The sequence below is a fragment of the Melanerpes formicivorus genome, unplaced genomic scaffold (genome assembly GCF_026170545.1).
Source record: "Melanerpes formicivorus ecotype bairdi unplaced genomic scaffold, bMelFor1.0.p_v2 SCAF_20, whole genome shotgun sequence".
In the NCBI taxonomy this organism is placed as follows: Eukaryota; Metazoa; Chordata; class Aves; order Piciformes; family Picidae; genus Melanerpes; species Melanerpes formicivorus.
The window spans coordinates 11,953,703-12,025,791 of NW_027142372.1; positions in this window are offsets into that span (position 1 = coordinate 11,953,703).

Here is a 72,089-nt window from a genome sequence, read left to right on the forward strand (position 1 = left end):
TGTGTGTGTGTCTTACCTCACATGGTTTCTGTGACCTATAAGAATAATAGAAATAATAAAAGCAACATTAAAGCCACGTCTGGAGAAGCTTCCTCTAGCAGTCCACCAATGTCAAAATACCATTCTCAGCAGCCCTCATTCCTCGCTGTCACGTGGTTGAAGATTTTTTGCTTCATGCCTTTCTGGTTAGAGATGTCTTGTTTGAGAATTTTATTTCGTGCATGTCATGGAACAAGTATGTTTTTTATGACATTTATGAATGTGACCAGTCTGGGAACATGCTGTCTGTCTGCTCGGGTTGAAGCCAAAATTGAAGTCATTGCAACTAGAATTTCCAGTTTGGGCGACAGTTGATCCATCAGCTAGGGTCAATAAATTGGCAAAGTCATCTTTGGTAGTATGAGAAGGGAGCTTGTCTTCTGCCTTATAGGAACTGTCAGGGCAAGGTTTTAATTATCTGAGATATTAATCAGAATGATTCCTTCTACCTTCCCCCGCCTCGCCCCTGTGTTAAGCTAGTCCTATAAAATTTATATTAACTGTGTAATGCATCTAGACTCTGAACCCCTGCCACAGAACTTAGTCCTGTCCTGAAGTGTGAGAATCCAGCCTGCAACAGCTAAACATCACAGAATCCCAGCCTGATGTTGCATTAAGCCTGCCTGTCTTGTTTCAGCTATTCCAATGCTCTGAAACCCCTGATGGAGAGCTGTTAACTCCCAGCGATAGGCTCCTGGCAAGCAGGCTTGAGGGAGGTTTTCTTTTTTAATATTTTATTTTAATTATTTTTAGTTTATAGCTCAGCAACTCAACTGACCCAGGGGAACACTTAAACTAAATTTGATAGATGTCAAGTTAGGGAAAAAAAAAACCAAAATAAAATAAAGACAGCAGTGTTCTTTCTGCCTGCAATTACAAATGTTTGCTGGAGGCTTTTCTGACACTATTCAGCGTAGCAGAGGCCTGGGGAGAGCAGAGAGGGACATCGTACCTCTTTGCTGAGGTCACTTTGGCTGATGTTCTCCAGAACCTGGAATGGGAGGAGGACTAGGACACCTACCAGTAGCAGTTGCTCATAACTCCAAATACAGTGGGTTTGTCTTTTTATTTGTAACTTTCCCCCCTCCCCTTTTTGCCTGAGTCGTGATGTCTCTTGCATCAACTGGAGGAGCTGAAAAGAGAGGGCTTGTTTTTTCAGCTGACATGTGGAGCTGCGGAAACCTGTGAGATGCCCCATAGATGGGCTGAAAAAACCCCAAGACAAACAAAACCCCAAGCTTAACGAGCTGCAAAGCAGTGAGGAAATGCTCCAGGAAACTATGCAAAGGCTTGCTTTAGACAGTCTACCTGTAAAACAAATAGCAGAAGCATTAAAAAAATATAGGTCATTATACATAGGGAGAGTGTTTTCTAATCCTTTCCCCCCCTCCTGTAAACCAAAATATATAAAGATACTGTAAAATACACTGATGCAACCAGTGTGAAAAGGGAGTAAAATTAGCCTTCAGAAAGCTCTGCAGAAATTATTCAGGGGGGGAAACTGTTGCCTATCTCCAGCCTAATATGCTGGCTAGCTGCATCAGGGAAAAGGAATGGGCTTTCCAGTCTTTTATCATTAGATCAGTGGCTCAAACTTCTGCAAGGGATTTCATCCAAAACTCAGTGACATTAGTGGGAGCCTCATTGCTCTGAATCAATACCCAAGTTCAAAATGAGAAGGGACTAACAGAAATTATTAGGGGGAGAAGTTTCATATGTTATTTTTGATAATGCTCAGAATTTTCAACAGGAATATGGGGAGAAATTTCACAGTGGTCTGATCTTGCTGTAGTACTTTTCTATCATTTTTTTGGGGGGGTGACCCCTGCTCTTGTAGATTTACTTCTTATATTTTATCACTGGAAAAGAACGGAAAGCATGGGCAGTGAATGAATAACGCCCCCCCGCCCCCAAATTAGGTTTGGTTTGAAGGTTGGAAATTATATATTCCACCCCCACCCCCGTTTTTCTTATAGTGAAAAAGAAAATCTGAATTATATCTATGGGAATGGATCATTTTTTCCCATTGAATGAAAAAAAAAAGAAGGTGAAAAAGAAAAGCTGCACAAATTGATACTGTGTGAAGCTGTTTCATGCAAATTCATGTGACGTTGGCCTGATTTGGTGAATTTTTGGAGTGAGGTGTTTTTTTATTCCCAGAGGGGTGCCCACAGCACAAAGCTCAACATTAACAACACCCTGAATCCCACATCTTTCTGAGCATAAAGCCTGAACTGCATTTTCATAGAATCACAAAATTAATCATAGACTGATTTGGGTCGGAAGGGACCTTTAAAGGTCATCTAGTCCACTTCCCCTGCAGTGAGCAGGGACATCTCCAACTAAATCAGGTTGCTCAGAGGCCCAGCCTGCTGGAGATGTCCCTTCCATAGCAGTAGCCAAGGGTGCTACTGCACTTGCTCATGATCTGGAGGATTTTCACTATGTATTTTCCCAATTATTAATTAATTTTAAGTGTATTTAAATATGTTATAATTATTTTTATATGTGTGTATATAATAAATATATATAATATTAACATATAGATTATATATAATTATGTAAATTACAATGAATATATTCTTAATATAATATAATATAATATAATATAATACAATATAATATAATATAATATAATATAATATAATATAATATAATATATCCAATAAATTTATTGAACTGGCAGACTTTTTTTTTATGACACATTGAAGAACATAAACTTAAAGTGAAATGCTGATTTATTTCTACAACCTTAGAGGGCAAGGGTTTTCCTTCCATATTTTTCTTCCCAGCTTTCAGACAAATAAATCAACACACACACACATATATATATTTACAATACTTGGTAATAACAAAACAAATTAAAAGCAAAGGTGGAGGTCATCTGAATGGTTTCATAATCAGGCAGGTAAAGTGGCTTAGCAGATTATGAAGCCACGCCACGGCCAAATTGCTCCATGATGATAATTATTTGCTTCTGTTCTTTAATTCTGGGTGGGCAACGTTGCTTTTCCTCTGCCCACTGGAAAAAAAAGCAGGATGGCTCTCCCTATGGTTTTTGGCTTAACTGCACACATCTGGGTTTCGTATCAAAAGAAATAAATATCAGACCTAATTAATCCTCTGAGGCTTACTCCTGAGCAACACAGACTTTAATTACGGCCTCAACCAGGCACAGTGATGGAGTCAGTTGTAGAAGGCTGGCTGTTGATTTAATGCAGTATATCATGTCTAAAAGTATCTGGAACAACACTGATTTACATCAGCTGAATATTTGGCTCATTTGAGACTCTCCTGGGAAGGAGAGTGGGGGGGGGGATACCTATATACATACATCCACCCTAATTTGCTCAGATGTGGTATAGAGCAAATGGTATTGCAAAATGCTTATGAAGCCCGGGGAAGTTTTAATAAATGCAATTTGCTGAGATGAGAATGTTGAAATTGCTTAATTGGGAGGGAAAAATGTGATTCTATATGTTCTTTCCAGAAATGCAAACCTCCTGATTTCTTACTCCTTTATAGACGTTTATTTATCACTGATAATGCAGATACTGATTCTATCAGAAGATAAACTTCCTATATTTCGGACAAAATACTACCAAGCCAGCAGTGTTCTGATTAGTTTTACATTTTTTTTTTGTCTAATTCAGCTAATTTAGAGATAGACTTGAGGGATTTAGTAGAACAGCAATAAAACTTGTCAGGAATGAGGTCTGCTGTATGTTTTACAATTCAAAAGCTGTCTCTCTGTCTTTTATTCCCTCCAAACCCCTCCTAGTTTTCTTTTTTTCTTTCCCTCCCCCAAGACTTTAAAACCATTTTGATTGCAAATATATGAGTGAATTCAGAGCAAACGAAAGTAAAGAGACTGTTAACACTGGCCTGGGTACAGCCAGGCTTTGTGCAAACTTCCTCTCCCTGCCAACACACCTTCAGTCTCACTTGCAGCGACCTTGTTATTCAAGTCCCGGATTTATCTAGCCAAGGGCTGCCAACGGTACCAAATCATGTGGGTGATTTTTGTAATGAGGACTAATGAGACCACCACACTTACTTTCCCTCCCAACCAGAGCCCAAACTGGAGCCAGCATCCCCAGAGTTTCGAACCTGGTGTATTAAGCCTCTGTGAAAGTCCTCGCACCTCCCTACTACGCCATCCTGAAGTCAAACGCACGAATCCAGGCTGATTTTGTTGTGCTGGGCAGCAGCGTGTTTACACTGCTACCCATCTGTTATAGGATAATATTTTTCCAGTGGAGAATATTTCAAATATTTCCAGTGAAGATTTTTTTTGCACACCACCCCCCCACCTCCCCCCCCCCCTGCAGTTTTATTGGTCTTATTAGAAAGAAATAATAACAATTAAAAAAATCCCACAGAAATCAATCGTAAAGCAAGAAACACAGGGAAAATTGAGAACTTAAAGGTGAAGGTGATGCTGATACTTCCTCCACTACATGATGGCGCTGAAGAAGTCAGAAATACTGACTTGCAGCCTTTTCTAAAATTCCTTGGGTGTGCCTTTATAGCACACTCTCAGATGACACCTGCAGATAAGGAAAGGGAATCCTCTAAAGAAATAAGGAATTGGAATCATCACAATTACCTTTGGTGTCTTGCTTTCTGAAAGTGTTTTGCAAACACTTATGGCCAGATTCATTGGTAGGATACAACTACTACTGCTCGTGGAATCACAACCTAAATACCTTGTTTGGTCACTACAAACACACCCCACCAACTGCACAGTCAGAAAGCATGTTTCCTCAAGTATGTATCATGTATTCTACTGCAGATTTCTCCTCCTTCTCACCCAATATGCCATTTTCAAGAATTATTCCAGATGGTTCAGAGGTTGGGACACAGAAAGGGACAAGTGGTATGAATAAAAGCACAGAACCTTGTTCATGAAGTCCCCTACCACCAAAATTAAAGAGGAAAGAGAAGATCAAAATTATCATAAAATCATAAAATCAACAAGGTTGGAAAAGACCTCAAAGATCATCAAGTTCAACTTGTCACCCAAGACCTCATGACTACTAGACCATGGCACCAAGTGCCACATCTAATCACCTCTTGAACACCTCCAGGGATGGTGACTCCACCACCTCCCTGGGTGAAACAGTGAAAGCAGAAAGCAAAGTTTTGAGTGATTTCATGTGATAAAGGTACAGTGCAGATCTGGCAGGGAAATGTTATGTTCAGTGCAGTGCAATATTCATCAGAGGCTTTGCATTTCTCAGCGCTGCTTAAACAGCTCAGAAAACATCTGATGAGGCACTACACAAACAAGAAAATCTCCAAAGAAGGACTTATGACTCAGAATTGAACACAAATAAATAGCTGGCCTCTTTTTTTTCTGTTGTGCAATCAATAATGCTGAGGTTGCTGGTTAACTTGTGAATGAATTTGTCTTTCTGACTTACACAGTATTGGTATCAATGGTCAGGACAGCACCAAAAAGTATTTGTTGGGGTGTAATTTTGGCAGAGGGCAAAACCTGGGATGCAAGAGGTTGGTTGAATACCCTGCACCCTTGGAACCAGTCTTACTGAAAGCCCTTGATTTTGCCAGCAGGCATAAATGTTGGTCCAATTTCATCCTGTTTATTCAGCTAGCACATATATAGTTAAGGTGGTGTCTTCTGAAGGAGACTTGCAAAATCATTGCCAAAAGAAGTAATAAGAGGCATTGTTATCATCAAGAGCTTTATGGCTGTGCAAAGATCTTCTTGAATGAACGTACAAGCCAGGTGAATGCTTCCCCCAAGGTCCTCAGTTAACAGCACTTGGGAACATACCTGAAGCTCAAAGACCTGTTTGACCACTTGCTTGTGGTTGAGCATGCTTAAATCATTTTCTGCACAAAGACAGCTTGATGAACCGGTGGTCAAAACCCTCAGGTTTCACTTGCAGTGTATTTCTGGAGAAATTATACAGGAAATTAATTGGCAATTCTTTGGTAAACTACAGTCAAGGATTGGAGTGGAGGCAGAAAGGGACCTGGGGGTACTGGTTGATAGTAGTCTGAACATGAGCCAGCAGTGTGTCCAGGCAGCCAAGAAGGCCAGTGGCATCCTGGCCTGCATCAGAAATACTGCAGCCAGCAGAAGCAGGGAAGTCATTGTGCCCCTGTACTCAGCACTGGTTAGGCCACACCTTGAGTACTGTGTCCAGTTCTGGGCCACTCAGTTTAGGAAAGATGTTGAGTTGCTGTAACATGTCCAGAGAAGGGCAACAAAGCTGGGGAGGGTTTTGGAGCACAAGCCCTATGAGGAGAGACTGAGGGAGCTGGGGTTGTTTAGCCTGGAGAGGAGGAGGCTCGGGGGAGACCTTCTTGCTCTCTACAACTATCTGAAGGAAGGTTGTAGCTAGGTGGGGGTTGGTCTCTTCTCCCATGCAACCAGCACCAGAACAAGAGGTTGACAGCACCAGGGGAGGTTTGGGCTGGATGTTAGGAAGAAGTTCTATGCAGAAAGAGTGATTGGCCATTGGATTGTGCTGCCTGGGGAGGTGGTAGAGTCCCCATCACTGGAGGTGTTTAGGAAGAGACTGGATGGGGTGCTTGGTGCCATGGTTCAGTTGATTAGATAGCGTTGGATGATAGGTTGGACTCGATGATCTCAAAGGTCTCTCCCAAGCTGGTTAATTCTATTTTATTTTTGTTCTAAAATCATCATTGCTCCACTGGTTCTGGTGATGGAGAAGTTGGATCAGTCTTCCAATTACTTTGTCCACCAGGGATAATCAAGAGGGAAAACAAAAAAAGCAGAGCTGTTGGATCCCTCATGTTTGAACACTCAGTTGCTTTAGATTATGCCATGTTGCCCCAGGGACTTTCCCATGTCACAACACAACTGCGTAATAAGGTTGAGAACAAATATAATCTTTCACATTGTCATTGTATTATAGGCATAGAAATTCACCTCAGCCAGATGTAATTTAAAAAGTGGAGGAGGGTTTTGTACTTGCTGGTTACATCATCTCAATCCACTTGAGGAACAGTTCATGAACGTCAGCGTTTGGCCCAGGTTTGGAGAATTTCATATCCCTTTGGCAGAGGAAGCTGGCTAGAAGTATTCAGTGATCAGGTTTTCAGAGGGGTTGAAACCTCTGCATCTCTTTGCATTTCTCTAGCAGCATTCCAAGGCTTGACAAGGCTGAGAACCTGTACGTTATCATCTACACATTTCTGTTGGGACTCCCTTAGAAAAAAATTAATCTCTGCAAAAATGCCTCTTCCAGAGCAGAAACCATGGCCAGCTTTGCCTGTGCCCTTTAGCAGTGCAACTTACTTGTACTCACGCCACCCTGGATGTGGTGGCATCCCCAAATTACGGCCTGGCTTAACAGCCTGTACCAGCCTGAAACTTGCAGGTCTTTCTACTCTCTTGTTTATATAGCTATTTTTAAAGCATATAGTTTAATGGGTAAAAAAAACCAAAAGCAATGTGAAGGATTTGTGCTGTGAGCTTAGTTTCTTGCCCTGTGGATTTGAACATGATTCCTACAGCGCGGACGTCCTCTCCAGCTTTCCATTTGAGGGGGACATTAAATCAAATGTCTGCCTCATTCTTTTATGAAACATGTAGGAAGTTAATATTTTGGGAGCCTCTGGCTCGTTGATCAAATATGACAGATGGATACACAGATACAATACAGACCCAACGACTGCACAAGCCTTAAATCCCTGAGGAGAGCAGCTAGAAAGCACTTTGCAAGGCGCAGGCTCGCTTATTTACCAAGTGGTTGCAGAACTGCAGGTGGCCTTTCAGATGGATTGGGTAGCTTTGGCTTTAGCCAGGAGTGGTTTCCCTGTATGGATGAATAACAAAATAGACATTGGGGAAAAAAATGTGCAAAATGGGAAAATTAGAGCTTTCAGTAATTTGTAATTATACCAGAAGAGATGATTACACACATCTAAGGTCCTGCTCTGGCAGGGAGGGTTGGACTCGATGACCACTTTGGGTCCTTTCCAACCCCTGACCTCCTGTGATCTAATCTGCCTGCTCAGCATCCTACATGCTCCCTATTTTTCTGGGGCAGAAATTTTACACCAATCATATTTACCAATGTCCACTTACAGCTTTGCCTTTTTCTGCTTGAATTTTCTTCTTCTTCTTCTTCTTCTTCTTCTTCTTCCTCATCATAATCGATTCTTTCTTCTCTGTTATGACTTGATTATAAATATGGCATTTTGGCGATAGGCGACAGGACCACTCTGGGCCAGATGTGCTGGCTGCCTCTGAAGGGCTTGGCCATAGGATGTTAGTGGTTTTAAGTAACAGGAAACCTGAGGAATATCATAAATCAGGCTTTTCTGACTAGGTTTTTTGTACCGAGTATAACAAAATGTATTGAATAACTTAAGTATGTGTGAGCCTCCTGCCTACCAAATTACTGGGGTCTGCCAGTGGAAAGCACACTAATTTGCTGTTGGCCTCAAACAGAAAATTGTTCAATGAAAATTAGGTTTCAGCATTTTAACAAAAAAAAAGAAAAAAGAAGAAAAAAATCAGCTTGCAGCTCAGTGTTAACAGGAGCCTAAGGATTTAACTAACTGTAATGAAAATAAGGAGTGACAAAATTCCTGACTTTCTAAGCCCCAGGCTTGAGAAAAGATTTCTGCTTCTGGATTCCAACATGGCATGAGGGACAAAGCATGTACCAAAGGGTGGGGTCCCTTCCCTTCCCTTCCCTTCCCTTCCCTTCCCTTCCCTTCCCTTCCCTTCCCTTCCCTTCCCTTCCCTTCCCTTCCCTTCCCTTCCCTTCCCTTCCCTTCCCTTCCCTTCCCTCTACTGCCATGGATTGCACAAGGTCACAGGTTGACATTTTGTGCTTTTCTACACTTCTGTGGACTTTCATTAACAATAAACAGAAGGTACTTGGCAAAAGTCATCAGACCCATGACAGGGTGTTTGAAAATATTAAGCCTCCCACATGCAAGGACATCAGAAGGAGCTGAGCTCAGATGTCGTAGAATCATAGAATCATTTGGGTTGGAAAGGATCTTTAAGATCATCAAGTCCAAGCATTACCAAACACTACCAAGCCCACTACTAAACCAGGTCCTCTCATCTGGCGTCCTGGCTCTGCCCCAGCCAGTGCAGGGCACTTAAGGAGAGGTATGAGAACCACATCTGAGCTGTTCCTCATCAGGGGAGCTGTTTCCAGCCCTGATTGATGTCAGCAATCACATTCCAATGATACCCCTGGAGATAAACCTGCCTACAGCAGTCCAGCTCCTGCTCTAACCAGCAATAATTAGTTATTGCAAATTGATTCATCCAAGGCCTTAATTAAAAGGTGATGCCTTCTTATTATTCAATTAAAGGTCTCAAAAGGTTGCCTGTTTTGTTCCTTGCTCTTTTCTACTCCAGTTAAATAAAGTAAGTACAAGAAGAGGAATGCCTTTTTTCCAACTTATTCTCCTCTTTTTGGGGGGCTAGAAGTAATTCTAAACTTCTTTCAATGTCCTCCTTTCAACCATTTTGTGAAGACAGCCACAACATGCTGATGTGCTGTTGTTCCCTGAAGCACGGGTCCCACATTAGTGCTTTACCATCTGCACCTTCTCAGATGCCCATGTTTTCCCTTTCAGAAACCACTGCAAAGTCACTTTTAAACCTATTAAGTTAACAGACTTGCAGTGGATTGGCCCAAGTTTTACCATTTCCTCTACACTGCAGAGGCTTTTTGGTCAATCTGAGGCATGCACTTTCCCTTCCCTTTCTCCATGGTGTCATTGCATGATATATATATGGACATCAACCTCCTCCTATAGCCACTTCTCAGGGCTGTGAGGGCAGTTAATGCATTAAATGTTAATAAATGAAACGTTCTTACTTGAAAAGCATCCTCAAACCTTAGTCCTGGTCTTATGCCTTGCAATTTTTGCTCTCTTTTTTTGCCTTTTTACAATTTTTTAATCTATATTTTGGTTTCTGGCAGAGCTACAGGGAGCGAGTGTGGCGTGCAGCATGCAGTGTTTCCCAGACTGTGTAGCTTGGCACCGGGAAAGCCTTTCTTTGGAGTTCAAAACCCATCAGGATGCTCTCTGGAAATCGCTCCACGTTTAAGACGTGTAACGCTAAAATGTCACTTTCTGGAGCCCGAACCAGAGCGCCTTCAGCTTTCTGATTGGCAGAAAACTGATGGTTAAGCTCCAGGGAATTTCCACTGCAGCTGTAAACTTTCAAAAAATACTTTGTGCTGCAAAAGAAAACCTATGGAGTGTGCTTTAAATGAACAATATGCCCTCTTTATACCTCACCGCTAGAAAGAGCACGCTTTCCCCTTCAGCATGGACAACCCACGGTTGGATTTTTATTGGTTCCTGTTCACCCACACAAAACAGGTTAAGCAGTTTTTTTTTTAGCTCGGATTCTACCTGCCACACAAAAAGGACCACGCTCCAGAACTCTCCAGGAGGGGCAAGAAATGGTACAGATGCTTGTGCAGATGCTTGGATCCTGCTCTTTTCATGCTTTATGAAGGACAAATTTAGCCTCCTTACATGCCTCACAGAGGACTAGATCACGGCCCTCTTCCATCTCTGGGATCTTGGAGAGAGCCAAGCCTCTAGCTAATATGTTTATGTGACATTCTGAGCTTGGCTCTCCTCCGCCCTTGTGGGCCAAATCCTAATATGACCCAGTGCTCTCTCACATCAACTGGACTTTTGCCTGAACAAAGTATAAGTCAAAACTGGGCAATGCCTCCAGGTTTCAAGCCAGCAATTGCATTTCACAAAACCTTATTGTGTTGTAGAAAGATAGGTTGGCTTCAGCCTGCTGCAGGGCTGTTGGTTTTTGGGGGAGTTTGTTTGGGGTGGGGTTTTTTGACAGTGAGGATTCTTTACAATCTGAAATAGGAGAAAGGCAGGTCTTCTTCTCCCACTCCTGGAAGTACATCCTTTCCTGAACAAGCTTGCACTCAGCAGGACTCAAATCCCTTCCTAAGCAGTTACGTCTCCAGAGGCCAGAGGTGGTAGGCACCCTGCCCTACTGCAGTCAATAGAAAAGTTTTTCCTGAGGTTGCTATGGGCTGGGCCATGTCCTGTTTGCTTATAAACAAACTTCAGCTTTTATTCATGTCTGTCTTTAATGTTTACTCCTATTTTCTCTCCCTTCATTGAAACCCAAGGAATAACTAGTAGTTTAGTAGGAACAATCCTGACAAGCAACACAGGAAGAGCTAAACAGTCCTGGAGAAGAAGATGACAATGCTCCAGCCAAAGAAGGGCTACTGGAAAATATGCAGGCTCCAGGAAAACCATTGAGCACCAATTCCTGGGGAGGGCTGCATGGCTTGGGTTTGCCTGTTGCCTCGATGATTCCACGGGCTTGTAAGCCAACAGATATTGTGTACATGGAGATACCCATGACATACTTGGTTTGGTCTAGCTGTATGGCTTCTGTTTGGGAAGATGTGCCTCCTTGTATGGGAGACATCTTCCCCCAAGGTTGAATGGGGCAAAGCTTTGTTGCTTTCTGAGCTCTCTCATTAACAATACTTAGAATCATAGAATCATTCATGTTGGAAAAGACATTTAAGATCATCCAGTCCAACCATAACTTGAAATAATTATCAGCTCAACGAAGACAAGAGACCAGACAAATTCATCTTGGATGTCAATCTCTTACAAATATATTTTGGAGGTGCCATTGAGTCTCTAATCACAGTGCTTTAGCACTTTAATTGTGCCTCCTGCTTGGGTAACATATTACTGCCAAATGACTGAGTAATCATCAAAATCCCATGAATGAGCTGGGTAAGTAAGATTGTGCATGGAGAAACTGAGAGAGAAAGGGAGACCACACAGCAAGCAGTGTGAGCCATGGGATTAGAAATGGGGATTTCTTTTTCTCCATGCACAATCCACGAGGCTGTGCTACCCTGGATGATCTCATGAAAGAAGTATATTTTCCATCTGTGAGGAACTCCTAACAGTATCAGCTAAGTGTAAATTAGTATCATCATTAGCCACTCTTTGAACGAGGCGGCTGCCAGGAAGCTTGTGTGTATGTTTGAGGAAGAATTCCTAAGGTCTGGAGGAGTATAAATTCTTCTGTTCCCCTCCAGTAGCCTAATTAGATTTTGCTCTGTTTATTAGAAGAGTTCAGTTGGTAGCTTAACATGAAATAAAATCTGCATGCTGAAGAAATCATGAGCAGCAAAGCTTACAGTATGCTGTTAGAAATTTTCCTCTCCTATCAGCAAGGATGAAATCCTCCAGTGTTAAATAAAGTGGAAGCAGGAGTTTGTTTAGATCCAGCAGCCAGGATCAAAACACAGCGCCAGGAATGGAGGGAGGGTGGGAAAGGGGTATCATGGTCTTCAAATGGTACCTGGAATGAGAGAATTGCTGGAAAAGTGGCATTTGTAATCACTGGATGAAATGGTTCTTGGAGTGAAATGGTTCAAATGGTACCTGAAATGAAGGAATCACTGGAAAAGTTGCATTTTTAGCCACATAGAAGACTGGGGAGAATCATCTTTATGGGTCTTCACAGTAAAGCAAGAAAAGGAAAGATGTTCTGCTGTTTGAAAAGATCTTCTGCAACTCTCCTCACCTCCTTCTGTGCATACAACAGTATATCAAGACCCAAGTGTCATAAGAAGGCGGAGCAATATGCAGATCTATTTGAACATCTTCAGTATATGGACAGACCTAAGCCCTTCAAGTGTTGGTAGCCTTAGTGATGTAAAGTAGCCTCCAGGAGTAGCTATATCTGTTAGACATCCATTTTTCTTAAGTGACCTTTGAATGAAAGTCCATTGAAGACAATGAAATCTTTGGGGTTACGATCAGATCCTTACATGAAAAATGCAGAGGTCTATGATGAGCAGCACTCAGATTTCTGAAATTCAGAGTTTGCCTCTCAGTTTCCAGATCTGTGGTGACACTGAAATCCAAGCATGCTTCCCTCAAAACCTCTATGTAACATTTTTAGTAAGGAAGTCTGAGGAACCAGAAAAGACATTCTGTTTCCACTGACTGTAGGGAACAGCTATCTCCATGTCACACGAAAAGTCAGCTTTGATCTGATGACCCCAAAATCCTACTCAAAAAAATGCCTCTGGGTTCACTTACCCGTGGAAAGAAAAATACAGAATGTTGGGGTTTCCCCCCCCCTTAATCATCTGAGAAAACAATCTTGAATTGTAAAATAGGATGTTTGGAATAGGAGTAGGAACGGTCACAGGATCACAGGATGTTAGGGGTTGGAAGGGACCTACAAAGATCATTGAGTCCAATCCCCTTGTCATATCAGGATCATAGAATCTAGCACAGGTGGCACAGGAACACATCCTGACGGGGTCTCAAGAGTCTCCAGAGAAGGAGACAGCACATCCCCAACAACCACCAGCAATGGTGATAATTCTTTCATGCTGAAAGGTTTAGAACAGTTACCACCACTATGAAAACCCTTTGCAGCAACACCCACCCTATGGGCAGGACACAGAGACAAGAGTCTCGCAGATTACACAAGGCAGCACATTGCATCCTGTTCTCCAGAGCCAACACATTCCTGTGCTTCTCCCTGACTCAGGAGGGTGCTTACTTCTAGAGGATCTCCATTACAAGAATCAGCTGTGTCTAGTGTAGGTTTGCACCAATACTGAGCTGCACCCATGCCTTCTGAGTCAAGGCTCTCCTGCTGGTGGCAGTAACCTGATTTATAGCCACAGACATGATGAAGTCCTGCTTCTCCTGAGTTGTTTAGAAAGGCTTAGAATTAGGGTACAAATCTGAGGGCAAGGTAGGAAGCCTGATGTAGAAAGTAAGTTCTGGAGCCTGAAAACCAAATGAGCAAGCTCAGAGGAGTAGGTTAGGAATCAAGGGAAGGAAACTTGAAACCGAAAGCCTTCCCAAAAAACCAAAGGGATTTGTGTAACCCGAGGGACTAAAAGTACATTTTGGCCCACGGTCTGGTTTTCCTCAGCACGTGCCCAGCCACAAGAGCCCATGTGGTTCTTCTGTTTTCCCAAGTCTTTTGAAATATAGATGCAAAAAGTCTCGAATCCCTGCACTTCCCTGCATTCCTCAAGAAACTGGCCCACCAAGTAGTTGTAATTCAGGATACCACCATACACCCACGTGCAAGATTCCTTAACAGCTATGCACATTTTTAGGCTCAAATATTTTAGAATTGTTTTCACTGTGCCTGAGCTGTAATTGGCTCTGCTTCCCAAACGTTGGATCATCTAACTAGAGTGATTTTTGACTCGGAGCCCAGGCACCATATCAAAACATTTATCAATTAATCATAAAAAGTAACTAACATTGTTGTCCACCCAAGAAAAACTGTCACTTACAGACTCATGTATGTTATTCCTTATGAAAGAGCTGCTATATAGAAGCTGATTTCCTGCACAGACCAGGTGGAAAATCTGCTAAAGGCAGAGGTCAAATCTAGTTTAATTTTATACCCTTTGTTAAGAATGTTCTCTCTCTCTCTCTCTCTCTCTCAAAGAAAAAAAAAGACCCAAGGAAAAAAAAAATATATATAAAATCCACCACCACCCTTGTGATCCTTTCCAAGTTTTCTAAAGCTAATTCATGGGGAAGAAAAAAAGATTAGGATAAAATTTCAAATATTAAATTCAAATGCAGGATTAATGAGTTTTATTTCAAAGCCCCAGAGGTTGTCTGGAATTTAGGACATTTTTTTAGTAGCAGACACGAGACACAGCCAGATGCAGTCGTGTTTTGGACCAGCTCAGCACAAATTTAGCACCTTGAAGGAGAAATTTCATGTCTGTTTTGCAAAGCAAACGTTTCAACTTTTCCAAGAGCCGTTGTCTAGAAGATGTTGCCGTTGCAGTGGATGAAAGAATGGATCTAAAATAATGCCAGCTTGTGATTCTAGCACACAGTAATTGTCACCATCGCTATCACTATCACCATCGCTAGAGGTGATGTAGGTTCTCTGCCCCATGCAGTAGATGCATATAATTTGTTGTTGTTGTTGAGTATCATGAAGAAACACAGAATTAAAAAAAATAAACAAAAATAAAATTCAAGACACTGCTTGCAACACTCTGCAGGCAAAAGCTTTTACAGAATCACCAAGGTTGGAAGAGACCTCAAAGATCATCAAGTCCAACCTGTCACCACAGACCTCATGACTAAACCATGGAACCAAGGGCCACGTCCAATCTCCTCCTGAACACCTCCAGGCATGGTGACTCCACCACCTCCCTGGGCAGCACATTCCAATGGCTAAAAACTCTCTCTGTGAGGAACTTTCTCCTCACCTCAAGCCTCAATTTCCCCTGGCGCAGCTTGAGACTGTGTCCTCTTGTTCTGGTTGCCTGGGAGAAGATACCAACCCCCTCCTGGCTACAATCACCCTTCAGGTAGTTGTAGACATCAATAAGGTCTCCCCTGGGGAGATAGTGGGGTGCAGGGGGGGAGCCCTCCTCTGTCCAGAGGAGGGAATTTCGTTCCTGTATTCTTTTTTTGCTTTGCTGTATACTTCTGTATATATATTGTAAATACTGTATATATTGTGTGTATATACAACCTGCATTTTCACATTGCTTGTAAACATAGCATCCCTTCTGCTTCTCTGAATGAGTTAGCTGTGTTTTTTTTCTCCTCTTTGTGGGGGAGGGAAAGCTAAGCCTTCTCTCTCAACCCACTACAAGAAGTCTCTCACTTTAGATGTACTAAGAAATGTTCCACTCCTGAACGTTGCTTTGCCCACATGCAATTGGTGTCAATACTGTACAGCTTGACCCAAAATACCTATGCCCAAAATTGAGCCTTAAATCTGTTGCATCACTGCAACTTATTGTCCTAGTTCAGTCAAACAGGACCCTGAGCCAACGGAAACACAATCCAGAGGAAAACAGCAATAGCTGAAATGTATCTGATGCATCAACAGGATGTGAACCCTACACAACATCTTCCTTTTTGGAGAAAATGTACTTTAACACAATAAAAACATTGGGCTGTGCTCCTACCTGGACTGTATGAGTACCTCATAAGGCTGCTTAGCTGACTAGATTTAACCATGTTCCATTCTTGGCTCGGACTTCAGTGTGAACCATTCCCACAGTCAGATGCTCCTTTGTACAACCAAGAGTGAAGCATCCCAGCAACCAGAAAACAGCCACACATGAGCCAAACCTAGGGCCAGGTGGAAGCCTGCTTGGTGACCAGTTGCTCTGCACTTGGCTCAGGGCCTTGGGGATTTCATACATGGTGCTGTCAGGATTTATGGGCACTCCATCTATCATTGCACTGAGGAAAAAAAAATAACAACCACAACAAACAAAACAGAAAAAAAAACCCAGCAAAAATAATAAAATGGAGATTTTTATGGGCCTAGGAGGAGCTAACCTGGAAATATCATTGGCACAAATAGAGCTGTTGAGAAGACAATAGCACTTTGATATTGCCACGGTTCTGTTTACTCAAACGTGGCCATCCTCGTGGTGAATCCCCTACCCTCCCTGTTGCCAGCCTGGTGAGTGTCCCTACCACTGTCCTTCCTGCTATTGGAACACAAGCATGCTCCCATTGCCATGCTGACAGCTTTATTGCCTCCCTGCCCTTGCTATTTTTAAAGAAACAGGTTATCTCAGTGATGTAAACAGGGTTTCCTCGTGCAGTTATGTCATCCACGCTGCAGGGAGCCCGTCCTTTGGTTCTCACTCACTCGTAATGTCAAATCAGCTATTTCAGGTGCCCAGGATCTTATGGCACTGGTTTTACAGCAAGATGTATTGAAGGATAAAGTGATTCTGTTTCCCCCAGTCACTCAGAAAAAAAAAAGAATAAATAGAGAGTTAGAGCTCTTGTTCAGACCTAGTTTATCCAAAATGCTGCAAAGTGTTAAACAACCTAGATTCTGACAGCTAAAGCTTGAAAGAAAATCAGCATATCTTGGCTGGGGGGAAAAGGGAGATGCTTACATGAGATGCTGGCTTGAGAAGGGTTAAAAATGTGAATGGAATGGAATGGAATGGAATGGAATAGAATAGAATAGAATAGAATAGAATAGAATAGAATAGAATAGAATAGAATAGAATAGAATAGAATAGAATAGAATAGAATAGAATAGAATAGAATAGAATAGAATAGAATAGAATAGAATAGAATAGAATAGAATAGAATAGAATAGAATAGAATAGAATAGAATAGAATAGAATAGAATAGACCAGACCAGACCAGACCAGACCAGACCAGGTTGGGATCATCAAGTCCAACCTATCATCCAACACCATCTAATCAACTAAACCATAGCACCAAGCACCCATCCAGTCTCTTCCTAAACACCTCCAGTGATGGGGACTCCACCACCTCCCTGGGCAGCACATTCCAATGGCAAATCACTCTTTCTCTGAAGAAGTTCTTCCTAACATCCAGCCTAAACCTCCCCTGGTGCAGCTTGAGACTTTGTCGTCTTGTTCTGGTGCTGGTTGCCTTGGAGAAGAGACCAACCCCCACCTGGCTACAACCTCCCTTCAGGTAATTGTAGACAACAATAAAGTCTGCCCTGAGCCTCCTCTTCTCCAGGCAGCAACCCCAGCTCCCTCAGCCTCTCCTCATAAGGCTTGTGCTCCAAATCCCTCCCCAGCTTTGTTGCCCTTCTCTGGACACCTTGCAGCAACTCAACATCTTTCCTAAACTGAGTGGCCCAGGAATGGACACAGTACTCAAGGTGTGGCCTAACTCTCATGAGAAGTGAGAAAATTCAAGTCCAAGTTTATTGCATGAATGGTTCTCCAGATTAAGTGCAAAAATTGCATTGCAAAAAAAAAAAATGGCATTGTCATTCCCAGTGAGCAGCTTCTCACTTTGAAAGTGTACAGTGCAAAATGGGAATGGAGTTGATGAAGATAGGTGAATGTGGGGCCTCCAAGGAGCAGCCAGCAGTTGTAAGCTGCACAGTGACACCGTTCCCATGACGTCAGAGCAAGAAGAGGTAGGTTGGAGTGAAAATGCAGTTGAGCTGCTCGCCACTTGCCCTTCTCTTTTTGAAGGGGCTCAGATAAGCAAATTCTACATGATGTCATAGCTCCCACAGGACATTGCAACATGCTGCCATTTGTCCAGCCAGAGTACAACTCTTATTAGTATGATATAACACAGTAGTTGGGAACCTCAACAGAAAAAACAAAGCTGGAATTTAATAATAAGTAGAAGAAAAAAACACCCTTATAGCTTTTAACTTATGGCCCTTAACATGCAGAGCTACTGTGAGTGAGTGTCTTAACATGAAAACTCTGAAGACCAAAGAATTAGAGTAAATGCAATCAGCAGATTACTAAATACCAATGGGAAATTTAGAGCTATGGAGCAAAATCCCAGAGCATTAAAGGATTTACCTCTTGGCACTGATGAGAAGCAAATCTTCGGATTTCCATTTCTACCCTTAATTAGCAACTGAGGTTTATTTTAGTCTAAACTAAGTCACAAAAGATAACACACCCTGAAAGAAAATAAAAAGCAGTGCAATAAACTTCACAAAATGTCTTATTAAAAAATAAGAAGGAAAGAGAATGGATTCAAATGGAAAAATCGATTTCCAGCACTTCCATTTCCTTCTGTTTTTTTGTCTTCCCACCCATACTCAGCTCTTTTCTAATAACATTTGTCTCTTTGCTGGAGAGGTTACAGAGGGTGGTAACAAAGATAGCATTTGAAACCCAGAAGGGAGACTCCCTTTCAGAAGGGACATTTTAGGAGTGTTCTTGCTCCTTCACAGCTTGGTTTTTTGAAAGTTTGCTGTCTCCCTGCCCAGTTCCCAGGGCCCCTCACTGCAAGTAGGACCTAAAATGGATGACCTGTGCTTCTACATGGCTTCAGCTCTGACAAAAAAAAAATAGCTTTGTTAAATGGAGCATTTTTCATAGAGAGACTTTGGGACAGGGTAAAGATAAGTCTCTTCTGGTTAATCAGGATATCCCTAGCTTAGTTATCCACTGTCCCCTCATACCATTTGTCCCACCAGTGATGGACTCCCAGGAGCTGGCTCAGCAGGGGCACCCCAGTTTACTGGCAGCAGCCTGGCTGGGATGGAGCTTGCCCAGCTCCAGGATGCTCCAGGGACCTGGTGTCTGGTTTCCTGAGCTGCAATACAGACTCCTAGTGCAGAATTCCAAGCACAGCTCTTGCCCTGGCTTCAAGTAAAGCTGTTAAATATAAGCAGCTTGCTTCAGACGAGGAAAAGGAGAAGAGCCTGTGAGTAAAATCTGAAGAAATACATAATAAAGAGCTGAAGCTCAAACAAACCACATTCTTCATCAAGAAAGAAGATGAAGGACGATCTCCCTGAACCCAAGAATTCATTTAGTCCCCATAAAAATTTACTATGGAGTAGGTTGAGTGTGATTTCTGGGCTGAGGCTGAAAAATAATGCCTGAGTATGAATAGAGCAATGAGAGGGTGGCATGCTAAGTGAGGCTAAGGCAGTGTGAGTAGACTTATTTAAGGATAAGGATTTCAGGAATATGCCCTCTGTGTGTAGGTATAGGCTTAGTTTCTCCCTCTGGTACAAAGGCAGTGAGAGACATATGAGCTGCTTGGTTCTTTGCCTTCCATGGTCAGAGTAGAGTAGGACATAGGACTGGAAGGAATCTTCTTAGGTCATCTGATATATCTCCTCCCAAGGCAGGTACTAGGTCAAATAATTCCCATCATAAACTCACTGAACTTGCTTTAATATTCTTTTTCTCTTTTTTTTGCCCTCTCATTACCTACTGCAGCTGCACCAGAACCCGGGTTCAACATTTTTTTGCTGCTTTCTCCTCACCTGTGGAGACTATTGGGAAAAGAGACAGAGACGTGAGGGAATATTAGATAAAAAGATTAAACACTTGCAGCACAAAAGCCAAGGTCAGCAAGCTTTGTCCAAGAGTTAAGATACTCATAACAGGCTCATATGTGCAACAACATAACCTCCTGATTTATCTGTTTAGCTTGGGATGTGCCACACCAAATGACAGTGGGGTCACTGTTGTGCTAAGTCCAGTAGATAAAAGATTAGCTGTTGCTTGAACCCAGCCTATTTTGTTCTGTTGCATTGCATTTTCTGACCTCTTACCTTGGTCTAAAATCAGAGACAGGGATGAGGCTCTGCTAATCCCCATTGCAAACCGGATGGTGGGGTGAGAAAAATTGGATTCACTTCATGAAGTTGGCAAACAGCCAGCAGATGAGAGCAGTGCCCCATATGGTCCATGGGCTCTTGGGTTCTGGGGACTCTTAGGTTCAGATCCATAGATCCATCCCTACAACAGGACAGTTACACATTGTTTCACACTTGTGGTTTTGAGTCAGATCCAGCCTCGCCATCAAAGAGGTCCTCTAAGCTTATGAATCATCTCATGAGAAAAGCTGCATTATGTAACAACCACGTTGGTATTTGGGCCTCAAAAACTATTGTATGGCTTAAAAATGATGAGCTTTTAAACAAGAATCCTTTGAATGAATTGTGTTTTTCTTGCTGTTTCCAGTCCCTCAAGTTAAAAACTGGACACTTGGTGCACATCATCCAAGTTTTCATTACGTTAGAGACAAGCATCTGAAACTGAATCATTATCATTATTAAGGTTAGAAAAGACCTCTAAGATCATCAAATGGATGCTAAGTGTAGTCATATGAGTACAGAAGCTGAGCCCTTAAGATAAATCATCCAATACCAGGTCAAGTGAAACCCACAAGTAGAAGCATAGAATCATTAGGGTTGAAAAAGAGCTCCAAGATCATCAAGTCCAACTGTCAAAAGAGCTCTAAGATCATCAAACCCAACACCACCATGCCCACTAAACCATGTCCTGAAGTAAGCTCCCTCTTAACTAGTTCACTCCCTAAAAGGAAAAAGGAAAACCAAACTAAACAAAGTTAGTTTCACCCCAGAAAAAGGCCAAAACAAGTGGTGATACTGCATTTAATGGTCATTGACTGGTCCTTATTCTCAAGGTGTACTCATGCTGAGGTATTGATGGATATCTGTCCATCCCAAGTGAGCAATCATCCTTATCTCAGTGCTTGAGCAGCTCACAATCTTTAACGCATGTTGGGTTTGTGACACCTCTGCTATCACCAGGAGGAAAACTGCCAGAGGGGAATGTGATGGATGAGCATGGCAGAGCCGTGAACTGGGACTACATCTTACAGGGTGCCCTGTGCTGGCTCAGCGAGAAGAGAGAAAGCAACTCCCTCACTTGTTGTTTTAATTTGCTAAAATAACAACTCCATATTCCCAGGGGCAAATGTCAGGAATAATTGCATGCAAATTGCAGTGGAGTCATGCTAAGGCACCCATTGCCACCCAAGGGCTCCTGAAGGGTTAATATCGAGGGCTCACTGGAGTTCACTTAATTTACAACTGGGAGACCTTTATCATCTCACACTGACATTGAGGGCTCACATTTCCCACTTAATTACTTGTTCAGCAATCACGCCTGGAAGAGATAGATGTGTTTCTGTGTTTAGCCCATGCAGCTGTGAACTGTTTATTTACTTATCGTCAGGCTGGGAATGGCTGCAATTTAAAGGTTCAGATCTCTGCTACCCTGAGCAGCGCAGGTCTTCCTTTAAACACTTCCATATTGCCGCAGTGGAATTTCGCTGGAGATGCTCGCCTTCTCCTCCTGTTCCGGGTAATGGGGCCAGCAGGTGTTACTGGTTATCAGCAACTGTGGTTATTTATGCTAAACAACTGCTGCCAAGTTCACAATCATAACGGAGGATCCGCAGAGATAAGTTTTAGGAGGTACAAAGCAGGCCAAGGAGATGAATTCCAGTAACTCAGCTTCCGGGGAAGGACTCGATCCCTATCTTGGAGCTGGAATAGCTGAATGAGGACGGCAGCTTCAAACAGTGGCTCACAGCAATTCATAGGCCAAATGGTGTAATTACAATTTAAGCTGTCAAATGGTGACCAGATGGCTTTATCTTTCACACCAGAGGCTTAAGAAGTTGGTAGGTGTGACCTTTCCACATACCAATCCACCTGCGCAGTGCATGAGGTCCTGCGTTCCTGGGGCACCCACCCACGTCTGCTGACACCCATCTTTGGCTTTAATAACTTTTTTGAGCAAAGCTGGCTCTGCAGAGGGACCTTGACAGGCTGCACAAATGGGCAGAGTCCAATGGCATGAGATTTAACACATCTAAGTGCCAGGTTCTACACATTGACCACAACAACCTCATGCAGTGCTACAGGCTGGGGTGAGAGTGGCTGGAGAGCGGCCAGACTGAAAGGGACCTGGGGATGCTGGTTGATAGTAGGCTGAACATGAGCCAGCAGTGTGCCCAGGCAGCCAAGAAGGCCAGTGGCATCCTGGCCTGCATCAGGAATAGTGTGGCTAGCAGGAGCAGGGAGGTCATTCTGTCCCTGTACTCAGCACTGGTTAGGCCACACCTTGAGTACTGTGTCCAGTTCTGGGCCCCTCAGTTTGGGAAAGATGTTGAGTTGCAGGAAAGTGTCCAGAGGAGAGCAACAAAATTGGTGAAGGTTTTGGAGCACAAGCCTTATGAGGAGAGGCTGAGGGAGCTGGGGGTGTTTAGCCTGGAGAAGAGGAGGCTCAAGGGAGACCTTCTTGCTCTCTACAACTACCTGAAGGGAGGTTGTAGCCAGGTAGGGGTTGGTCTCTTCTCCCAGGCAACCAGCACCAGAACAAGAGGACACAGTCTCAAGCTGCATCAGGGGAGGTTTAGGCTGGATGTTAGGAAGAACTTCTTCATAGAAAGAGAGATTGGCCCTTGGAATGTGCTGCCTGGGGAGATGGTAGAGTCCCCATCAGTGGAGGTGTTTAGGAAGAGACTGGATGGGGTGCTTGGTGCCATGGTTTAGTTGATTAGATAGTGTTGGATGATAGGTTGGACTCAATGATCTCAGAGGTCTTTTCCAATTTGGTTAATTCTGTGATTCTGTATGAGGGATGGGAATTCACTTGTCACAATGACCCATTCTCAGTGATTCTTTCTGTGGAGAAGTGTGATTGGATTTCCAAGCCAGCTTGAACTTTTTTTCCTCTGCATTTACCACCATGAAACAGAACCACAATGCAGAAGATGCAGTATTTTCCTGTGTGTATGAAATTTGTCTTGTGATTCATAAGAAGTGATTCTCACTTTCCAACCTGCCCCTCTTCCTGAAGGCTTCCTCTTCAGAGGTAGTTGATCAGGGAATGCATTTTCCAAACATGCTTTTTTACCTCCTTTCCTTCCTTATTTCTGAAAGGAAGCAGTGAGGGGGAAGAAATGGTCTGTAAATGAGGGACAACAGCAGAGGTTTTTTGAATGATGAGAGCAGACCAAGGGGGCTCCAGGTAAAAATTGAGTCATTAGCATAACATCATCTGACTAAACAGCTCCTGCTCCACCACCACCAGTTTTGCACCTATCCCAGAGCCAGGGACAAGACCCTCAACAGCCAAGATACCACACAGAGGAGCTCAGCCCCAGTAAGGAGACCCAGTCAGAACCCATGGGTGATAGTGGAGGAAAAGTCAACATTCTTCCTAGCTAACCGGGGGGCCACCAGGCCCCCCGGCCTTTGTTGTCACCACCACCATCACCCAGTGTGCACCATGGGCACTCACCAGTGATGAGAGGAGGATCCCTCTAGCCCAGATGGGCTCAGCTTGAGGCTTCTGCCTTTCCTGGGGGGGATTATAAAGAGGAGTGGGTGGGGAGGGCTAAGTGGCCACACCTGGGGTGGGAGGAGACTCCAACAGAGCCCAGGTGCTGTGGGGTTTGAGGGGAAAGTGGTGCAGGTGAGAGACTTTTAGGGTGTCAGGAAATGATAGGACTAGGGGGAATGGGAAAAAAATAGAAGTGGGTAGATTCAGATTGGATGTTAGGAAGAAATTCTTCACCATGAGGATGGTGAAGAATGCTGGTGAGACACTGGAATGATTTGCCCAGGGAGGTGGTAGAAGCCTCATCCCTGGGAGTTTTTAAGGGCAGGCTGGATGTTTCTATGGGCAATCTGATCGAGTGTGAAGTGTCTCTGCCCATGGCAAGGTGGTTGGAACTGGATGATCCTTGAGGTGCCCTCCATCCCCAACAACTCTATGGCTCTAAAACAACTTTGCAGTTTAGGCTGGATATTAGGAAGAAATTCTTCACAGAAAAGGAGATTGTCCATTGGAATGTGCTGCCCAGGGAGGTGGTGGAGTCACCGTCCCTAGAATTGTTTAAAATAAGACTGGATGAGGCACTTAGTGCCATGGTTTAATTGATTAGATGGTGTTGGGTGATAGGTTGGACTTGATGATCTTGAAGGTCTTTTTCAACCTGGTTAATTCTGTGATTCTGTAAGGCAACAGCTCCAACATTCACAGAGCTCCCAGGCTGCATCATCCTTCAATGCCAAGATGGCAGCCACCAGCAGTGTGGCTGAATTACTTCACCACCCATGGACACAGAGGGTTACTGGAGTACAAAGAAGGGGATATCTCCCCTGCTGTTCTCTTGGGGTAAACACAGACCTCCCATCTACCTAGGAAAGAAAGAGTTATGCAGGACAAGAGAATCTCAGTTCAATAGCTGGCTGACAAATCATGCCTTAGAAGGAAAATTGACAAAACTCAAATCCAAGAGAGGGTAGCTACAATGGTCAGTCTGCCCAGGCATTCCCAGCTCATGTGCAAACAGAGCTGTGGTGCAAGAATGTCACACAGCAGTTGTCCTTGTGATGTGTGTGTCGGAGGGGAGGTTGGGATTCTCTCCTAGAATACTTAAAGTTGGAAAATACCTCTAAGATCAGCTCAAGAGCCGTGGGACCACTAAACCATACCCTGAAGCAGGCTGGACTCATCACCTAAAAAAGCCTAAGATGGTTCCTGAAGAGTCACACTGGGCAAACTCCAGTTCAGTTTCCCAGCAGAGAACAATTCCTGAGGTTAGGTACTTCCTGGGGACAATGTCCTGATAACCTGGCCCATCACTGGAGGCAGCCATCAGTAAAAGTCAGCCTGGTCCCACACCAGCCAGGTCCCTGCAGGAAAAGCACATGGTTTTACAGCAGGTCTCAGATTAGAGCAGTATTAAAAATCAGAACTTCAGGGCTGATGTTAACCTCAGTGAGTTATGCCTGTGGGCAGGTGGAAGGGCTGACATATTCCATCAGCAGCGGTGAATTTTTGCCTCAGGACTCTCGCAGAAGCCCAACTGCTTTCGATTTAAAGAAAAGCCTTTCCTGTCCCGCGCCCTTATGAGAAACACACATTTCTGCCAGTCCCAAGGTTATTTCTATCTGGACAGATGAGGAGAAGGGGATGCACGCTGACAGGGAGCATGGCAAGGAAGGCTAATGCAAAGTGCTTCCTAATACTTTTTTTTCTGTTCTCATCGCCACCGCTGCTGTAACAAATTACCGACCTCTGTAGACGGAACATCATCAAAATGGTTTAATAATAGTATATAACAAAAACCAGACCAGGACTTGGTGGGTTTGAAGAAGTCCGAGAGAGACTGTGGGGCATACACAAACAAACAAAAGTGCAGATAATTTCGGGGTGATTTGTATTTTCTCAGAAACAGAAATGAAATCTTCAGCGTCACTTCAGGAGAGGCGAAGAAAAGGACCTAGCGAGGAATAATTGAATTACATAAAGTCCTGGAATTTGATGAGAGATAAAGTTACCACTAATTCTCTTGGGGGTGGGGGCTGGGGAAGGGAGAGAGAGAGAGAGAAGTTGAAATTAAAATGTCAAAAGAGCAGTGAGCTGCTTAATTGAACGTTCAGGTCTTGGGTGCATTTGCAGTTGTGTTGAGAGCGAATTTGTGCAAGCAGCGAAGCAAACATGCTGCAAAAAAACAGGAATCCCCCTGAAACGCAGCTTTTACAAAGGGCTGAGCTCAGAAATGCGTTGGGATTGACAAAAGAAAAACTAAAAAGGAAAAATTGCAATCAGAAGCCAAGCTTGTAAGAGTGCAGTACGTTCAAGCTTGCTGGGAAAAGCTTAGAGGGCTGGGTCCGTGCGGGTGGCACAAGTGAGCTGGATTCAGCCAGCTCTCTGGTTGGCCACCTCCACAACACAGAAAATGGAGAGAAATACCTGTTTCTTTCAGTGTTTTGCTATTTTATTCCTCCTTTCTTCTGTTTTGTTTGGGTTTGGTTTTGATTTTTTTTTTTCCTTTTGCCTCTGCTGATCCAGGCTTGATGGTTGGTGGCAGCATGGGTGTTTGGGGTCACAGCCTCGGCTTAGGAAAACAGGGATTTTCAGTGGACTATGAAAATTTAACTAAGATGAATCTTGCCCAAATTTAACAGGTACAAAATGACTACCAGCTAAAAATAAGCATCTCAAGCTGTCAAAGGAATTGTTACCGAGCTACAAATAACGTGCAAGCACAGAGGCAATGGGTGCAACAAGCTATTTCAAAGGCAAACACAGAGAGGAAGGGGAGAGCATCCCTCCTGCCAGCTCCCCACTTTAATCAGGCTTTTCCCACACTTCATGGGAAACAAAAAAAAGCTTATGAAGAGCCTGAGGGAATCTGAGGAGGTAAGGTGGACTGAGAAGGAAGCACCAGGGTTCTGTTGGGTGCTGGCCCAGATGTAAAAAGTAGAGTGGGAGAGGGAGGACCCTGCATTGTTGTAACATCAGTGTTATTTTCGCTCTACCCACACACAGAGAACTGACTGTTGCAATTGACTGGCTCAGTAATAATATCATCCTCAAGTGCATTTTTCTTCACTATTTGGAGAGGAGCACTGGAGAGGTAGTAGAGCACTGGAGATGTACTGCTCCATGCAATGCCTCTTCAGCCCTGGGACCCGAGGGCAGAAGGGGGATCGAGTACTGTGGCGATTGCTCACCACCGCCCCACATTTCAAAGAGATTTTTATCTGCCTGGGGTGGAAGATTTCCCAAACTGTTTGTATTAAGAGCAGCTTTTGATGCCAGCAATGAATATTACTATATTGCTGAAAGGAATCAAAAGCTGAAGTGCCTGCGTGTACAGTTAATCTATCCAAACAGAAAATGTTTCTTAAAAAATTACAGCACTATTTTTATAACAAACCTCAGCCAAACTCAAAACTGAATAAATATAAGATGTTCTTTTAAAACCAACTTTTTTTTTACATTTTTTTTTTAAATCATGGGCAAAAATACTTTCCCTGCTTTCATTCATCAGGTAATACTTCAGCACCAACCCCCTTCCCCCCCCCCCCCCCATATGTGAGCCTGGAGATTTATCTGCGATGGGATTTCTACTTCGGAGACATTTGGATTCAAACACCTCCCCAGGCTGGTGGGAAGGTGATGTGAGCACGTTAAGGTAGCATCATGGCCAGGTTGTGGATTCTATCTCTTTTTAAACCATGCATAAGGTGAGAAAATGCCTCAAAGGGGCCACTGGTGATGAGAAAGGCAGATATGTAAAGCCCTGATCCATCGAGAGCCTAAATAAAGTCAGACCACATGTATTTCTATAGGATTGTGGAAGGGCATCTATTTCTACTCCTGCTTTTGAGGCAGGAAAACAGAGCTGCCATCCTCATGTTATTAAAACCTGGCCTTGATAGTCAGTACCACAACCTAATTTTCATTAGGGTTGCTTATAGCAGGGTTTGACCCTTCCTTTTCTTTGACTATTATAATTACTATTTTATTTTCACTAGAAGGACTGTGCTGAACTTTTCCTGGAGTTGTTGGGGATTTGTTTAGACTTGCATCACTGCCCAAGACCACAATTTGCATCTCTCAAGCCTTACCCCATGATCTTTTACTCCCCTAAATGCTGCACACATTCGATTCCCTCATGATGGACTCTTAACCAAACAATCCACAGCGTGCATGCTCCCTAAAACATCGTTAAATATTACTAGAGGAGATGGCACTGGGTGATGAATAGGCAAAGCAGGGGGACCTGACCCTTGAGAGATTACACATCCCCTTTTTCTTTGTTTGTTTGTTTGTTCTGCTGAGCTTTCCAGGAGTTGCAGCCACGCTCACACCCCGGGGCCTTATCGTGCTAGAAATCCCCTGAAAATGCTTTAATTCCTCTCACCCTGCCGGCTGTTTGTGGAGGTATGTTTCAAAAGGGGATGATTCCAGTTGCAAGCTGTCATAGGAAAATGTATTTCATTTTCTTCCATCTGATTTTCTCCTATGAAAGAGAAACTGTGTTTGGGTGCCGTGCCGTTACCCCAGCGTTTGTGCGCTGCTTGCTCTGCTTCCCTGCTAAAGGTCACAAGCAGGTAATGGATGTTGGAATTTCCACAGGCTGGGGTAAACTGGGAGGCTGTTGACTTTGATATCAGTTTTCTTCTACCCAGGGGGAAAAAAAAAAAAAGGGAGGGGAGGGGGTAGAAAAATTAAAAGAAAAAGAAAAAATTAAATCCCTCTGACTCCTCATTGATTTTTCATGGAAATGCAGCAATTCCTCCTAGTTTAAGATCTGGTCTCTGATTTCTCCCTAATTATCATAACTCTCTGTCCCCCAAAATGAAGTCCTGCTTCATTTCAGCTCCAGATGGGGATATCATTTATTACTGCACCAAACACGGGGCAAAAACTCCAGTTTGCTGGAACATTGGTGATGAGACAGAGGATACTGTAGGAAAGACAGAAAACACCACCACAACACACACACACACCCCTTTCCCCAGTAAGTGCACCTTTATAGGAAGGAAAAAGGATGAAAGAAAAAGTTACACAAAGCCTGAAGTGGGAATGTAACGTGCCTGACCCTTTATGCAGAGGATGCTAATAAGCTCAGCGCTGCAGAGTTCCCCACTGCTAGGACTCTCAGGCTCCGTTTGGAAATCACACTTCGCTCGGGCTGTGTTTGTTTTGCTTTAGCTCTGAACTGTCTCTCTCCTCCCCCAACTTCAGCTCTTCTGCTTTTAGATGCAGGCTGATAAAGGGAGGGGGTAAAAAAGAAAAGCCAAGCTGGTTAGCATTTCTACAGCTTTAGGTAATACAACCAGAACTGATGGAATGAGCCACGTAAGGTTAAGTTTTCCCCTTGACTCTGCAAGGGGCAAAAATGACCTTTAAGGAAACACAGTTTGGGTCATAAGCATGCAAACATTAAATTAAACCAATTAAAATTGGTGCTGAACTGGGTTAGGATGTTCTCTTTGGACTCCCAAGAGTTAAATTCCCTTTTCTTCAGCTATATCGATATAGATATTGGTATTAATTCACCCTCCTGGTATTAGTTCACCCTCTTGGATCTTTGCAGATAGTACAGAGATTTAAAACTACCATTTAAAAATATATCTGTGACATGAATTCTGAATTAATTATTGCTGAAGTCTGGAAACCTAAGGTATTAGGAGGAAATTGCTTAATTAATTGTTGTTGACTCACGTATTCAAATAGGAGCGTCGCCGATGTGCCCTTAACACTAAAAACCAAAAAGGAATAAAGCTTTTGAGAACTTCAGTTGTCAAAACAGCCAGAATATTCCCTCCCATGAGAGCACAGGAAAGCAGTGGTGTGGGTTATTAAAGAAAGACCAACAACCTGGACTTTCAACGTTTGCTCAGATAATTAACCTAAGGGAAAGAAAGACGATAAAGGGGGGGGGGGGAGGAGGAATTATACGATGAGAAAATGTCACAGCCTAAAATAAAAGTTCCTTTTTCCCAATAATGCAAACAAACAAAACAAAACAAAACAAAACAAAGCCCCAATGCTTCAACCTTTATTTAGCCATTAATATGTGTAGATCTTTCATCGTATCGACATACAGTAAGTTAACATTTCTGACTCAGTTTACCAGCCACAATTGTGAACAAATTCTACAGCTCAGCAGCCATTCAGGAAAAAAAAACTCCTTCTTTAAACACAGATTAAAATACAGATTGAATTCTTTAGGATATCTTTCCCCAACCAAGGATAAAGGTGAAGTCTGCCCTTCATGTGAATGACAGCAAGAACTCTGAGAGAAAAAAAAGACCTAAAACAGAACCAAAAACCCAACCCAAACAACAGCAAGCACTTGGAAATCGATTCTGCTCTTGCTAAACTCCTGGAGATAAAGGGGCTGGCTCGAATTTATTTAATGAGATTTCACCGGTGTCAATTAAATTAAGCCAATTATGTTGCAATTAAAATGACCTCTGTCTTTACAAAGCAAGTGGATTTTTATTTCTTATTTTAAATAAATGAAGATTTTTTTCCAAATATAAACAATAAATAAATAAATTGCAGGGATGAGCTATAAAAGTAGAACTGATACAGGCGAAATACAATTGGGGGGGGGGGAAGTCTTAATTGATTCATATCCAATTTAATTTGACAAAAGATATTTATTACTTAAATGATTTACCGTTTCATCTAGTCTCTCAGATCAAACCAAATTTGTGCTGTATACCCCATTATTATTATTTTTCTTCTAGCTGTCATGTCTCTGCAGAGCACACAACATACCCAACAGCTTGTCAGGGTGCAAAAGCAATTTGCCAGCGCACACTGCAAGAGATGGAGCGAATGATCAGCTCCTGGAACCTTTGGAAAACAGGAAGGGGTTGTGTATAATCTGTTCTAGAGCATGTTTAATTGTTATGGTTTTGAGGTCTACATAGTCTTTATTTTTCTAACACACAGGAAAAGCAGATGCAAAGTGCGCTGCTGAAGGCAAGCGGGTCTCGATTTTCTTCCTCGATAGAGAAACCGACCTGATAAAATTATGACACTGCGTGTTGATAAAGCAAATTGTACTGCAAGTACAGGACAAGTGCTGAAAAGATAAATACGCTTCCAATTGCAAGGCAAATAACATGCCCCAGCAGCAGAAGCTGACCAGCGCTCGAAGCCGCATTCTCCTCTCGATCTGCCAAACGAGCAATGCCACCTAATGGAGAGCTCCCACCTCGCACAAGCCCAGCTCGCTTTTCCCTGATAGCAATCTTTGCTTCAGCTTTAACGGCTTTAAGAAACAGCTTTACAAAGCAATAGTTTGGATGGAAGAATAACACAATCCTGTCACAAAAGGCTGGACAAATATTTGGATTGCCTCGCTGGATGTCAACACTTGACATGAGCAGTGTTGTCTCAACCCATCCCTGTCTCACGGGCAGATGCACGTGGCTCCTCAACTGTGAGTCTGGGTTTTTACACAGGGTGCAAGGCTGATGTGGTAGCTCAGATTTATTATCTTTGTAGGAATCCCCCATTCCTCCTAGGCAGAACGTTTGGAGACGTGACCTGCCTGCAAAGAAAAGTGAAAATCCACCCAGCCACGCTTAATCCCTGTTCCATGACGTGTGGCTGGGACATGCTTTCATCTCCTCATGGCTCACACGACCCAGTTTATGCACCCAGGCATGCACAGGGACACAGGGACTCTGAGGGATGCACAGAATAAATATGCCCTTGCCCAAAACAGCTCTTTGTGTGCTGTATTTGCTTTACAAACAGCTCTGTGAGTGTATATGTGTGCACCTTCCAAGGAATGATTTTATCCCCACACTCACAGGCATCACTCCTCAGGTATCTATAGACATATAAAAATATATCTATGGACATATACAGAAATTTAGGGGTGAATTACATTCAATTTTCACTTGCAGCAAAGTGAGTTTGACCACCTTAAAGGACTAAATGACCTTCAAAGGTGCCTTCCAACCCAAACCATTCTATGATTAACTTTTCAGGCTAGCTCCCAAGCCAGGCCCTAATTTGAAGATGATTTAAGATTTCCACCCTGAAAGTTAAACACCTATAGACACAAGACTATCAGAAAGCAGTCTGGATTCTGCTCTCCCCTGTACCTGCTGTGGCTGAACAAAGCACCATTCTCCCTCACCCCTATATATTTTCCTTTACTCTGTACCCAGGATTTTCCTCTGACTTATTTCTGTAGGGCCTGATCCAAAGTTCCTGCTGATTTCAGGAGGTTTTGTGCTTCTTCAGCTCCTGACCTGCTGCAGCCAGGTCTGAAGTCAGGGCTAATTTGAGTGATAAACATCAGGCCAAACAAAAATAGTTTAGAAGGAGGGCTGGAGGCTGGGGGGGGTGGGGGGTGGGGTAGGACAGGAATTTTCTCTGAAGTGTGCTATGCTCATGCCAAAGTTTGCAGCCCCCCAACCCTCCCATCAGCTATTTCAAGCATCTACTGGTGTGGAATAAAAATCAACTATAAAAGGGAAGCAGTTTTTAAAGCAGTAGGATTAATGGCAGCAATTAAAGATGGTACAGATAATAATAATTAAAATAAAAAAGGGGGGGGGGGGGGCGGGGGAAGCAGTGCAAAGGGTTACTCTGCTGCTCTCAAAACCCCAACAAAAAAAAAACCAAATTAACTGTAAAATAAACTCAGACAATCTCAACAAGAGAAAACCCGAAGCAAATAAGAGCGAGTGGAACCGATTTCCGTGTTTACTTTTCTTTCTGCAGTTGGATCCCTTGTCGTAGCCACAAAGAGCTGCAAGGATAGGATGCAAAATGGGAAATAAAAAAAACAGGGAAAAGGGGGGGAATAAAATGCAATTTGAGGCAGAGGAAGCAAATCCAAAGCCTTCAACCCGGGCCAGTGAAGCAGCAGCTCTGCAAAGCAGCAGTGCCGTTTCCTCAGGAGCCCGGCGGGGCTGTGCACGAAAGAAGCTGGGAGAGGGGAAAGGGGATTGTGCAAACACCGGGCTCGAAGAGGAGGAAGAGGAAGAGGAGGAAGAGGAAGAGGAGGAGGGTTTCGGGACGGGGAGAGGGAAGAGGAAAAAATCCAGTACATACAGCTCGATGTGTCCACCAGCCCCCAGACTCCGCGTGTCTCTCTCCCTCTTAAGTCAAAAAGGAAATGCAGTGCCTTTTTTTTTTTTTTTTTTTTTTTTTTACCCAGAATCAGAAAACGAACCATCAGGAAGTTGGCAAAATCTCTAACTAAACAATCAACGGAGGAAATGCAACAAATTCGCACGGGCGGTGCGCATTGGCAATGGAGGGGAGATGCGCAGAACCGCGCAGGACCGCGCAGCACAACGCAGGGTACCTCGGGCAGCGCTTCGTCCCTCCATACCCTCTGACTGCTGTGATTTTTTTTTTTTCCCCCCAAGGAAATTTATCCTCCGGGGCCAGATAGGCGGCCGCGGACCCCCCGCACCACTGAGGGTGCGGCCGCCCAGTTTGGTTTATTTGGGGCAAAACGCAGGGCAGGGGTGGTGGGGACCGGGCGAGCTCACTCCTTCCCACCGCGATTCCCACCTCGATTTCCCTAACCAGCAAAATTACCGACTTCAACCCATCTGTCCCTGAAACGAGCTAAAAAGCAGCTCCCTGAACACCCGCACGGGGGTTTTTCCTCCTCTCTCATGGGCCGAGATAAGCGGGACAGAGAAACGAACCAGTTCCGTGCTGGCATTTGTTCTAAAAGTGCATTTCCCACAAAAATGAGCATAATAAGGAGAGGTTTGAGTTTGGGGTTGGGGCTGTTTGTGGGTGTTTTTTCTTGTTGTTGTTGCGGTGGTGGGTTTTCGTGTGGGGGTTTTGGGTATTTTTGTTTGTTTGTATTGTGGGGTTTGTGGGGTTAGGGGGCTTTTTTTAGTTGGTTGGTTAGCTTGGAGGGGCTTTTTTTGGCGTGGGCTGCAGGTTTTGGTTTTGGTTTAATTTTTCGAGGGGGCGTTTTTGGGTTTTGGTTATTTCTTCTTGTTGTTTTGGGGTTTTGTTGTGGGTTTTTGTGAGTCTGCTTTTGTTTGTTTTGTCGTTGATGTTGTTGTTTGTTGGTTTTTTTTTTTTTACCCCTACAGCTATCGCTCCTGCTTTTCCTAAGTTTTTCATCATTCACTCGTTCCTCCCACTTTGCTTCCCCTTCCGACGTGATGCTCTCTGTCCGCTGATAGGGACCGAAAGGCTTCCCCCGCCCTCTTTACGTCAAGCAAACAAATAGATGAATAAATAAAAGCTAAGTGAGCGAAGCTGCCAGCCCCTCACAGCGCGTTGCTGGCCGCGGAGGGATGCGCAGCAGCAGCCCCAGGACTGGGGACACACACACGCACCCTCTGCGGGGAGCCGTGCAGTGCCAGGTGTGGGGGGTGGGCGGCTTGAGGCTCCCATCTGGGCGAAGGGAGCCAAATAAATCCCTGAACGGAATTTTCTTCGAGGTGAGGGGCTCTGCCACATGCTTCTGTAGGTGGCTGGAAACTCCCCATCCCTCTGCTGCCTCTCCCCGCTCCAGCGGGTGTGGGACAGGGAGCCCAGGGCAAGGGGAGTTGCCCTTCCCCCCAAAATGAGGGCCACACTCCAGGGTCACTGCTAAAAGAAACACAACGGCGTATTTTTTAATAAAGAGGGTTCTCTTGCGAGCTGGCTGCCTTCCACCCACCCCACGGATGAGCTGGCTCTGTAAACACTGAAGAAAAGATTAACACCGCTGTTATAACCTCACAGAGAGCGCCGTGCCTTGCGAGAGCTTGGGCTGCTGCGGCTCCATCGGCTCCATAATAGCCCTTTTGTTACAAGCGTATCAACAGCCCCTACTCCTGCCATCCTCACCGCAGCCACGGCTCTGTCCCGGCTTCCCGGCCAGTCTCCATCCCCATCCTCATCTCTATCCCCATGTCCCTCTCCATCCCCATCTCTATTCCCATTCCCATTCTCATCTTCATCTCCACCTCAGTTTTCCATCTCTATCCTCATCTCCATCCCCATCCCCATCTCCATCCCCACCGCTTCCCTGCGTGCGAGGCTCTGAATGTCTTTCGCAGCAGGAGCTGCAAAAAACCCCCTTCAGATTATTCCAAATTGTTATTATTTTAATTTGCAAATAATTTTTAAAGGTGACGTCTATAATTTGGAGGCCCAGGAGAGCTCGTCACAACTGACAGAGCGAGCTGCCAGCAATGTTTTCCAGAGAAAGTTTTCCTGATTGCAGGAGCTGCTTTATTCTATCTCAGGAGGGGAAGGCACTAAGCGTTATGTCCAAGTGGGAATGCAGAGCATTTGTTAGGGAAGCGCAGTTCAAAGGTACGGCTCTGCAGCGATGCTAATTGAGCTTTGGACTTGTGAAAAGGCGGAGGGATGCTGCCGATAATAAATTAATTTCCCAGGAATTACCCACACATCACAAATCCCGGGGGAAGGAGAGACCCGCAAGGAAGAGATGAAGGACGAGGCGGGGGGAGCTGCTTGGTTTTCGTTTTTTGCCTAAATAGCACCAGGCTGAGGGAGGAATGAGGAGTAAATCAGGGGAAAACTGCTGGAGGAAGAGCCAAATGGTCCGCGGAGAGCTGAGCAGGAGCGGGCGGCAGCTCGGGGACCCACCGCCGCCTCCTTCCATACCTCACTGTCACCCTCCTGTGCGCCGAGCTCGGCCACAGAAAGAGGATTTACTTAGCAGGAAAGAAGTAGAAATAAGAATAATCAGAGGGAAAAGGGGAGAAAAACATTAAAAAGAGGGAAAAAAAGAAAAAAAAAAGAAGAAGGGAAAACCTCCAGATAAATATAAAGGGAATAGGAAAAAAGGGAGGGAGAAATAAATAAAAAAAAAATAAAAAAAAAAGGAAAAAATACAATAAGAGAAGGGAAAAGAAAAAGGAAAAAGGAAAGAAAAAATGTAAAAAAAATAAATTCTTTTAATAAAAGGGGAGAATAGAGAAAAGGGGGGGGGGGGGGAAGTAAAAAGTAAAACCGAAAATAGATAATAAAATTAAAGCTAAAATAAAATAATAACAATAAATTAAATAAAATATAGTAAAATAAAATAAAATATAGTAAAATAAAATAAAATAAAATAAAATAAAATAAAATAAAATAAAATAAAATAAAATAAAATAAAATAAAATAAAATAAAGAAAGGTGGGAAAGTAATCCTATTTTCCCCCTCCCCCAAACAAGACCTTTACATAGTGAAATATTTCCCTGGGTAAGGATTTTCCCCCAGATCGTTTTACCCCCTCAGTCCCTTTTGGTAAATCCCTGTAATACACGATACCTTCGGAGCTTTTCCACCCCCGTTTGCCCTTTCTGGGTATTAGTGGCATGACCTTGCTTGAGGATGGTGGTTTGACTTGATTTGATCACAACCCCAATGACAGCTAGACCGGGACACTTAAACCCGATATAAAACGGGAGTGAAAGAGCAAGTTGAAGCTGGAGGATAACCCTCAGATAAAACAGGCTGTAGCCAGAAGGGGCTTTACCTCTATGAGACGCTACAACTTGCTGCCAGGGACACTTTAGAGACCTCTGAAGTCCATTTATTAGCTGCTTGATGCATTTGACATCCGAGCCCATCGCACCCTCGAGGCGTCCAAAACCTTGCACACTAAGCTTTATTAACCTAAAATACGCCCACAAATTTTGGGTGGAAAATTAAAAAATCAGGAAAGATAATAATAATAATAATAATAATAATAATAATAATAATAATAATAATAATAATAATAATAATAATAATAATAATAATAATAATAATAATAATCCCCAACAAAACCCCAAACAAAGCAAAACTCTAAACCCCTTTGAACAGCTTCTGGAGGTTTGTCAAGGTCGGCTCACGTGTGAAGGAAACGAGCCATTTATTTGTCAGAATAGGATTCTTATATTTATTTATTTATTTAGGCGATTATTTTTATAGTGCAATCGCTTTAGAAAAGGGATCGAGCACCCATTGACGTTTATAACTGCCAACCTGCCTTTGTTACACCTCCACGATTTGTCCTCCCTCTTTTTATGCATTATGTAGTAACTCGGTTATTTTCGTGATCAAAAAAAAAAAAACCAGGGGAAATGTAATGAGAAACGTTACCGCAGCAGTGTGCATTTACTGCCCACTAGCAGGGCTGTTTGCATGCAATATATTTTTGTTTCCAGCCAAAACCAACGAGCTCAACTTCTTCCGTGAAGGGAAAGGACGTATTTACAACGTGGCCATCCTACACCGGGATACTCGGATTTTGCTGTGCCCATAAGCATCACCCGGGCGGGTTCTCAGCGCTGCTCCCCATCCCTGAGTCGGCAGCATCCACCTTCCGGCAGCTTCAGGGGAAGGGGTCCAGACGTCCCCTTTTTGCTGCTCTTTTTTGTTAAAATAGTTGTTCACGAAGGAAAAAAAAATATAATAACATAATAATAGCTTTTAAAATCACCATTGTAGTTACTTTGACCCCTCCCCAAAATCTAAATAACCCCCAATGCAGCTGGAAAGCAGCCGCAGGGCATATGCCACTTGCTTAAAGCGAAGTCTGATGTGAGACGACCCCTCCCGCCGCCACCTTCCCACTCCCACATTCCCCCCCATCTCCCCTTTTTTTCTTTCTGGCAGATTCCGTATTTCCACCAAAAAGACCCCAAATTTGGTGCTCCCTGGGGCATGATCGTGCTCTCTGCCACAGATCACCGGGGTTGTTTGCACTGTAATTGAGGCACAAGTACCACAAACCCGGTAGCCATTAGCAACTGGTCAATAAGTGTGCGGACTGTAAAGCTAAGTGTCGTATCCTTTAGATAAGGGCTTATCTATATAACCATTAAACCCACACTTGCCTCTTTAGCATGTGAAGAGGTTGGGGGTGTCGGCCCCTATAGGAAAATATTTATCTAGTCCCTTTTGGACAGGAGGATTTAATCCAGTCTGAGTTGACTTGCCAGGAGAAACCCATTTCTTGTTTTTCTTTGGTGGGTTGTAATGCTGTGGATTAGAATCCTTAAAGGCTTGTGTTTGCCCACAGAACAAATAAAGGATAATCCAACTGGAGTGATGAGAGTCTTAATGTATGGTGTCTTTCCTGTCATTTCTTCTTGGTAAAGTTCATCATTTGACCATACACACACAGGCTGTGCTAAAAACATAGAGATTATACACAGTCCAGAAAAAGGAATAAAAGGAAAATAGGATCCAACCCCGCTAGCTGTCACTGTGGCTGGAGCATGCAAATCAGGTCCCCGTGTCATCTAGTTGAGCTAAAAGGAAAGCCAGCAGCAAGTCTCCCTGGGATTGGAGGACCAAGGATCAGGCCCTGAAGACCCAACATGGAAGCAGCTGGAGACACTCTGTCTGAATAGTCACTGATGTATCACTTGGGTCTGATCAAGGTTGTTAAATCACATCAGAAAGTACTGCTGCATGGATTAAGTAGAATTAACAATATGTAGATCCTGATCCTCTATCCTCAGACTTTGTCCTTAGCAGAGTTTTGTCTACTTAAGGATGCTGTCGTGCAATATGGACTGCGGGGTACCAGAGACCTTGAACATCAGACTGGTATTAATACAACAGCAGCAGCCAAAGGTAGCCTAGGAGGTAACTAGAAAGAATTTATGTTGTTGGGTTTTTTTCCCCTAGTTCTTTTGTAATTCCTGCAAATTCCAAAGTTTAATACAAAGGTTAGTAGCATTTGTTTTCCTGGGGAAACTGAGGGACTAGGAAAAAGAAGAGGAGTTGCAGAGATTGCAACTGCAGGTTTGTAGTGCAGTATCAAGCCACAGGTTTTTTTCACCCCAGGCTGGTGTGTTTTTGCCAAAGCCACTTTAACTTCAATATCAGAGCCTCTGCCTGATGCTTAATGAAGTTGCTCGAAACTTTAGGACCGCTTGCAAAGGGTGAGGATACTGGGAAGTGATCACTTGCTGTTGATCCTTTTTGAACAGCTATTTTATGCATTTAACACAAACAAATCTCCCAGTCCCACCTGGGTCTTGGCGTTCAGAGTCAGTGGTGGTGGCTGTAGAAAAATGGGAGCATTGGTATGCTTTGGTCCAGAAAGAAGGAAAATAATCCGTCTTCCAAGCAGCATTTTCAAACAGGGGACAGCTGCAATCTGAACCCTTTCTCTGAGTTGAAACTACACATTTTTAAAAGGGTGCCCTTTTTGATCTGTCTATAAAATCCTGAAATATGACAGTTTTGCTGGCAGCAGAATGCATAGGAGCAACAGAGTGAATTATTGATGTGAAAGCCAAGCCATAACTTTCTGTGATACAGCACACACAAAATTCAGGGCTTAGACGAGAGTAGAAATCTTACATGCTTTAACTTAATCTCAAGATAATGGAGCCAGATTACAACAAAGAAGTTTTTTTGCTTGTTTGTTTGGGTTTTTTTTGGTAGCTGTCAGCTTTGAGGATAAGGCTGTGGCTAACATCTTACTATCTTTGATGAAAATAAAATCCAGAGCCCCATAAAATGGGGATTTTTTTTTTTACCACTGAGTTAAGTGAGGAGATGAAATCTCTTGATAAAATAACAATATTCCATTACAGTTGGGTTTGGCCAGTTGCTGTACTGTGTTGGAATCTGCCTTGCTTCAGCAGTGGTAATTTGGATGCAATAATCTTGTTAGCTCCATCAGTAAATCCATGTAAACCAGGACTGCAGCATCAAGGCATCCTCCTATCACTCATGGCAATGAGATTTGAGGGCATCAAGTTCTGTGTAGGAGAATGGGTTTTAGGCCAAGACTTCAAAGACGTCTTTCAAGAGCTATGGGAAATTAGAGGCCCAACAAAGGTGGACACAGCCCTGTGGGACTGATCCCCCTGTGCCTACATTTGCAGGTTGTTGATGTGCCTTTCATGGGGTCCCTTCTGCTGTCTCCCTGTGTTGACTTAATACTCTCATTGCAGTAACCTGAACGATTGATTGCTCAGGTTGAACTACAATAAGACTTTCTTGGCCAAAATGTTATTCCTGAGGACCTCTGACAGCTCCCTTCTGTGATCCCATAAAAGCCTCTCCTTCTTCCTGGTCCTCTCCTGCATTTGGTCTTGGCAAATGTGTTAAAAAAGAAATGAATGGGCCAATAAGTAGTTTATTGCTGTCACTCATTTGGGATCCACAATGACCCCGAGTACCCCCTGCCTTGTAATCGCATTAGATGGTGTCAGCCCTCAGCCTGCCACAGAAAGGACTATTTCACAGCTCTGTGCTTTCAATTAAAAACCCAACAAAAAAAATTACAAAACCCCTCAAAAGTGCCAGGGTGAGACATCAATTTTCCTGCCACTTAATATTTCAGGCTCTAATTGCTGCCTTGCTGAGCCCAACACAATCCAGAGGGAATTCCAAAGGCTCCAGATGATTTTATGCCTATTTTTTTCCCCTCCTGGTTTGTAACAAAAATGCTAAAAAAAAAAAAAAAACCAAACACCCAAAACAAAACAAAACCAACAAATGAAACCAAAGCAAATCCCCCCAAAACCAAAAAGCAAAACCCACAGAAAACCAGCCCAAACCCCCTTAGGTCTTTATGGCTGAAGTTTTAAATAACTAGAGTTTTCTAACCCAAGGAATGAGCAGGTAGAAGGAGTGGATACAGAATGGATAGATGTTATGGTTCCTGCAAATATCCTGCTTCAATAGCTAATCAATATGAATCAAAGATAATCTGTTTTGCATTAGGATCAATTTCCCAACTTATTTCTTCCTCTTCTCCAGGTTTCTGACCTGGAGATGGGGTTGAAGCAGCATCCAGGAGCAGCAAAGGCTCCGCCTGCCAAGCCACTTGCATCCCGCCTGGTTGAAGCTGCTGCGTGCTGGGCTGCACATCCCTGAGCTGTCCCCTCTAGTGGACTTCCTGGGCATTTCCTTTTGGAAAACTATTGGGAGAAGAGTTTTCTACACAACTTCCATCCTTACCAAGCATGCTGCTGAAAAACTCTGGGCCACCTTCCCTGCTGTGTTGGAGGTACATCCTCTTTGCTCCAGCATCTTACCCACTGGATAGGCTTTAGCCTGACATGTTTAAAAAGAGAAGTGAAAAAACACAGCACAGGAAAGAAGGTCTCTGAAGCATTCAAACACCATTTTCCCTCCTAGGAAGAAAGTTGAGCATCTTTTTCATTTTCTAGAAATGAAAGAATAGAGAAGGAAAGGATTCCAGCCTAAAGCAAAGGAGAGTTAATATATTAAGGAAGAGTAAACACATATTCTGTTTTATAACTGCATGGATCCTATTAAAAGTAGTCTTCTGAAACCAACTCCCTCATTTTGCACCATGCACTCAATTTGTGGGGGAATCTATAATATGCTTATATAATATAAATAGAAATGGAATAGAAATAGGAACAAACAGTTTCATTATTCAGGGGTCTAAAAGTGAAACAATGAATGAAAGAAAGACAAAGATGGGAAAGAAAATCACATCCAGTTTGCTCCTTACTGTCATCATGCTGACTTTTAATCCAGTCATAGTCATAAAAAAGAATAAAGTTATGAGAATTCTGCCAAGATGTAAAAACAATGCCAGCACTTGGTTATGAAGGGGAAATCTAGCATTGAAGGAAATGTTTATTCTATGCCTTAAAATTTCAAATTGCGTTTTTTGCTTGTATTTTGTTTTGCCAGAATTGCCTCAGATTATTAATTACACATATGACAAGTGTAGGGAACAGCAGTCCAGAGATGGGCACTCAATAATGTGCAGTGGGGAGAAGAAGAGAGGAGAGGAGAATGGAATGGAATGGAATGGAATGGAATGGAATGGAATGGAATGGAATGGAATGGAATGGAATGGAATGGAATGGAATGGAATGGGTGGTGAGACTCCACCACCTCCCTGGGCAGCACATTCCAATGGCAAATTACTCTTTCTGTGAAGAACTTCTTCCTAACATCCAGCCTAAACCTCCCTGGTGCAGCTTGAGACTGTGTCCTCTTGTTCTGGTGCTGGTTGCCTTCTCTGGACACATTCAGGTGTCTCAGTGTCCTTCTTAAATGGAGGGCCCCAGAACTGGACAGAGTACTCAAGGTGTGACCTAACCAGTGCTGAGTACAGGGGCACAATGACATCCCTGCTCCTTCTGGCCACACAAATTTCTGATGCAGGCCAGGATGCCGTTGGCCTACTTGGCCACCTGAGCACACTGCTGGCTCATGTTCAGTGGACTGTCAATCAGTACCCCAGGTCCCTTTCTGCCTGGCTGCTCTCCAACCACTCTGACCCCAGCCTGTAGCACTGCATGGGGTTGTTGTGGCCAATGTGCAGCACCCAGCACTTGGACTTATTGAATGCCATATAATGTACATGCATAAAAGAAAACCCATTCAAGATTTTAAACAGGGAAACTCTTTGTTTCAGTCCCAAAGTCTCTTATGGATGAATTTCCATCAAAAAGGGAGCTTATTCAGAAAAAGGTGGAATTTTTAAACCCTAGAGCAGCCTTCTGATGTGGTGGTTCTGATGATCTCCCTGGTGAGAGGGTCTTGCAGGAGAATGGCTGGACAGGCACTAAGAGGCTTTTTTGAGTCTCAAAGTGGATAGGAAACTTTCTCCCTCCTTTCAGCCTGGGAAAAAAATAGCAGGAAAATTCCCAGAATTCTTCCCCAGAACTCATTTCTTAAGTCTTTGCCTACACAGAGTCTGTTCTGAGACACTGGGATGAAATCAGAACTTTGAGAAGATGCTTTGGGATACCTTCAAAAAGAAAGCTATTAATGGAAACAGGAAAATAGCACCAATAAAGAGAAGAAGAGCCATACTGGGTAGAGGAATTTCTGTTGAGGGGTAATAAAAGCTGACAAACTGATGTCAATCCCACAAAGGCGGCGCCCATGCCTCTCCTTTTCTTAATGAGGAGTGACAACAGCAAAGACAAACTTTCAGATGGCAGCAACCTCTCTGAAAACCACAAGATGTAGCACAGCCAGGCTGCCCCACACAAATACATGGTTTGATTTAGTTTCAGCCACGTCTTGTTCCCAGGGAAGGGTAATTGGATCTGTGGCAACGAGCTGGGAAGTGGGCCTGAGATGGAACAAAAGAGGCATCTCTGCTGCATGAGAGACTTGTTTTCTCCAGTGGAAATTTCTTAAGGAACGGCATGCCTTCTTGGCACAGCAGGGTGATTTCACTGATCTAATTTCCTGCCAGTGTTCCTTCTCTTCTGATAATGGAGAAGCTTGTAGGTTTTTCTCTTCCTACAATTAAATAAACAAAACATAAAATTAATATGAATGCTTAGTGCCAAAAGCCTCCAGAAGGAAAGCTGCTTAGGACAGGGAGATCTTTGTGAACATAAAGTGATGTGGCTATGACATGATTGTTTCTACTACCGTCCTACACCTTCCAAGCTTGGTGCATGATGTAAGGAAGAAGTTCTTCACTGTGAGGGTAGTGAGGCACTGAACAGATTGCCCAGAGAGGCCATGGATGCCCCATCCCTGGAAATGTTTGAGACCATGTTGGATGGGGGCCTTGAGCAACCTGGTCTAGTGGAAGGTGTCCCTGCCCATGGCAAGGGTTTGGAACTAGATGATTTTAAGGTCTTTTCCAACCCAGACTACTCTGTGACTGTGGTTCAACAATCCAACTCTTATGAGAACACCCCTCAGGAAGCACTGAGGATCTGGAAAGGAGGATAAGATTCCTCTGGTTTGCCTTCTTCCTTCCCTAGCTCAATGGGTAAAAGATGGTGAGGAGAGGTTGAGTTATCAACTCTTGGCCATCACTCCACTTGATCTGGCTCTTGGTGGGACACCTCCAACACAGCTGCAATAAAAGAGCTTTGTGTGGACTGGGAGGTGGAATTAAGGCCATGTGCTTGGAGTGGGAAGAGGTGGGTGTGGTGCTGGGAGGTTGCAGGTGGTACCATGGACAGAGTACTACTCAACACATGGTGTCTTCTTTGCTGAGCATTATTCCAATGTTAAAAGGGAAAATAAATAAATATATCTAAAAAGATCCCAGCCCAACACATGGGCACAAGTTGATCTTGGTACTTGTAAAATTGTGGACAAATATCAGCATCTGAGGCTTGTTTGAAGCTTCTTGGGTCATACTGACCAAGAGCAAACCAGCAGGGATGTTTCTGTGAACTGTCACTGTTTTGGGCTGACTGTGGAGCTGAGCTACCTGGATATATCCAAGACGTGGACTTCACTGCTTTTGTCTGGTTTGGGATTAGTAGAGAAGAGAAAACATCAGTTTGTGGGGTGTTTTTAAATCTGGATATAAATTATCACCCTCTGGGCTCCTCAATTTAGGAATGATGCTGAGTTTCTGGAACACGTCCAGAGAAGGGCAACAAAGCTTGGGAGAGGCCTCGAGCACAAGCCCTACGAAGAGAGGCTGAGGGAGCTGGGGTTGCTTAGCCTGGAGAAGAGGAGGCTCAGAGGAGACCTTATTGCTGTCTACAACTACCTGAAGGGAGGTTGTAGCAAGGTGGGAGTTGGTCTCTTCTCCCAGGCAACCAGAACCACAACAAGAGGACACAGTCTCAAGCTGTGCCAGGGGAGGTTTAGGCTGGATGTTAGGAAGAAATTGGAATGTGCTGCCCAGGGAGGTGGTGGAGTCACCATCCCTGGAGGTGTTCAAGAGGGGATTGGATGTGGCACTTGGAGCCATGGTTTAGTAGTCACGAGGTCTTGGGTGACAGGTTGGACTTGATGATCCTTGAGGTCTTTTCCAACCTTATTGATTCTGTGATTCTACGATAAAAGCCCCATGTGATAGTGGGCCACTGGAACAGTGACGATAGCCTTTGGTCCTTGGGGCACAGAGAGGGCCTCATAGATCTAAAGAAGAAGAATTCATTAATGGATGACATGCAAGGAGTTAATGCAGTTTTCTGGGGATGTGTTATGAGATGAGTTGATCTTTAAAGGCCCCTTCCAACACTGCCTTTCTACAGTTCTATGATAAGGCACTGCTTATGTCACCAAACAAGCAGTCACAGAGACCTTCAAAAGAATTTCTATTTTTGAGCATTGCAATGTTTCCCATGATCTGTTGAAGAAAGCAAGTGCCTTCAGAACAGATGGAGGGAGAAGGTCCAGACAGCAGCTTCCCAGTAATCCAGAACCATCCTGAAGGCAAGCCTGGACAATCTGAACAAGACGGAGATGTACAACTGAGAGGGTTGGCACTTGTCCTTCTAGGTAACAGGGCAGGGTTTGGCAGGACATAACATTCAGTTTTGCACCTGCATCAGTCCCTAATCCAGATTCCTGCAGACTCAACAGAAATGGTCCCCTTGAAGGACACAGCCCCCCTCAGTGTGTCCTTGCCACACCCTCTTGCTTTACACACAATCCATTGTACTGCTGTAAACACAGAGTGATGGTGAATTGGAGACACATTTTGGAAACAGGCTCCTGCTTCTGTGTTAAGTTAATTAGTGGTTTGCTAGTATGTTAAACTGCTCTGCACATTGACCTCAGGCTGGCTCGTCTCTAATGAACAAAAGCAGCTCTCCAGCAACAGGTAACCACTGATTTCACAGGGACTATAACTTGACTAACAAGAATTGTGTTACTGAGTCTCCCATCTGGCCAAAAAGTGAGAAAATCCTTCTTAGGAAATTCACTCTCTCCATCCCCTAAGGAAAGAAGTTATTAGAATGATCTCAAGTCCAATTTAAAACCTGAAGCCTGAAATAGTTTGAAACCTTCCTTGTTTCTTTTCAGTGAACTCCTCCAAAGCTGAAGTGACTTTTTGGACCACGGTCTGATGACTGTCAATTGTGTTTTTATGGTCAAGTTCATCAAGACAGCATTCTCCTTTCGTAGGAAACCCCATTTTGATCAGGAAATGTATTTTTGTCAATGTTCAGTCCAGCTAGACAGGCTCTTGTCAGGATGTAGGATAGGGCCAGGCTGAAAACCCAAGACTTTTTCCCTTTCCTGTTAGGATGTCCTTGCATTGACAGGTTATAAAGCTGAAAAAAAACACCCCACAACCAAAAAACAATGCACAGAGATGGCTCTTGAGTGACCCAATGGCCTGATTCCTATTTTTTTTTTTCTTCCATGGGATTTAGGAAGAGTTGCAAAGGCTGCAAGTCTGTGTAAAAGGAATGTTGCAAGTTGCAAGCAATGCTGACTGTGCAGTCTGCCAGGAGTTTCGAGATGATCCCTGGAAACACATTTGGTTTTAATCAGGCCCCTGCACTGCGGAACATCCTGTTTGTCTACACTTATTATTACTGACAAATTATCCTCCTCCAAATCTCAGGGAGCATTCACTTTATCCTCACATTAAACCTGATTGGAAACAGTAGGTTTAATTAGGCTCAGCATGGGGCCCAGTTGTAAACTACACCAGTTCCTTTTTTTATTGTGGCATTCACTACATGTGTGAAAATACCATATTTCATACACAGACCCCAACTTGCTACTGCAAGGGCTGTTACAGACAATGCACAGATGCCCTGTGCTTGCATGGGCAACCTCTACCCATACTCAGCACACCTCAGGCTGGGAAATTTGGCTATTCTCATCAGTCTGAGTGTGCAACAAGGGAAAGCTCTGGCCTCAAAACCCTGAAAGTTGTCTTCCATCACTAACTGAGCCCTGTGGTTTGCAGGACTGAAAGGATCTGCTTTGCTTCAACCTGGGTGCAGAGTTTGAGAGAGATGGAGAAGGTGGTGTGGAGTGTGAGGGATTGTCCTATTGTTTGTCTTGCTGAGAAACATGGGCATCTTCCTCTCATCAGCTGGAGAGTCTATCCCAGGAAAAGCCTACTGCATTAAGCAGACTTGAGAGGTTGCAGGTTTATGACTTGAATATATTTGGAGTCTGTATGCGTGGCTGGTTGCATAGGAGAAGAGCTGAAACTCGTATTTTTCCACCATGATTGTTGGGCTGGCATGATGCCTGAGAGTATGATTATGCATTTGCCCAATGTCCTGAGATCTTTCCATCATCTTAAATTTTCCCTTGCTGGGGTTAACCCTCCAGAAGCTGTGCCTCATCCAGGTGTGCAGTGCAGGCAGAGCCCAAATCACTAAGAAAGGCCAGTGAGGTGTCATGTAGTGGCAGTCTTGGGTGGAAGCCCAGAAAGTAAGCTCATGTTCCACCTCATCAAGAGCTGCTGGCAGGAGCTGAGCAATTAAGTAACCTTTTTCCAGCGTCCTGGGTGTGGAAAACCATGAGACAGCATGATCTGTCTGGGCTTTAGAGGAAGAGGGGGAAAAATCCAACCATCAGAGGACAAACAGAGAACCCAACCTCTTTGCTGTTTGTGTTTACACAGTTTGGGTTTATTCATTAGGATCTGAAGGTGGGAAGGGATGTGATCTACTGAAATGAAACTTTTAATGACAGTATGACCATTCCTAAGTGGGTAAAATAATAGGATTCAAGGGACTATCTTGGGTTAGATATCATTGTAAACTGAATGTAAGTGGCATTTACACATGCCCATGCCTCTATATACCATCCCCTGGAAGAAAGTCTAGAGTGCTTTTGGTGTGTTCTTAGTTTGAAAAGCTTTTTCTCTCTGTGTTTCCTCCCCCCCAAAAAAAATCTCTTAGAAATGATAAAAACACCACATGGGTTGTTGATGAAGGCTCCCTACCAGAAAAACAAATAGAAAAGGAATTGCAAAGGTAATGAATATGCATAAGATGGAGACTTGTCCCAGACTGTGCCAGATCACAACTCTTAAATCTTTCTCCAAAACTATCTTCAACAAATCCATACCTAGAGTCACTGAATAGTGGAATTGTTTTGGTTGGAAGAGACCTTCCCGATCATCATGTCTAAATGTTAGCTCAGCTCTGCCAGGTCCCCACTAAACTGTGACCCTCAGAACCACATCTCCGTGACTTTTCAATCCCTTCAGGGATGTGGAATCCACCACTGCCCTGAGCATTCTGTTCCAGAGCTTGACAACCCTTTTGGGAAATAAATTGCTTCTCATGTCCAACCTAAACCTCCTCTGATGCAACTTGAGGCCACTGCCTCTTGCCTTATTACTTGTTTCCTGGGAGAAGGGACCGAACACCACCTCCTTTGCTGTCTGACAAATTGTGTCACTGTAATCTCCTTTCAGTGACACAAAATCTGTCTCTATCCTGAGCATCAAGGCTGTACTTTAGATCACTTGCTCCATCAGCTGATGGCTGCTTTATGGAGACTTTTATTTGTATTTCTTTCGGGGAGCTTTATGAATGGTGACAACAGAAGGCTTGCTCATGGATGGCTGTGATGCTGGGCATGTAAGGGACAAGGTTTAGCACCAACCTGTTAATTAGACAGCAGTTGGACTCAACGACCTTAAAGTTCTTTTCCAATGAAAACAACTCAGTGTTTCTTTGCTCAGCTCATCCGCTCTGCTACTAAATATTAGCTCTGTAAAGATATAAGCAGGTGTGTTTCCCTGGGGCAGTAAATCCTCAGTGTTTTTCTGGAAGCCTTGTGGATGCAGCTCCGGAGCTGGTTCCTGCTGTTTCTCAGATCTTCCTTTGGTGCAGGCAGGAGATGTGCAGCCAGGGCCACCTCACACACATCCCACCAAAGCAGGGCCAACAAACCGAACAGGCAAGCTTTCCCCTTCTCTGCTTCCCATAACCTGGAGTATTAATTTCAACCACATCGTTTCTGGGTACTCTCTTCTTTCTGCCACATATTTCCTTTGGCTTAATTTCTGAGGTATACACCTGGCATGTATTACTTTGGGGCATTTTCCAAACAGTCTAATCTACAAGTGAGTTATGACCGAGACACCAGCGTACGTCACCGAGTCAAGGCACCCAGCTTTCCTTCAGCGTTGCTTACATCTTTCACGATGCAATATGTTTCCTCTACGATATTTTGAAAGAAAACACCCTGCAGTGGTTACAAGAGATGTGGAGCTTCTTACCAGATGGAGGTGGCCTGACAGCTTGTAAAAAACCCTTCGCAAACAGTTAGCACTAACGACAACTGACCTCAATTACTGCGGCCTTTCATTTCTCCATCTGGGTAGTGTGCTCACGACGGAGCGATGCTGGGGTGATAAACAGGCTGGGAGGCATAAGGAAGCAGGCTGTGTAAAACCATAGTGCTTTTGAAAACGTGTCCCACAAAACAGATCCTTTCTCATGCTGCATTTTTTTCTTTCCCCCCCCCAGTTCAGCTTTGGTACTGAACTTTCCATTTTCAACTGACCAACATAAATTAAAGCCAAACATTGGCATGGGGAGGAAAGATGGAGAAAGCTGACCATTTCCCTCAGGAGGTCAGCCACAAATTCCTGCTGTTGTCTGAGAAATGATGAGCTACTCTTTGGAGACATGACTTAGATCATTTAGTGTCACAGGGAAACTTTTCAGGCGTTTCAAGAAGGGTTGAAATATGTTGTCTTCTTTTTTTCCCTTCCCTTCCCCCCCCCCCCTTTCTTCTTTATAAATATAGTTTTAGACTATGTGTGTTCTATTTTTTTTTTTTTCCCTTCATTTTTTTCCCCCTTTTAATATAGTCTTCTCTACAAAAAAGCCAGTTGTGCCTGGTGCTATTTCCTCTGGGCAATCTTGCAAGAAAAGTTCCCAGCTCACTTCATGCCACTACAAATCTCTCTTTACCTCGGAGAAAAGGGCACATCGCTCACTTTGCAGGCCTAAACAAATTTGACTGCTTTGAGCTCTAACAGCTCTGGGTGACAAAGTATATCAAGGAAAATATGTCGTCTCCCCTTCACCTTTATTCTCACTTTCATTCTTCATATATATCAGATAGAAATCCATTGCCTGCAAAAGGACTCTCTGTCATGGGAAACAAGCTCGCTGGTGATTGCCTCCCAGTCCACCCCATTGAGCTTTGAGACAAATTTCTAATCAGATGGAAACCCAAAGCGCTAAGAATGGAGGATTTGAAAGACCTTGTAGGTGACATTTCCAGACAGAAGGAAAACAAGCTTTTGATTTCACTTAAAAAAGATAAATAAGGAGCAATGGTTCTGAGCCTTCAGCAGAGGCTTTTCTGGTTTTCACATTCACCAGGGCTCCTGACTGACTGACTTACCAGATGCCACCCGTATTTAGTATGGGATGAGTAAAATGGTTCAGGACGTCATAAATGTTCATCAAAAACTCACACGAAGCCTGGAATGAGCTTTCTGCTGAGGTTCTCAGAGCTGACTTTTTTAATTCCCCTTCACCATGCAAAGGCTCTGGCCCCACTTTCATCCCTGGATGAAATCCAGGGAAAGGAGTCAAAGAAATTTCTTCTGCTGAGATATTTATTGCATTTGCTGTTCTAGGAAGTATTTGTAACTTGTTCAAAGTTCAAAAAATCACCTCAAATCTTGCAGACTGACCTCTGAACCTGCTGCAGATTCATTTCTGAGGGTGTAAACTACAGGTTTGAAGCTTTTACAATTATTTAGGGGGAAGGAAGACAGGTATAAATAAGTGCTCCCAACACTAATTCGAATTTTTTACAAATGTCTGAAACCTTAGTAAATAAATCCCCCAAGACATATATCTTATGCTGGGTTTTTTTTGTCTAAATGAAATTAAATCTTCTTTTTTCACTGCCTCTTGTAATTACAATAGGCTTCCACTTGATGCAAGGGATCTGGATGTCATTTGGGATCACCTTATTTTTTTATCTGCTGGTGAATTGTGGTAAACCCCGCTCTCAGGATGCTGGTGGATTAGGCAATAACATCAACACAGCTTTTATGCCCCTGGCTTAACTAGTAATTGTCCAAGCAGGTGCTGTAGAGTTTTCCCTTTTGCACTTTTGCCATTACAGATTTATACTTCACTCTTTTAGTTTTTTAATTATCCACACTCATGGGATGGGAAGTGAGGTGTTGCAAATCCACCAGCAGTTTCAGAGGCTGCAGATCATTTAATTGAAAGAAACGTCTGAGGACAAGGGGAAAATCCCTCCGTGAACTCCCAAGCCCCGCTTCCCACTGTATCACATCCATTGGGACCCAAATGAGAGGTGCTGAAATAAGGAAGAATATGTCAGAAGAAGGTCTCCAAGCACCGTGCTGGGTGGCAGACCACCCTGTGTGCATCCAGAGGTCAGTGATTCAGCCTCAAAACCAAAAGCAGACTTGAGCACATTCCCTAAGAGCGAGCAAAAGCAAGGATTGTGTTCTACTCAATTAAGACCATGTCTGTAACATAGTTTTCCCCTTCCTTTTGGGGAGAAAAAAAAAGGTCTCTCAACTGTATTTAAATTATAGGCACAATATTAATAATGGTAACAGCCTCAGCAATGCTAATTGCTGTCATAAATGATGTATCAGCTCATGGCTTCCTCGAAACCATGTTTGGAGGAGGAGACTGGTTCCCATTGCTGACAGCAGGTTTGGAAATAAGTATTGCCCACTGTCAGTGCAAGGACATGATGGTCCTGCATCCCTAACCATGCTCATTGCTTAGAAAGACTTTTTCCCCCCCTCACTCATAAATATTTCCAAACATTTGTATTAGTGATCATAGAATCACAGAATCAATAAGGTTGGAAAAGACCTCAAAGATCAAGTCCAACCTGTCACCCAACACCTCATGACTAGACCATGGCACCAAGTACCACGTCCAATCCCCTCTTGAACACCTCCAGGGATGGTGACTCCACCACCTCCCTGGGCAGCCCATTCCAAAGCCTAACAACTCTCTTTGTGAAGAACTTTCTCCTCACCTCGAGTCTAAACTTCCCTCTTCCCTCACTGTGTCCTCTTGTTCTGGTGCTGGTTGCCTGAGAGATGAAAGCAGCATTTTCTGCAAGCAGCATTTCTAGGAAAAGTTTATGTTAGAATCAGAGAATCACTTTGATTGGAAAAGACTTCTAAGATTTTGGTAATTTCTAGATATAAGACTTGCCAGGACAGAGCAATCACTACTTGTACTCTTTTAAATGAACCTAAAGTGCCCAAAGATTGTATTTCTGGTACTTTTGTAATTTAAAGTAAAAACACCTGGATGTTTTTCACAAAATCTGCTATTTTTCTTGCATCTCTTCTATGCCAAACTGAAGATAAAACCTTCATGATAATGTTTGTAAAATATCATCAAGGTATAATTTGGAAATTGTTCATGCTATTTCCATCATTTTGTAACTGCTTACAGGTCCTAAAATTTTATGGGTGATAGTTTGGACTTGATGATCTTGAAGGTCTATTCCAACCTGGTTAACTCTGTGATTCTATTTAATCATCAAGTCCGACTCTCAACCTTACACCAATGCGGCCATTAAATGATGATGTTCTGAATAGAACAAGGGAAATGGAAGTGTTCTCTCCAGTCTGTCAAAAATCCATGTCTGCTGTGCCAGGATATGCCCTAGCACTGGAGGTGTGAAAGCATAACTGTAATAAAATAAGACCACCTTAATAGGCATACTAATGCATGGCAGAGGGTGAGCCTGTGGTGGCAAACAGCACAGCTGTGCTTGCCTTTTGGTGCAAGAAGAGACACATATCCTTCTGCAAGAAACCCTCATTCCTCCTCAACCTAACTCCTGAGCTGTGGAAATATGGGTTCAATTTGTTTTAAAGGGGCTTTATGAAGCTGGAATTTGAAATTAGGCATTTACAGTTTCAAAGAAAAAAAAACATCCTTGGGTGGGGAGGAACTTGTAATTTTGTCAAATTACACAGAAAATGAAATTGGAGGAGCAATAAAGTGCCTGAAATGAGGTAGTGAAAAGTTCCACAATGAAAAGTTCCCTATGTGCTGCTGCACAAGCAAAAAAATAAAACACCCAACACATTTCCCTTGCCTTGACTTAATTCTGCCCAATTCTCCACAAGCAATAATGACATAGTCTTGCTTTCACTCTTTAAATACACAGCTCTTTGTTTAACTAGTTTCATGTTAAAACGGGAGGATAACTATTTTCAGTTTCATTTTGTCTTTCCCTCGTCCTTAACTGTCAGGATTTGAACACCATAATTTCATTCAGACAGGTAAATAATCCTTCATCTCTCCCCCACCCCCTCAAAAAGACAACAAAAAAGGAGTAAAAATCAGCTGTCATGAATTAACCACCACCATTTTTCCCTAACCCCAAATAAACTTGAGTCAGCCTGTGATTGTAATGACACACTTGCTGTTTCAGATCTAGTATGTTGTTATTCTCATTTTCATTTTTCTTCTTCTTTTTTCCTTCCCCCCACCCCTGCCCCCCAAGGCTTTATTGGAATTCCTTTCCCTAAATTTGCTGGGAGGTTATGATGTCTTCATTACAAATTAGAACCCAAATGGATGTGAAGGACTCTGAAGAGTTTATAGGGCAAAGAGAAGAGAAAGCGCTTGTAAGATTTTTCATGTTAAAGCTGCTCCTGTTTTAGATACTCTCAAAGTTTGTCCTACTTAATTATTTGGGGCCAAATATGAAATACTAAAGCACTCACTAACTATATTTTCAGTTGCCAGCTAGAATTGAGATTCATGTGCAATATTGCTTCTCCCTTACTTGTAGTAAATCCAGAGTAAACTTTCACTGATTTTATACAGATTCAGTGGAGATCTCAGGGAATATCAGAATGGAAACCCTGACTAAACAACACTGACATATCACCAGAAGAGAGCTTTACTGCAGGTAAGCACAGCTTGTATTTAAAACTGTCCTGTTGCAAAGTTATAGTCACTTTTATAAGGTGTGATTTGTAAGTTATTCCTTATTTTAATCAGAGAGCAGAGCCCTGAGAGAGAAATATGGGCAACAGAAGCTGAAGTTACAGTTTCTGGTTGCCTTTTTGTGATAACTGTGTAGTAAGAGTAAATTTCAGGCTTTGTTTTCAACTTTAATCTAGTTAAATCTAATTTAGAGACTGGATGGAGCACTTGCTGCCATGGTTTATTTGATTAGATAGTGTTGGATGATAGGTTGGACTCGATCTCAGAGGTCTCTTCCAACCTGGTTAATTCTATTCTATTCTATTCTATTCTATTCTATTCTATTCTATTCTATTCTATTCTATTCTATTCTATTCTATTCTATTCTATTCTATTCTATTCTATTCTATATCAGTAGTAGGTGCTCAGTTATTAAAATGAAACTATAATCAGGTTGTTCTCCATACTAATAGTGTTTTATGTTTCACTACCTATAAACTGCTGTTGAGAGAATGGAGTGGTGTCTCCTCTATATCCTTGGGCTGGTGGAACAAGAAGAAATGGGATTACATTACAGCAAAGAAATCCTAAATTAAGGACTGAAACTATTTCCAAGTGAGGAGGGTGACAAAACATAGCCCTGCACAGCTCAGTGAGCTGTATCACAGTATCACTAAGGTTGGAAGAGACCTCAAAGATCATCAAGTCCAACCTGTCACCACAGACCTCATCACTAGACCATAGCACCAAATGCCACGTCCAATCCCTTCTTGAACACCTCCAGGGACGGTGACTCCACCACCTGCCTGGGCAGCACTTTCCAATGACTAATGGCTCTCTCGGTGAAGAACTTTCTCCTCACCTTGAGCCTAAACTTCCCCTGGCACAGCTTGAGACTGTGTCCCCTTGTTCTGGTGCTGGTTGCCTGGGAGAAGAGACCAACCCTTTCCTGGCTACAACCACCCTTCAGGTAGTTGTAGAGAGCAATGAGGTCACCCCTGAGTCTCCTCCTTTCCAGGCTGAACAATCGCACTGTGGGGCCACTGCAGAGCTTTGAGGAAACACTGGATGTTTCTTCTGAACAGAACATTTTCATTTTGCCATTTCTGGGTGACCACTTTTGGCTCTGATCCTTTGTAGGCCAGTTTTACCTTGTCTTCCAATTCGGCGACAAAGTGGTGAAACACTCTGCAAATGCAGGCAATGAGTAATGAATGCAAGTTGTAACTCATTGGAGGCATTTAGACGGCAACCGATCGTGACACGAAGCTTTTAAGGCCTAATCAGCGGAGGTGAAGGAGAGCAGAAAGTGAGCAGAAGTTAAACACATAACCTTCTGCCTCAATTACCTCCCAAATCCACATGTCCGGTCCTCACTAGCCCTCATTTACACTAGAATGGACCCATTTTACTTTTCCTTTCATATTTTACTCTGCTGGAAGGTCGCCCACTCTCTTATGTCAGCCCTGACAGGATGTGAATTATCTTCATCCAGCCTTGACATGACTTTGTGCACGGTGATGTAATGCTCCAAAAAGTCTGGTTGGGGAAAAAAAAAAAGAGAGAGAGAGAGAGAGAGAGAGAGAGAAAGAGAGAAAGAGAGAAAGAGAGAAAGAAAGAGAGAGAGAAAGAGAGAGAGAAAGAGAGAGAGAAAGAGAGAAAGAGAGAGAGAAAGAGAGAGAGAAAGAGAGAGAGAAAGAGAGAAGAGAGAAAGAGAGAGAGAAAGAGAGAAAGAAAGAGAGACAGAAAGAAAGAGAGACAGAAAGAAAGAAAGAAAGGAAGGAAGGAAGGAAGGAAGGAAGGAAGGAAGGAAGGAAGGAAGGAAGGAAGGAAGGAAGGAAGGAAGGAAGGAAGGAAGGAAGGAAGGAAGGAAGGAAGGAAGGAAGGAAGGAAGGAAGGAAGGAAGGAAGGAAGGAAGGAAGGAAGGAAGGAAGGAAGGAAGGAAGGAAGGAAGGAAGGAAGGAAGGAAGGAAGGAAGGAAGGAAGGAAGGAAGGAAGAAGAAAGAAAGAAAGAAAGAAAGAAAGAAAGAAAGAAGAAAGAAAGAAAGAAAGAAAGAAAGAAAGAAAGAAAGAAAGAAAGAAAGAAAGAAAGAAAGAAAGAAAGAAAGAAAGAAAGAAAGAAAGAAAGAAAGAAAGAAAGAAAGAAAGAAAGAAAGAAAGAAAGAAGGAAGAAAAGAGAGAGACTGCACTTAGGAAAGGAAACAAGCCCCTGTTTGACAACCAGTGGCTTAATATCAAGGAGAGCTTTCTTAGGAGAGAAAAAAAAATCATTTATGACCATATGAATTACCATTATTTATTCAGAGGGAAGAAATGGCTATTGAATTTTTAACTAGAATCATCTGGCTAAGCAACCCACAAGGACCAGGCATTTGGACATGACTTCCAGGTAGATTCAGACAGGAAAGGCTCAAACCTAGTCCCTCTGGGATCAATAAAACTACCAGACCTTGAGTGTTAGCTGGAGCAACATTCCCCTGTGCTCCCCTTTCTCTCCCTCTGGGGAACCTACCAGAAGAGAATTACAGAGCCGGTTTGGTTGGAAGAGACCTTTCGGATCATAAAGTCCAACAGTTAACTCACTGCTGCCAGGTTACCACTAAACCGTGTCCATCAGCACCACATCTCCTTGGCTTTTCAATCCCTCCAGGGATGGTGACACCACAACTGCCCTGGGCAGCCCATTTCAGGCTTTGACAACCCTTTTGGTGAAGAAATTATCCCTCATGTCCAACTTAAAGCTCCCCTGGGGCAACTTGATGCCATTTCCTTTTGTCCTATCACTTCCTAGTCAGGAGAAGAGAATGACCCCCCTCCTGGCTCCAACCTCTTTTCAGGGAGTTGTACAGAAAGTCTCCCCTCAGCCTTGGTTTTTTACATGCTGGACAACCTGAATTTCCCCAGCTATTCCTCAGAATTCTTGTTCTCTAGACCCTTCACCAACTTTGTGGCCCTTCTTTGGACATGCTCCAACACCTCATGTCCTTCTTGGAGCAAGGGGCACCAAACTGAACCCAGTATTGGAAATTTGGCCTCAGGAGTGTTGGCTACAGGGGGACAATCACTTTCCTGGTCATGCTGGCCATACTATTGCTGATACAGATCAGTATGCTGTTGGCTTTCTTGGCCACCCAGGCACAGGTTGGTTCATATTTAACCAACCATTAATCAGCATCCCCAGGTCAATTTTCTGGGCAGATTTCCAACCACTTTTCCCCAAACCTGAAGTGCTGCATGGGGTTGTTGTGACCCAAGTGCAGAACCTGGTATTACCCCACTCCAGAAGACCTTTTTCTTCTTTTTTCTTTTACCATCTCCTGTGGATGGAATGCACTCCAGTGAAACCCTCTTTCTGTCATCCTTACACTCCAAGCCCTTTCAGCTGGGGCTGCATTCCAGCGGTGTGATCTGAAACTGTATCCCTCTAAGTTGGTGAGGCATTCAGCATGTGTGTGGACTTGTGAACTTTTACCTTTTACCTATCAGCAGTGAAGCTCACTTCACCCTTTCCTTCCCTTGAATTCACTGGAAGTAAGCAGTGGAGACCCAAATCTGCACTGTGTCATGGAAAGGTCTCCAGCATATCATCATGGCAAAACAGCTCCCTATCTACATGATTTCCTTGCTGTGCTGCTCACCCTGGGCTGACACTGGAAATATTGGAGAGTATCTCAGGGACTTCAGATGGATTTGCAGATTAAAGCAAATGCATGGTGTGAGCCAGTCTGGCAGCTGCCAGCACCCCTGCAGCTGATGGAACCAGGCAGAAGAAGAGACAGTGGACTTTCTCCAGGAGTGGTTGGAAGCCTCAAATGTCAGGAGAGTTTGTGGCAGCCAGAACTCAGACTGAGATGAGCACTATCACTGGTGCTGGGCCCAGGGAAAGGGTTCAGCCTGGGAAGGTGGAGGAAACAAGTTTTTGTAGGACTCCCTTCATTGGGTTACATTACCCAAAAGCTCGGAGTCTGATGCTTTCAGAAGTGGGAACTGCAGGGTGTCCTGACTCACAGCCCTGCCTGCAAGACACAATAGTCCATGTTTGGGGACTGTAAAGCAAGGATGATGAAAAGCCATTCTGACCCAGTATTTTGATCACATTTCTGTTTTAACCAGCAGAGCACTACCTGAAGCAGACTATGGTGTGTCAAGAAGAGCCTGAAGCAACTTTTTGAGTGGCTCTGAACTCTTCCAAGCATACTTTTATTTCCTTCTCTTTAGTTTGCATCACTGCAGCCCATTGCTTAATTAGCTGATGTCCCCACAGTATCCACAACTCCTATGGGAGATATTCACCAGAGCTTCTTGTGAAGGCAGGAGGGATTGCAAACCTCAAGGGACTCGCAACAAAGTACTCAAGAGTAAACACATCATGGAGGTGGCAAATGCAAATGGATGTTGCAAGCAACAAAGACACATCTTACATATACCTGGGTGCTGCTGTGCATTGCTGCAACCCATCTTGAGATATATTAAAGGTATCCATTGCTGGAGAATCTCCAGATAAGGGCAATGAAGCTGAGAGGATATGGCCTCAAGTTGTGCCAGGGGAGGTTTAGGTATTTACTGGAAGAGTGGTCAGGCATTGGAACAGGCTGCCCAGGGAGGTGGTGGAGTCACCATCCCTGGAGGTGTTAAATAAAATATGTAGACATAGCACTTTGGGGCATGGTTTAGTGGGCAGGGAAGTGTTGGGTTGGTGGCTGGACTCGATGATCTTAGAGGTTTTTCCCAACCTCAGTGATTTTATGAATCTGTGAAATAATATTGTAATAAATTTCTGGCCATGTCTTTAATGAATATGTCCAAAATGGTCTTCTCTGTGGTCTTTTAAGCCTTTCAGCTGACACTCTAGTTGTTCAAGAAAGAGAGCAAAGAATCATGGGCAGATATTCTACTGTTTCTAGTCTACATATATCACTTCTGTTTCTGCAAACCATACTGTTGCTCATCTGCAAGTGGTTTTTATGGCAGCAGCGCCATGTGTGTCTTTATATATGGATGTATGGTGACATGTTGGGCTCTGTTTTAGCTACAAACTTAGATGCCAGTTCACTTTTACTTTCCCCTGTTTAATTACAAGATGAATTTGGTTCCTGGGGAGGTCAGCCTGACTGCAACGGTTGCAGCCAGACATATCGCAATGTCAAGCTTTCCCACGCAGAGCTCTGCCAATGTCTCCCAGCCTTGACCTTGAAACACCCTCTGCCATTCCAAACCCTCAGTGAAAGCTGAAAAATGTGCTGACACTGAAAGCCCTGCTGCACACAGATATGCAACACTGGGAACATTTCAGAGCAATCCTGCTCATTTTACGAACGTGCCTCTTGTCTCCAGGTGCTGGGCGAGAGCTGAGTGCTAACCTTGTTTTGTCACCATGTTGCCATTCGCATGGTAATGACACTTAAATCCACTTGAGCTCTATTTATCTCTATTGAAATCCAAAGTGGACTGGTTAAATCTCAGGTCCTTAATTCTGCTGCTTTTTTTTGGTGTGCCTTGAGTGAAATTTTCCGTGCTGCGGGTGGTGAGACACTGGCCCAGGTTGCCCAGAGAGGTGGTAGATGTCCCATCCCTATAAATACTCCAGGTCAGCGTGTTTAAGGTTCTGAGCAGCCTGATCTAGGTGCAGATGTCCCTGCTCACTGCAAAGGGGGTGGACTAGATGGCATTTAAAGGCCCTTTCCAACCCAAACCAGTCTATGATTCTAGGGTGACTCCAGTGACTTGGGAACTTGGGCTCTTATCTCTTGTCAGTCCTCCACAAATGGGTTTGCAGTCTCAGAGTCCAACTAGAAACATTTGTCAGTGCCCCTTACATAATACTGTGTCTTATGGAAAAACTGAACCCTCCAGTACATGCAGAGGAAATTCCAGAGTGAGCTTACTGACAGACATGTCTTGGAAGTTAGCTAGTTATTTTGGCAGAGATCCAGGATTATTTTTTTCCCCTTCTTCCCCACCACCCTTTGACAAAAAAAGACAAAAAAAAAAGAGAGAGGAGAAAATCCTTTTGGAGCAGAGGGTCTTGAAACCCAGGAAACCCCACTGGTGTTTCAATTCTTTCGAGGGTATTTGTTTATGAGTCAAGATGGTGCATGCAGGGAAAAAAAAATTACCATTTGTGAGACATAAAGCTGCCAAGAAGAGAAACCTCAAAAACTGCAAGGTTGGCTCTTTGGTGTTTAAACCTGTGAAAATTCTGTTGTTTCTTTGACTGAACCTATTAATCTGTAAAACATTGCAGTCTGGCTGACAGGTCCTCAGCTGAAGCAAGCTAGAGCAGCTCAGTGTGCGTTTTAAAGAAGGCAGAGATCTGATTTTGCTGTGCAAAAGAAGGAGCTGCAAAGCCTGTGACCAAAAGGCTCTCACCTGATGTTTGACCCGGGAGCTGAATCACCCCAGGAATGATGTGCCAAGGGCACTGGGAAACTGAGTCAGCATCAGCTACAGGCAAAATGTGCACTAAATCCCTGTGGGTGGACATTCCATGTGGCTGTGAACAAAAACAGAACAAAATGTGCTTTTTGAAGTGAAATGGAAGATGTCTGTCTCCCTGTTAAGGCTGTAAATGCATCACAAGTGCATTTGCTCTGATACTTTGGAGAATAGCCTGAATTTGTTGATCTGTAGGGAGCTTTTCAAGGTGACATCCCCAAACCCCTGGTTTAAAAGAGCCCTTCTTCCACTGAATTCCTGTAGAATTTGATCAGGCACCCAAACAGCCAGTAAACATGAATGAGTCTTGCCATGCAGCCCCACCATCCCAAAACACTCCCTAATTCAGGTGTCCTCATTTGGCAGGTCAGGGAAGCGTGTGCCTGAAAGCTGAATACACTGTAGGTACAAATGACTTCCAGATGAAAGGGACATTTTCTTTGCTGTCCTCACCACACACTTCACCTTAACTAGGAAGGGTGAAAGCAGCTTCATCTCACCCCATGATGACACCTCAGATGACACTGCTGTGACTGGCACCCATCTGCTCCTGGCACTGGACGCCTAACGCCGTCACTACCGCCACAGGGGACCAGATATTGGAGAGAGAGCACAAGGAATTTTTCATCATTTTCTTGCTCCCCCACTCCAATCCCGGTCTGTGGCTTTTCTGAGTCATGCTGTAAATACCAGTCTCTGCAGCAAGCAGGACCAACAGAAAAAAAAAAAAAAGAGAAAAGAAAGCAAAAAAAAAAGAGAGAGAAATGGAGAAAAATGACCTCCTCCTCCTCCTCCTCCTGCTTCCCACCAACGCCCCTTGCATTTGTTATTGCATAGGATCTTCCTGGCCAGACTTGACCTGCAAACAGTGGTCACCAGTGAACCATCAAAGGCCTTTCACATCTCCAGCAGCTGCAGGGAGGGTTCCTGTAAGCGCTCCTATCACTTTGACACCTCCAAAGCCTACAACGCCAATTGTACACTGTCATGGGCTGCGTTTCAGGGACCACCTTCAACGCTTTGGCTCCAAAGAGCTGCTTTTTTCCAATTCATTGACACAGGGGGATATATATCTCCAAACTTGGCTGCAGCAGCGAGTGCATGCCTCGAGGATTACATAGCAAGTGAACTTTGTCAGTGTAAGCCCTAGTCAATAGGAGGAATTAAGTAGAAAGACCTCTATTGTTCCAGCCAGCCTTCTGAAGGCACTGATTGGCAGTAAAATGTCTTAAGTGACAGATGTAAAGTAAATATTCCCCATGCCAAGTCTCTATATTACTTTGATTACCCACCATCAATCAATTTGCTCTTTGCCTTGTAACAATAGCGGCTGCTGTTATACTTTTAGACCTCTCTGATGAAGTCCCAAGTATAATTGATTAACAAAGTGAAAAGAAAGGTTGCACAAATGACAGCAAAATGTATCTCAGAGGAAAATGGGAGCATTGTCTCCGTGCACATGCATATGCCTTAAGCAGCTAGCCTATTAGAAACAGAACGATATACCTTCTACTATATATATATATACACACACACACACACACACATACACATATAGCCCTTTAAGCCAGCCAACTGCCTCATTAAGCATTAGGCCAGTATTTGTGATATCCCCATGGCTTTTACAATGGCAAAATGTCCAGAAGCACAAGGAAAAGGGGGGGTTAAAAAATCATGTAGACATGGCATTATAGGATATGGTTTAGTGGGCATGGTGGTGTTGGGTTGAGGGTTGAACCTGATGATCTTAAAGGTCTTTTCCAACAGAAACAGTCTGAAGGTTCTGTGAAAGCTGCAGTACTGAGGTTGTCTTGTGAATGGAAGTGAAACTGGAGGTGAAGATGCTGAAGATGGCAGGAGATACCCTGTGCATTTGATGCACCACACAGCTACAAGCATTAATACCATTTTTTGTTTCCAGAGGTTACTTGGAGCCCAGAGAAGCATCTCTTTTCTCTTTAATTCATTCTAAAATTAATGAGTGCCCACAGCATTGAAGGTCCTTTTGTATTAGTTACATGACAGGAGAAGGCAAAAGTTTTTCAGCTCCCTCAAGGTGAAAGAATACATATTTTTTTGTGAGTGAAGAGTGCACACACTCACTTGAGGGTTCCTGGGGGTGACCCACATGTTGCCATGCTCAGGGGTGGTGGGAAACAATGCACACAGTCTGCCTTAGCAGATGTTCCCTGGTGTCTCCAGCCATAAGCCTTCTTCCCACTAAGCATGACAGTAGATTTAGGGCTCAAAGCATTTGGCCATATGCAAAGATGTAAGAATGGCCACACAGGATCATGTTTTCTGGCTCTGACAGGACCAGTAACAGGCACTGAGGGAAATACCACCAAAAAAAGAGAAAAACTAGGAGTAGTGTCTTGAGTATTCTTCCAGTTTATGGCTTAGTGCAGGGATTTCCTCATTTGGAGGCTACATGTTTATGGTCATCACTGCTGTTCATGTTCACTGATGGATACATTCCCTGGGGATTTCTCTAAATCCTTTTTCAAGCCATGTCTGCTCTCTGATATCCTGTGGCACAGGGTCTGAACAGAACTATACTTTCTGGATTTGTGCTTAAGCCTTGCTATCTGCTAAAGTCACTGCATGCCCCAAGGTCAACACTAACCTGTGGGGTTCCTGTCCTGCTCCAAGGGCCATTGCACAGCTCCTCCGGTGACCCAGCAGTGGGCCACCTGCCTCGTACCAGAGGGCACAAATAGCTCTGAGACATCATTTCCATTAGCTATAAAAGTATGTGACAGAGAGCTGTAATTTTGAAATATAGGGATAGGAAGGTAGAGGCAGCTGTTTTGAAGAGCTGCTCCATCTCAGAAACCTCTTTGCTGTGAAGGAAAGCCCATCATGTTCTGCTGCTGGTTAGTTTTTGATCCTATATTTGTGTTCATGGTATGTTCATCTTTGTGAATCCTTGCTAACAGTACTGAAAATAAAGTGCATTTCAGGGTTCACTTCACATTTCAAGTCCCTCTTATGGCTTGGTTTGGGGATGAACCTTTGCAGATACTAGAATTAAATGTACATGAGAGTGATTTTATATCTCTTAGCCCTAGCAGTCTTGTCTAAGCATGTGCCTAAGTAAGGGAGAAAACCCCTTGCTTATTTCATGATATTCTTGCTCTTTTCTCAGTTGCCATGTTTGTAGGGTTCACACAAGTGTCTCTGATATATAGGCTTCCTAATTTTCCCTTATACATGGGAGAACAGGCCAGTCACATGCTGAGGAGACAACATGGCAAGAGAAAGATAAATTTGAGTATACTGAAAGGTCATAGAGAAGGAGAAATCAGTGTGGGAGAACCATTTGGAAACAGGATTAGGTGTTACCCTACAAGTCATGCTCATTCTTTGTGCCTGGGTCCCCACAGAGACTTCCCAGAGCTGTTGTTAAAAAGATGGATCTTCATAAAATCACAGAATTATTTTAGTTGGAAGACACCTTTAAGATCATCACGTTCAACTATTAACCCATCACTGCCAGGTCACCACTAAACTATGTCCCTCAGCACCACATCTACACAGCTTTTCAATCCCTCTAGGGAAGATGGCCACCACTGGACCTGATGGAGGTGGTCTAGAGAAGAGCCAGAAAAATGATCAGAGCTGGAGCACCTCTCCTACAAAGACAGGCTGAGAGAATTGGGGTTCTTCAGCCTGGAGGAGAGAAAGCTCTGGGAAGGCCTTATGGCAGCCTTCCAGTAGTTCAGTGGGGCCTACAAGAAAGCTGAGGAGGAACTGATTACAAGGGCTTGTAGCACTGGGTCAAGGGGCAATGGTTTTAAACCAGAGATTGCACATGGGAAGAAGTTTTTTGCTATGAGTGTGATGGAACACTTGCACGGGTTGCCCAGGGAGGCTGTGGAGGCTCTGTCCCAGGTCAGGCTTTACGAGGCTCTGAGCAATCTGATCTAATTGGGGTTCTCCCTGCTTACTGCATGGGGTTGGCCCTAGATGACCATTAGAGGCTCTTTCCAACTCAATACTTTCTATGATTCTATGACTTTAAACAAAGGCACCACACTGGCATTTGTGCCAAGACCATTTTAGTAGCTTTAATGCAGCTGTTCCACCACTAATAGCTGCCTGGTTACTACATTGGTTCATACATGACAAATCTAGCTGCAGATTTAGGTGGAGCCACTGGTGTGTGTATTTTTGGAGTTACTTTTATGGTAAAATCATTAAGGCCACCCACCAACCAACATAAAATCTCCCCATTGGTTTGGCTTTGATTAGAGGTATTACCAATAAGAAGCTAAATATTATCCTGAAAATAACTATTGTTCAGTGGTCTTCAGCAGCAGATGGCCACAGCAGCAAGCACTTCTTTATGGCTGCTGTGCAGTAGTTCCACTTAGCTAACACGATGAAAACTTCTTTTCCAGCCAGACTGGGAGCCCAAATGACTACAGAAATGGCTGATTAGGTGGCCCAAACTTTGTCTGCTGGCAGATGGCTTTCCTGCTGCCTGGCTTGTGAGGTGGCAACCCGGCGAGATGTGAAGGGCAAAGCCATAAACTGCTGAGCAGTTTTATTGTTGGTGGATGGATTTCTTCTCACCATTTTGTGGGTGGCTGCGTTTTTCATATGGCCCATACACCCAAGGCGAATTAAGAGAGGGAGGTAACATGACAGCTTTCATCAAAGTTCAGACAGATTTCCTTCTGAAACAGACTCTCTAGGGGATGGCCCTGCTCAGTGAAAAACGGCTGCGAGTTCATATAAATAAAAGGGCAGCTTGCCAGAGCAAACAGAGTCACACAGCTCTGCCTGTGACAAGAAATTCTGCCCCCAATTCCTGTTGTTCTCCTGCCCAGAAGCCAGAAATCTGGTTTTGTTCTGGCAAACCCTGGAATGGGGCATGGTGAACGTGTTTTGCCACATTCAAAGACCCATCTGTGCACTGCAGGAGCAAAGGTGACCTCAGGGTGGATGTCATCTTTCCCTTTCTTCCTGGTGAAAAATGAATGGCTCTAGATGGTTGCTTCTGCATGTCACATGTGATATTTTCCTTAGTCCTCTCTACATGAAAACTTCTGACAAAGGAGGATGAAGATTCCCAGCTGTAACACTGCTCCATGCTTTGTTCTTAGGGATTTTTACTGACAGATGAAGAAATTAAGATGTTGGAGGTAACACAACAAGAAATATGTCAGGATGACAAAACAGGAGGTTAAGACCAATATTGTAGCCCGTGTTCTTACACTACCTGACACAATGGTAGTCTGAGGCTTCTAGTGTGCATTGGGATGATGAAAATGTAATTAAGAGTAAGAGCTTGATTTGCTGACAGAAAGACCTAAATCATCCACGTGCATGCTCCTGATCAGGAGCGTGTGGAAAACCATTAATTTCCAAGATGTGAGGTCAGAATTAGTGCTCCTTGGAAAGGTATTGCAGTCACAACCACTCAGGAAAACTTTAGCACCTGCCCAAATCCAAGGAAAACAATGTAACCCTACTAGGGCCCAGCCCAAACAGATGTTGGGAATGAGCAAGAACCAGATTTTTGACATCATAATCACCCTCAGATTCAGACTGAAACCCATCTCTGCTTCCTGCAGATGTAAAATGGAATGATTTGGCTACTCATGTAGAGTGGGACCGCGGTGGACATCCTTGGACAGGTTATGTTGGACACTGGTGATAGTCCAAATGAGAGCAAGTCCGGTAATAGATTCAGAATGAACTCACACACACTAAAGACTTAACAAACCAAAGAAAAGCTTCATTAGGATTTTTCATCTTCAGAAATCTTCAGTGGAGTGACCCTAACATTTATTTAGAGTCTAAACATCAGGACACCTGGCTGGAGCACAAGCGTAGGGGAGACCTTATTGCTGTCTACAACTACCTGAAGGGAGGTTGTAGCCAGGTGGGGGTTGGTCTCTTCTCCCAGGCAACCAGCACTAGAACAAGAGAGCACAGTCTCAAGCTGTTCCAGGGGAGGTTTAGGCTGGGTATTAGGAAGAAGTTCTTCAGAGAAAGAGAGATTGGCCATTGGAATGTGCTGCCCAGGGAGATGGTGGAGTCACCATCACTGGAGGTGTTTAGGAAGAGACTGGATGGGGCTCTTGATTAGATGGTGTTGAGTGATAGGTTGGACTCGATAATCTCAAAGGTCTTTTCCAACCTAGTTTATTCTATTTCTATTCTATTCTATTCTATTCTATTCTATTCTATTCTATTCTATTCTATTCTATTCTATTCTATTCTATTCTATTCTATTCTATTCTATTCTATTCTATTCTATTCTATTCTATTCTATTCTATTCTATTCTATTCCTGGTTTATATTTCAGAATATTAGGTAATTAGGGAGGATTTTTCTCATTATTTCTTCTTAGTGCCAGTATGATGAACCAGATGCAATCATGACAAGTGGAATCAACTAGAATCTAGTCATAGTAGGGTGACAGAAGAGCAGGCTCATCACCATGTCCCTGCCTGGCTCAGTGGATGGGTTGGGATGTGCTATTTCAAATCTGTGTGTAGGTCTACTGGGAAGTGAGGAATAGTTTTGAGAAAATGAGTTTTAAAAATGGCAGGTTTTGTAGTTGTGGGCAAGGGAGCTACCAGGTTTTGACTGTAACTCCATTCCATTGTGGCGTGCATCATTTCTCAGCCTTCATTTTGCCAGCTAGCAATCAGTTGATGTAATTTTATGTTATAAACCCTTTGTTATACCTAAATATATCAAGAACATGGACCTCAGCATTCCAGTGTCATAACTCATGTCAAGCTAACCAAAGCAAGCACATTTAGCTTCTGGTGGCCCACAATCTATCTCAAAGGTCATCGCACTCTCCAGGGTCTGAGGAAACCCACACTTGCTGCAATGTCCTGATTTCTCTGAAACACAGAACAAAACTCTGATTCTCCTGAAAAAAAAAGATTTTAATGCTTTTATCTCTTTCACTCTCTCTCCTTTTTCTTCACACCCCCCCCCCACACCCCCCCCCAGTCCAGGTGTTGTGTAATCCCAGCTTTTGGGGGAGCCAAGTAAGAACGAATGGAAGAATAACTGGCAGGTAAGTCAAGCAGCCTGGTCTTCATTAAGCAAACACAATCCACAAAGTTCCTCCAGTTGTATCTGCTCCGTGAAGAGCCTGAAATTCAGAGCAGCAGACTGGAAATGAGATGTGAGCTGTAGATTTACCTTTGGTGTCAATCAAGGAAATGAATACAACTTGGCTTGTTGAGGTTCTGTGTGTCAACGGCAACATGAAAACAAAAATGTAAGTGTGGACCAGACACTGCTTGTTTTTCTGACGAGAAAAGAAAAGTGATTGTCCTCAAAATATGGTGCTGATTAAAGGTTCTCATGTGAGCTTCTCAAGAGGGTGCATGAGTAGAAGGGTAAAGGGTGTTTTTGCTTCACAAGGAAAATATTTAGACCGTGTATATAACCATAGCTGAGAAAAACTGTTCAAGGTCTAAATAGCGTGACTACACGAATTAGACTGATGGCTGTTCCGGTGGCCAAAGGGGATGCTCAGTAGAGCAAACCTAAGACTGCAGCAGATGTGGTGCAGCAGCACAGAGCTGTGTAAAGGACACCACTGAGTAAAACAGACCTGCACCAGGGCAAGGTGTTGTAAACCTCTATCTTTGTAGTAAAGCCATATGCCACTGGGAGTCCTCAGTGGTTTTGCCTATTTTTATAGCAAATTACAAAAATTACTCTTCTTCCTCTTGCTGAAGAGTCTTCCTCCTCTCACAGGAGGTTTGCACATGCTCATATCACAGTATCACAGTACATTAGAGGTTAGAAGGGACCTCAAGAGATCATAGAGTCCAGACCCCTTGCCAAGGCAGGATCACTTAGGGTAGTCTGCACAGGAATGCATCCAGGTGGGTGCATTTTTGTATCCTTCTAGAAGAGCAACTTCATTGAAGCTTTGTATCTAAAATGCAGATGTGTGGTAGAAGGAGATATGTGAATTAAATATTATATGCACATGTAAAGATGAAATATGTAAATATGTAAATGACTGGGCAGCATCAGCATCTTACCAAAACACTTTCACTGTTCATCAGCTCTTCTGCTTTGTTTCCCATGCTTGTTGGGACAGTGACTGAAGCAGATGAAAGCCCCTCCACTGCTAATGTAAAACCAGAGGATGTCAGAGGGAAATGTGAAGCACAAGAATTCCTGTTTATTAAACAAGTGAGATTTCTGTGTAAACTATATCAATGGTGAACAGGGGAATGCCTCCTGCCCTTTGCAGAGGGCTCAGCTCAGTCATGCAGCCCATCAAGATGCTGACAAGTCTGTGGAAGAACTAGAAATGCATCAGGGAACCAGACAGCTTTCAAACATCAGCACTTCAAGTCAGAGAATGATGGGAAGGGAGTTAAAATTCATTCCCCAGCCTTGTGTCTGCATGATAGCTCACACTTGACCCTCATTGATATAGCTGGAAGAGTATTAATCACCACCACTTTGCACCAAGGACCAACCCAGAGGCATTGCCCTTGAATCAACTACTTTCAGCGTTAATATGCTTGCTGCACTTGTTGCTTGGATAGCAGTCCTTGGCAGAAAGACAAGAAAGGGCAAGTGAGATGTCAGACAGCAAGAACTGAACCTGACAGCTCCTCCATAATTTTTTTTTCCAACTGGTGGTCACACAGGAAGTCTTTGGTAGGGCTGTGACATGGGTCAATCATTGCCTCAGTTTAAAAGTCGATGGGGGCAGCTCTGTCTTATTCAGCCCTTGACCATTTTCTCACCTCTCTCCACTTCTCCACCAGAACAGATTCCTCCCTTGCACAGACTCCATCTTTCTTGTGCTTTCCTAACATAAGCCAGTCAAACCTTGTTCTGTATTAGGTTAGGCAAAGCACCCACACTTAAAAGATGTAAAAATGAGTGACATATTACACACATATGAATACATTCTCTAAAAGGTCTCAAATGGGCCAAGATTTCCATTAAATAAGAAGGTTACAAAATTTAACACCTTGGCAGCCTCCATCTGCTGCCTTGCTCTGCAAGCTGTCCTTCTGAGGCTTAGACATGGACAGAAGTATCAACAGGCAGGAGTGAGGGAGAAAGAATCCAGCCCCTGGTATCCTCAGGCCAAAGGCTGTGTGCAATGCAATCACCAAGATTTAATGCTGTTGTGTCAAAAATCTTCATCCATCCACTGCTCCTTCCCACTTGCATTCTGCAGGATGCCCTGTTGGAAGAGGTCCCTTTTTTTTCTAAGTAGTACTGGCAGGCTATAATTTTTTCAAGTTATGGTTGAAAAGAAAAAGAGAATTGAAAAAAAAAATAGAATGGTTACAAGTATTGAGATTGGGAATGAGAGGGAGAGAGATGCCAAAACATGATGAAAAAATTCTGTTTCTTCTGCCTGCTGCTTGTATTGAGACTCATGTTTCTCTGAGGGTGGAACTGGAGCTAATTAAAACAGGTTTCGAACATCGACTTCATAGCTAAGGCTTGCATGACAAGACATGCAGCTAGCATGGAGCAGAGCCTCAGTTCTAAGCATCACACTCTATCTTGGAGCTGATTTCCAACAAAGTCATTAGGAGTCTCTGCACTGATAGCTGGGAGCCAGATCCAATCCAATCTCGTCCCAGGAAACTCAAAGCATACGTGGCATTCACAGGGAGTGAGCCCTCCTAGGGGTCTCTCGCACCATGGCAGATTCAGGAATGACGTCAAAAAGGATCTTTCCAAGGCAGTAACTCAGACATTTGTACAAAGGACTGACTGATCTATGTGGTAATGCTCAGAACTCAGAGAGGCATACCCTCCCCCCCACCCCGCCCTGGTTTGCTTTTCATGTGACCCAATTCCTGTCAGTTTGTCATCTTTGCTAGGAAAACCTTTCTCATCATTCCAAAGACACTCGAGTGGAGAGGTTAACAGGAATCCAGGATTACAGAGACATCTGGCTTAAAAAAAGAAAACAAAACCCCCAAAAACCAACCAAATCCTTCAACATCAGCCTTGGCAGAAAGCTGGGCTCCACTGGGAAAGATAGTTTGTAGATGGATTGCAGAGCCTGGAGTCACAATGCCAAGACTCAACAGTACAACTTGGATGTGTAAAGAGTCTTGTACAACTGTCTGAGTGATCAGGCAGTCAATGTGCTTCCGTCCGCAACAAACTTCTCCTCCTTCTTCATCAGAAACCTGTTATTTAGCTACACACACAGGACATAAAATGAAGTTTGCTAAAATGCTTTCTAATCCCCAGCATGCCCCAAAGAAAATTTTAGAAGGCTTGGTTGTGTACCTGTGCCTTTGTCTCTCTGATGGGGAAAAAGAAAAAGTCTAAAATTGCTTAAGTCTAAAAGTCTGAAAGTGCTAAAACAATGGATGGAAAGCTGGACATGAGCCAACAATGTGTACTTGCAGCCCAGAAGGCTGGTGGAAATGCTGGCACAGGTTGCCCAGAGAGGTGGTTGAGGGCCCATGCATGGATATATTCAAGGTCAGGCTTGATGGGGCTCTCAGCAACCTGATCTGGTTGGGAATGTTCCTGCTTACTGCAGGGGAGTGGGACTAGATGACCTTTAAAGGCTCCTTCCAACGCAATGCATTCTATGATTCTAAGGATGAAAGGCAAGGAGAAATAACATTTAAATGTCTTTCAGTGTGTGTACATTGTTTTTTTAAATTTCTGTGATAGCTTAAACAGCTCCCAGAAGAGCTATGCAAATGTAATGGCTAATTTGACAAACTTGAATGACTCATTGTTCAAAGCCTTTATTGTACAAAACCTAACATGGTTTGGAACTGTCTCCCGTCTGTGTAAAGTGATAGTGCTTCTTTTTTCCTGAATCAAAGGCAGATGCAAAACTCAGTGTTTCTCTGCCTGTACAAATGCACACACCCAACAGCTCCTCATTACATGCTGGGATTAGCAGTTGGAGCTACAGACTCCTTGCTGAGAGTGATTCATAGGTAAAGATCCACTCAGGCTTCTCTTCCAAGGCCATCTTTTGGAGGAAATAACTGTAGATGAAAAGCACACCATTGATTTTTCAGTGTATTTTACCATTCATACAAAAATAAATCGTGGTGTATAAACAGACCAGATTGGAGAACAGGTGGTGCTCAAGCAGCCAGTTAAACCTACCAAACATTAAGAGGCATTTCATTGCTGCCAACCCTTGGTGAGTCCAATGCTACCTTAGTGTTGTGTAGCTTTTGGACCTCCAAAAGGAAGTGTGTAGCAAATTCTTTGAGAGTTGAATGGAATGAGAAGGAAAAGGAGGAAGTGATGAGTGTTGGGTAGAATACCACTTCTCCCAAGCATAAAAGAGAAGTCAACAAGGGAAAGGAAAAGTGCCTTTGCATTTCAAAGGAAAAAGTTGTAAGGCAGTGAGGGAGTGGACTTCTGAATATTGCAGTGTAAAATAAAGTCCTGGCTTGCACATTGCCAGATGTTTAGTGCAGAGAGTCTAAGCAGGGAGAGCAAGAACCGTGAAATCAGAGAGCTGTTTAAAAGGCAAAATTAAGGTTGCAAGTGCAAAGGCAGAAGTGGAAGTGGGGGCCTGAGGGAAAGAAGTTAGAAAGAGGTGAGCTTTATTGTGTGGCAGATGACCAAGATCTCAGAAGCACTGGTTTGAAAAGAACATGCTGGACTTGATGAGTAACTGCTAGATGGGAGGACCAAATGAAGAAGTAAAAGGAGGACACAAGCAGATTAGGTTATTTGTCCAGAACAAGAGGAGTCTGTGTGACCAGTCAGGACTTTGAGGTTGGAAGCATGTGGAAAAAGAGGAAGACACAAGCTCTAAGGCCTTAGCCAACATGGTGATGAAGAATGTTAAATGATTGATCTTAAAAATCCTGGGAGAGTTGGAAGAGACTGAAGGTTTGGATGAGAAACTAGCCATGGAGGAGGTCAAGTATGGGGGAAAGGATGTGCCAGCTCCAGAAATGGCACAACATGGAAACATCCCCACCTCCAATGCTATTTCTGAGATACCTAAAGTGAGAGCAGAGCCAAGGTTGCAGAATAACTGCCTACAGAATAATGTCTGTGTGGAGAGTTAATCAGTAGTAACTAGGGTATCCACAGCACCCTAGTGGTAACTAGGGTACCCACAGGTCCTATTCCCTCATGCCCTGATGGCCAGAGAAAGGCAGTTTTCCACCACGGGACACCAGTCCAACCTGATCATTGGAGAATGAATCTTATGAAAACTGACTGAAGGAGCTGGGGCTGTTTAGTTTGGAAAAGATGAGGCTGAGGGGAGACCTCCTTGCTCTCTGCAACTGCCTGAAAGTACATTGTAGAGAAGATGCTGCTGGTTGCTTCTCACAGGTAATTAGTGATATAGCAAGAGGGAATGGCCTCAAGCTGTGACTGGGTAGGTTTAGACTGGATATTAGGAAAAATTTTGTCACAGAAAGAGCGGTCAGGCTTTGGAATGTGCTGCCCAGGGAGGTGGTTGAGTCACCAGCCCTGGATGTGTTTAAA